Genomic DNA, 60,948 nt, shown 5'->3' with positions numbered 1-60,948 from the left:
TATTATCAAAGTAACAAATAATATTGTTTGTTGTAAACCATATATGACATCGGAGTTTATCAACATGGTTATGTACACAGTACTTTTTAAATACTTTGGTAAAAGTTCGTCTAAATACTCGAGTTACGACCATCATCTAAAATACAGTTTTACTATAGTTGACGTTAAGACCATCATGCTCAAATTTTTTAATGACTTTTTAAAGAAAATTAGAATGATTTTATGTATCAAATTTGGTTTCAATATCATTGCACTCAAGATAAGTGTGTTTAAGACAAGCGGTTTGTCTCAAATGAACCTTTTACTGCACGAAAAGAAAAACTTATACCTAGAGTTGTCTCCTCTTTTTTACTTTACGACCATCCTCTGAACACCAGTGATATAGGAGGCATACCTCTAGAACTGTTATAGTAAAGAGTTATCAAAGGTACCAGGATAATAATTTAGTACGCTAGACAAGCCACCAAAAATCTAACTCTTTGTTTTGTGGTAATAACCTTCAAGTACAAGTTTCATACCATTTGGTTGAGGAATCCAACTTTGGGACATACGGACAAGGGTAAAACTTATGCCCCTCCGCTACAGCATAATAAATGGGGAATGTGTCCATGCGACTTAGATGATGCCCCTACTTGCATATCATTCAGAGTTTTGTAGGGACATTACTGGCGAACGGTAAAAGTGATTTAACCCACATTTGTACTTGATCAGAGTTAAATGGAAATAAGTATTGTCATGATTGTTTTTTAAGTTTCATAAAATTTGATGGAGACAAAAAAGTAAGAAAACAGTAACAACTAATTTCTACAGGGGAAACAACTCTAAACCCGTTTAAATAGTAATCAAAGGTATTAGGATTATAATTTATATAATTAGTACACCAGACGTGTTTTGTCTACATAAGACTTATTAGTGACGCTCATATCAAAATATTTATAAAGCCAAACAAAGTACAAAGTTGAAGGGCATTCAGGATCCAAAATTCCAAAAAGTTGTGCCAAATACGACTAAGGTAATCTATGCCTTGGTTAAATCGAAAATTTCAAAGTTTTGCAAACAGGAAATTAATAAAAATGACCACATTATTGATATTCATGTCAACACTGGGCTGGTGATACCCTCGGGAACGAAACGTCCACCAGCAGTGGCATCGACCCAGTAGTGTAAATAGTTATCAAAGGTGCCAGGATTATAATTTAGTACGTCTGGCGTGCGTTTCGTCTACATTACACTCATCAGTGACGCTCATATCAAAATACATATAAAGCCAAACAAGTACAAAGTTGAAGGAGACACCACCAAAATTAAAACTTGATCTGTGTTTTGTCGTACTTAGCATTGAGTACAAGTTTCACAAAATGTGATTGATTTGCTAACGACGTACAAAGAGTAAAACTTAATGCCCCTCTGCTACAGCGAAGGCATATTCTTAATTTAGTTATTTGTTCGACTTGTAGCTTAAAATTCCCTAAAATACTTGAAACAGTTTTTCCAATCATATATACTTCCAATGCTTAAACAGCATTTAAGAATTTTGCATTGAAATACAAAGTCCACTACCTGTTATAAATTCATTCTATTGGAACAAAATGCGAATTTGATCTGGAACTCATGGATAAAACTATATACCAATTATTGATTAATTTCAAGCATGCTGAAAATAAGTGCAGGGAACTATTATTCGAGTTAATTGTTCAAGTTCAAGGAGGATAACTCTGCACAGTATCATCTGACCAGAACAAAATTTGAACTTAAACTGTAATCTGTCATGAGAAACTAATACACCGAACATTTATTCAATACCTTAAAGCATGAAGTAAGTAGGTGGAAAACTTATATCTTGGAGCGAGTGCCAACCTAGTCCCATAAACTTCATTGGAAGGGGACTAATAACCCAGAAAATGTAGTCGATGTTTGACCAATGAATGATATTCACATTATTGGGATCTGTGTAAACGAGGTAAAGATCAGATGACGCCTTGCAGTCATTCAATAAACCCAATATAAAGAGTCCACTAAACAGAAAACTGAAAGTTTTAAATGAACCGTGGAAATGAGTCAAGGTCAGATGAACATTGTCAAATATTCTCAATTTTAAAGATGCAAGGGTTACAGGAACCAACAAACTAGTTATATTAATCAATTCTGAGAAAATCACAAGTAAAATAAGTTTTAAAGACATGAAGCTAAACTCGTGTACCTAAGGTCAATGAAAATAGGCATTTATATATATAACACGGTTTATGCTGGGCAAACATTTGTAAATGTAGATCTCCACAGGCGATGAACAAATTGTTTGGACCTCTAATAGGTTTTTCCTCTCATAATGTGTGACTATATATTTATGTAAGGTTGCAAGCCCACATTAAATATTTGATTTGATTTTAGTTTTCTGAACCCCAAAATGAAGGACAGGTAAACATACTATTTACCAAGCTCTACTTGTATCAATTGTTACTATCATGCATATTAAAGAAGTTACATGTTAATGTGATATAAATATACCATGCCTGTTTGTACTTGAGCAACAGGATTTTAGATAGATTTTTAACATGTTCATAAGACAAAATTTATACAGACACATTGCTTTAATTCGAGTCTATCGTTTTTCGCCAGTAATTTTGTAACCCTTTATAGCTTGCTCATGTTGCTGTTCAGTGAGAGCAAAGGCTTCGTGCTGTGAAGGCTGTACTATAACCTATAACTGTTAACTTTTTACACATTCAAGTTGCGACTTGGATCCAGAGTTCTCTCATATCACATCTTATTTCTTTTGCTTCTCATCATATGGATCTCCCAATATTTATTAAAAAAATCAATTTCAATTTCATGTAGCATCAACTTCATGGTAAAACAATCTGAACCAAAAACTTTAACCTAAGAATATACTTGTAACACAATCTTATTTCTATGTTTAGAGAAGTGTAAAGTGTCTAATCAGGCTCAAAACACTTATTCAGTGTTTTAAGTTCCTATTATTGTAAATGAAATTTCCTGTGATGTAACCATAAAACTACCTAAACCAAAAGCTTAAACCTGATATGGGAGACTTACAGACCAGAAAACACAATGCTCTCTTCTACCAAAGAAACATACAAACAACCCTTGAACCAAAGCTTACAATATGTTATCATTTGTATATATATATATATATATTGTGTTGTCAATCTTATGTCCAAATCCAGGCTACTTTATGACATCAATCAGCAGAACTTTGGTTTTTGGAGCTATAATTCTATCTCTCCTACTATGTGTTATCTGTACATTTAGCTTTCTACTGATTCTGACCATTTCTATTGAAGGTGCATTTTGAAAAGCCTATGATGAATATTAACAATGATTAATGCACACATGTAGTTCTGAATTAACAGTAACATTTCAGTACAACTTCATAACATTCCGATCATCAAATGATATGCAACGAGGTAATAAAGAACAAGATTTTTTTCACATTTTTTTTTTTACTTCATCTGAGATATCTGACAGTCTCTTAACGATTAGATTTAGCAACACGTTCCAACTCGTCCTTCTTCTTAATAGCATGAGAATTAGATGATCCCTGAAAATAAATAAAAAAGTCATAACCATATAGCTTAAGACAATTTATCTGTAAAGAAACAAAAACACCCAACAATGCAAATGTTTTTGAGCATATGCACAAAGTGTCAATATCATGCACTAAGTGTCAATATCAATTCAGGTCAATGTTGCGATTTTATTTCCTTTATAATTCGGGAAGGTAACAAATAAAGAAATAACTTTCACGTGTTAAAAGTTGATTAGTAATTGTCTTTTATGTTGTGTTTTGTCTCTTAACATTTTTTGTTTACCATGTTCTTTTGATATCTTTCACTTCTCCTTTTCAAAAAAATACTGTTAACTTATATTTTTCTATACTTCAAGTTATGTTGTGTTGCAGTCAGGCCCAAATCTCCATTCATTTATATGCAATCTATACGAGAAGTGCTAAAAATTCTTAAGTATATATGATAGTTGAGAACAAGCGAGTACAAGCTTGGAACATGATCTCATCACAATCAGAGAGGGCAAGTTCATATCATCATAACTATCATATGTTTTTATTAAAATTTGTCATTTAATTCAGTTGATGATATTTGTTTTTTATAGTGTGGATAAATTGAATATTTCATGTTATTATGCATCACAGGCAGAAATAAATTTTTATATTGTTCCTATTGGGTCATTGGGTAAAAATTCACTAATTTTTTTATGCATTCATTTCAATACACCATACATGCTAAACGAGAATGTAATATTGTTATTACTGTCTATTGTTCTCTATAACCAAATTATACAACATAAAACAGAGTAATTACTCAATCTTGTGGATGAGAAATGAATCCCTGTCCAGGATTCATACTTTTGATTCTAAAAGAGCTTTTAAATAAAAGTTTGTGCTGTCTTACTTTTTTAGTAAAGAACAGTATACATTATACATGTTATAAATTTAAACATGGGTGTTAAATTCAATGAATCATTAGTGAATACCTTAGCAGCATTGATGAGTTCATCAGCCAAACACTCAGCAATTGTCTTAATATTTCTGAATGATGTGTCCCTGGCTCCAGTACATAGAAGCCAGATAGCCTGGTTTACTCTTCTTAGAGGTGACACATCAACAGCTTGACGTCTTACTGTACCGGCACGACCAATTCTGGTGGAATCTTCTCGTGGTCCACTGTTAATGATTGCATTCACCAACACTTGTAAAGGATTCTACAAAATATTGTGAATTATAATTTAGGAGTCAATACAAGAATATCTTTATATACTGAACCACTGTTTCCAGAAAGATACTTTGCAAGCCATTTAATATTTTTAGTCTTTGGCTGTTGATATTTATTCAATATTAGATTTATTGTAAAAAAAAAATTGAGATTTGCCGTGTAGTGGTGACCCATTTCTTAACTTTTCATATCATGATATGAAAAGTAACTTGTTTTTTTTTTTTTTTTTTTTTTTTTTTTACAGTTACTGTTTAATTTCTTTTTCTTTCTTTCAATCATCGACTAAATGAGTCAGTGATATTGTTGTCTTTTTTCAAAACTACCTCTACCGTTTTTTATTGGGAAAAATGCATATTTTTTATTGAAATTGGGAAATTTGTATATTTTATTCTAAACACATCCCTGAGGTATTGCTGACCTTTGCTGTCTTTTTGCACTGTTTTTTTCATGTATATTTTGGTTGTCAGATATTTTCAACCAGAAAGGTACTTTTCGGAGAGGGGAAAGAAACAGAAGCAATGATGGTACTTAATGCATTGAAAACTACATGTGTTACAAACACCATGATGATTCTGATTAGAAAACCGGATCTCAAAAGTGCTTTCTAATATCAAAATAATAACATGAATACAATATTTACAAACATTACTACCAATGTCATCACTGTTTGGGGAAAATGTAAAACTTTTTGGGAGGAATTTTAAGCCATTTTTTTTAGTAATTGGGAATTTTCTCTAGGGGAAAAGGTCGAATTTTGGCTGTAATTTGAGGCAAACAATATCACTGTGAGTAAATGAGGCCATTACTTATTCTTCTACATAATGAATAGAAAAGGCTTTATATCAAATATTATTTGTATGTTAAATCATAGTTCAGAAATGAGTACAAATTTAGAACAAGATCTCATCACAATCAGAGAGGGCAAGTTCAAATCATCAAAACTGATATTTTCATTGCTTGGCTAAGGATCATAGGTCTGTTGTTAGTTAAGGTGGCACTTGCAGTATTTTGATATGTAATCAAAGTAACGAGGTTTTGAGATGCTTTTCAATCCAAATCTTATATATTGGGACATGGGAATCATTTATAATAGAACACTATTGACAATTATCCAGTCACAGATAAATGTTTGGATTTGCTTTTTTTTAATCTTAATTTTTCAGATTCAGACAACTTAAATGCTAATTAATCAAATAGGGTCAAAGGTCTAAAAGAGGGAAGTTTGAGAGACGGGGAAACAAGCACACCTTTGTTTTCTAGGTCTAAAGGATCAATGTTTTTCTTTTAATTATAGAGTCCAGTAAACACAAGTATGACTTCTTAAATGACAATATAATGACCAAAATTAACACCCTGTCCCATGACAAGACAATATCTTGACAAAAACATTTACGTTTGACAAATATTCACATATGACCAATAAATTCAGACCCAAAAGACAAATAAACACTCTTGACAATACTATTTAATGAGTAAATTACTAGCACATAAAAGATAGCATCATGACAATGAGAAAAACTTTAAGCAGTATTTTCTTGTTATAAAAATGCTATTTTTGTTTTAATTTAATGAAGTCCTCTCAACTGTAGACAAAACATTAAAATAGTTTTGAAGAGTTTTTAGTTCCCGACTGATATAACAATATATGTCATATAGACAAGAAAATTTCTGAGTGTTTTTAATCATAGTTCAGAAGTGAGTACATAAATTTAACAAGATCTCATCACAATCAGAGAGGGCAAGTTAAAATCATCATCACTATGATATTTTCATTTCTTTACTTAAGTTCAGGCTACTGGTATCAACGAGTGAAAACAAAAATTAGTTTTATATTAGTAATTATAACTGACCAAAAACTTTTGGAAATTATCCAGTCAGAGATAAATGTTTGGATTTGCTTCAATTATTTTTCAAAGATTCAGACAACTTTAATGAAAATTCATCAAATAGGGTCAAAAGACAAATAAACACACTTGACAGACTATTTCATGACTAAAATACTAGCATCATGACATAAAGAAAAACTTTAAGCAGTCTTTTCTCGTTATAAAAATGCCTGGTTTTTTTTGAATTAATGAAAGTCCTCTTCACTGTATAGACAAAACATGAAAGCAGTTTTGAAGATATTCTAGTTCCTGACTGAAATTACAATATATGTCAACAGACAAGAATATTCCAATTCAAAAATTCAGAATGTTTTTAAATCATAGTTCAGAAGTGAGTACATAAATTTAACAAGATCTCATCACAATCAGAGAGGGCAAGTTAAAATCATCATCACTATGATATTTTTATTTCTTTATTTAAGTTCATATTTAAGTTCAGGCTACTTGTATCAACGAGTGAAAACAAAAATTAGTTTTATATTGGTAACTGACCAAAAACTTTTGAAAATTATCCAGTCAGAGATCAATGTTTAGATTTGCTTAATTTTATTTTTCAAAGATTCAGACAACTTTTATGCAAATTCATCAAATAGGGTCAAAGGTCTAAAAGAGGGACAGGAAACAAGCATACCTTTGTTTTCTAGGTCTAAAGGATCAATGTTTTTCTTTTATTATAGAGTCCAGTAAACACAAGTATGACTTAAATGACAATATCATGACCAAAAGAAAAACCCTGTCCCCCTACAAGTCAATATTGTTACTAAAATCAACACCCATGAGGCCTAAATTAAAATATTGTTTGTTTGCCCTTTTCCGACCCTATGTTTTGAAACAGGGTAGGTAGGTAGGTAAAATATTTTATTTTTTTCCCAAAAAAAATAATTTGGCTCGGTATATTTTTTTGTCATGGGTAGGCAGGTAGGTATAATATTTTATTTTATATTGCAAAAAAACATGAAACCCTGACGGGTTTAAATTCAAACATAGTAAATTGTATACACAAGTGACAAGAAACATAATATACAAAGTCTGGATAATGTCATTTTTGTCTGTTTTGCTTTTGCTAACAAGTTGATGGGACTGGGACTATTATTAGTAGTATAATAGTCCCAGGAAGTTTTGAAAAAAAAATATCATATAGAATGTGAAGTTAATTCATATGCAAGACTTCTTTGTTTTTAAATATCAAAATATAGAGCTGTGCCGCATATTTTCAACGTGTATATGCCTGGAACTTTGAAGAGTTTTAACTTGCACTAATATTCTGTACTACGTACCTTGTACGCTGACCTCTACCTAAAGGTTTTCTGTATATTATAAGCGATTACTTTGTCCTGGTAAAATATGTCCGGGCAGAGATACATTACTAGTAGAAAAAGTCCCTAGAGTGTTTAAATTTTCGTGTGTGCCTGGGTTTTCAATAAAAATGCTACAAGACTTGAACTCAATTCTGAATCTGAATAAGTACGTTGCAGGGCCAGTATATATGGCATCAGTGGCAACGGGAGAGAGGCGCTGGAAAATTAATCCAACGTTGTGAGAGCAACCAAAGTTTTAAAGCTATCAATTGTCTTAGCACACACAATATTGTCTGGTAGTCTATTCCATTCGGGTACATATTCTACATCGCAATTTATAAATGATCTGTTTGGAAAACTTGGGCGATTTTACTGCCAAATGTTCTCCACTTTACAGGCTTTTGTCACCTTTGGTTCATGTCAGATATAAATAATACAGCAATGCTGGTCGAAGGCATCTTTAACATAATCATCCTGATCTACGGATCACAAAGGGCCATCCCTACTGTACATAGAATACAACGTCCGTTTACAAAAAAGTTTGTACACACGTTGATAATTTTGTATGTTACGAACTTTTTCGTAAGTGAACCCTGCTCTTCAAATATAAAGATAGAGTAACGTACATCATATCTAGCTGCGAAAACGTAGCTCTATTGTCCTTTGATTTTTTTTTTGGCCATAGATCTATGGTCTGCAAATATCAACCAGATGCTCCGCAGGGCGTAGCTTTATACGACCGCAGAGGTTGAACCCTGAACGGTTGGGGCAAGTATGGACACAACATTCAAGCTGGATTCAGCTCTAAATTTGGATTGTGATTAAATAGTTGACACAGCATAGGTTTCTGACACAGAATGAATGTGTTCTAATGAACTTAAAATTTTTGTTTTCTCTTAGAGCAATTCACTATGCTGTTGAATATTAATCCTTTAAAAAAAATGTTTGAAGAAATTTTCTTTTTTATTTATGAAATTTCAAATGAGAAAAATTGAACCCAATTTTTTTAATCACATCCCCCTCTCCCTTATTCCAAAACTAATCTCAATTAAAATTTCTAATGGAGTTTGCAACAATAACTACTCATTTAAATACATCATAAAATATTAAGATGTAAAAAAACTGCTTGTTATCACTGAATGGTAAAGATTATTTTAATTTATCAGTTGGTAGTAAAAAGTGAATATACATTGTATATTGTATATAGCAAAGATTTAAGTTGATTCTGAACAAAGAAAGATAACTCCAATTAAAAAAAAATCTTGCTATTGCACAATATTTTGCAATTAGATATTTTTTGCTTACTATTCTGGACAAAGAAAGATAACTCTAATTAAAAAAAATTTTGCTATTTCACAATATTGTGCAATTAGATATTTCTTGCCATTGCGCAATACTGTGCAATTGAAAAGACTTGCTATTGCACAATACTTAATATAATAATTTTAGATCCTGATTTGGACCAACTTGAAAACTGGGCCCATAATAAAAAATCTAAGTACATTTTTGGATTCAGCATATCAAAGAACCCCAAGATTTCAATTTTTGTTAAAATCAGACTAAGTTTAATTTTGGACCCTTTGGACTTTAGTGTAGACCAATTTGAAAACAGGACCAAAAATGAAGAATCTACATACACAGTTAGATTTGGTATATCAAAGAACCCCATTTATTCAATTTTTGATGAAATCAAACAAAGTTTAATTTTGGACCCCGATTTGGACCAACTTGAAAACTGGGTCAATAATCAAGAATCTAAGTACATTTTTAGATTCAGCATATCAAAGAACCTAACTGATTCATTTTTTGTCAAAATCAAACTAAGTTTAATTTTGGACCCTTTGGACCTTAATGTAGACCAATTTGAAAATGGGACCAAAAGTTAAGAATCTACATACACAGTCATGACAGTTAGATTCGGCATATCAAAGAACCCCAATTCTTCAATTTTGATGAAATCAAACAAAGTTTAATTTTGGACCCTTTGGGCCCCTTATTCTGTTGGGACCAAAACTCCCAAAATCAATACCAACCTTCCTTTTATGGTCATGAACCTTGTGTTTAAATTTCATAGATTTCTATTTACTTATACTAACGTTATGGTGCGAAAACCAAGAAAAATGCTTATTTGGGTCCCTTTTTGGCCCCTAATTCCTAAACTGTTGGGACCTAAACTCCCAAAATCAATACCAACCTTCCTTTTGTAGTCATTAACATTGTGTTTAAATTTCATTGATTTCTATTTACTTAAACTAAAGTTATTGTGCGAAAACCAAGAATAATGCTTATTTGGGCCCTTTTTTGGCCCCTAATTCCTAAACTGTTGAAACCAAAACTCCCAAAATCAATCCCAACCGTTCTTTTGTGGTCATAAACCTTGTGTCAAAATTTCATAGATTTCTATTAACTTAAACTAAAGTTATAGTGCGAAAACCAAGAAAATGCTTATTTGGGCCCTTTTTGGACAATTCCTAAAATGTTGGGACCAAAACTCCCAAAATCAATACCAACCTTCCTTTTGTGGTCATAAACCTTGTGTTAAAATTTCATAGATTTCCATTCACTTTTACTAAAGTTAGAGTGCGAAAACTAAAAGTATTCGGACGACGACGACGCAGACAACGACGCCAACGTGATAGCAATATACGACGAAAAATTTTTCAAATTTTGCGGTCGTATAAAAATCATCAAAAGGACCTTAAGAGCTACGTTTTCGCAGCTAACGTCATATCATCATGTTTTCTCAAAGCGTTCAACATCAATTTCAAACAAATGCTTTGAAACTCTAAATGCAAGTGTTCATGTCAAACGCTCACGAGATACCAAACGGACTAGACCTTATACGGTAAAGATAAAACCCGAGGATTCCGGTAAAAAAGTTCTGAGCGGGAAATACAAATATAAGATTTTTGGTAGGAACGAAAAGATAAAATAAAATAAAATCTTGCTGGTAAATACAAATAAAAGATTTTCAGGCGGAACGAATTGATAGGGTCGGTCGGTAAAGGGCAAACAAACAATATTTTAATTTAAGTCTGACAAGACAATATCTTGACAAAAACTTTTACGTTGAACAAATATTCACATATGACCAACAAATTTAGACCCAAAAGACAAATAAACAAACTTGACAAGACTATTTAATGACTAAAATACTAGTATATAAAAGATAGCATCATGACAATGAGAAAAACTTTAAGCAGTATTTTCTTGTTATAAAAATGCTATTTTTGTTTTAATTTAATGAAAGTCCCCTCCACTGTAGACAAAACATTAAAATAGTTTTGAAGAGTTTTTAGTTCCTGACTGAAGTTACAATATATATCATATAGACAAGAAAATTTCTGAGTGTTTTTAAATAATAGTTCAGAAGTGAGTACATAAATTTAACAAGATCTCATCACAATCAGAGAGGGCAAGTTAAAATCATCATCACTATGATATTTTCATTTCTTTACTTAAGTTCAGGCTACTGGTATCAACAATTGAAAACAAAAAAATAGTTTTATATCGGTAACTGACCAAACAATTTTGAAAATTATCCAGTCAGAGATAAATGTTTGGATTTGCTTTATTTATTTTTCAAAGATTCAGACAACTTTAATGCAAATTCATCAAATAGGGTCAAAGGTCTAAAAGAGGGAAGTTTGAGAGACGGGGAAACAAGCACACCTTTGTTTTCTAGGTCTAAAGGATCAATGTTTTTCTTTTAATTATAGAGTCCAGTAAACACAAGTATGACTTAAATGACAATATCATGACCAAAAGAAAAACCCTGTCCCCTGACAAGTCAATATTGTTACTAAAATCAACACCCATGACAAGACAATATCTTGACAAAAACTTTTACATTTATCAAATAATCAAATATAACCAATAAATTCAGAGCCAAAAGACAAATAAACACACTTGACAGACTATTTCATGACTAAAATACTAGCACATAAAAGATACCATCACAACATGAGAAAAACTTTGAGCAGAATTTTCACATTTAATGTAAAACTGCTAATTTTTTTTTAATGAAAGTCCTCTCCACTGTATAGACAAAACATTTAAATAGTTTGACGAGTTTTTAGTTCCTGACTGAAATTACAATATATGTCAACAGACAAGAAATATTCCAATTCAAAAATTCAGAGTGTTTTTAAATCATAGTTCAGAAGTGAGTACATAAATTTAACAAGATCTCATCACAATCAGAGAGGGCAAGTTAAAATCATCATCACTATGATATTTGATTTTTTTTTACTTAAGTTCAGGCTACTGGTATCAATGATTGAAAACAAAAAAAATAGTTTTATGTTGGTAACTGACCAAAAACTTTTGGAAATTATCCAGTCAGAGATAAATGTTTAGATTTGCTATATTTATTTTTCAAAGATCCAGACAAATTCAATACAAATTCATCAAATAGGGTCAAAGGTCTAAAAGAGGGAAGTTTGAGAGACGGGGAAACAAGCACACCTTTGTTTTCTAGGTCTAAACGATCAATGTTTTTCTTTTAATTATAGAGTCCAGTAAACACAAGTATGACTTAAATGACAATATCATGACCAAAAGAAAAACCCTGTCCCCCTACAAGTATTTTCTCTTTATAAAAATGCTTATTTTTTTGAATTTAATGAAAGTCCTCTCCACTGTATAGACAAAACATTAAAATAGTTTTGGAGAATTTTTAGTTCCTGACTGAAATTACAATATATGTAAACAGCCAAGAAATATTCAAATTCTAAAATTCAGAGTATTTTTAAATCATAGTTCAGAAGTGAGTACATAAATTTAACAAGATCTCATCACAATCAGAGAGGGCAAGTTAAAATCATCATCACTATGATATTTTCTTTTTTTTACTTAAGTTAAGGCTACTGGTATCAACGATTGAAAACAGTCAAAGAGCTCCCAAAAACTCCCAAAATCAAACCAAACCTTCCCTTTATGGTCATAAACCTTGTGTCAAAATTTCATAGATTTCCATTTACTTATACTAAAGTTAAGGTGCGAAAACCAAGAATAATGCTTAATTGGGCCCCCTTTTGGCCCCTAATTCCTAAACTGTTAGGACCTCAACTCCAAAAACATTTACATTTGACAAAAATTCACATATATACAGTGTTCTAGGATTCCCATTACCCGTTACCCGGGGTAAGTGGATTAGGACAACGGGTAAGTCATTTTTTAGCCTTTGTCACCCGGTGGTAAGTCAATTTTCAAGTTCGGGGAAGCCAAAAAACTCTTGAAATTTCCCGGTCCTCTTCAATTTTCCCATACATGCCATATCTGCTTTTTATTTTTATTAAATCACGAGAAAAAACTTTGATAAAAGGTGTAATCAAGCGCAAAAGAGACCACATTCTTCTATCATTCTAAAAGTCGGTCACGGTGTCGGTAAAATCAGGATTGATAACTGGTGCTTAAATCGGGACATAAACGATTTTTTTTCTTGTCATCGGAGGAAAATAAACTTACAGGTTGCATTTATTATAGCTCTTAATAAATGACATAGTAATAACTATAACATATTTGTCAAATTTAGTAAGAAATCGTTTTTTTTAAATTTTGTACAAAATTCAATCGTATCCGAATCCAGCTTTGTTCAGACAAACTTCACAACATATAATTTAAAGCATGTCATAAAAGTTTTTAAATTTAAAATCTATGTGCAACAAATGACTTATCCTTAATCATTAATGTTCAGTGAATCGGCCTGAAAAATATTCAGTATTTTATAAAGAGCATGTCTGATTTTTAAAAAGAGTTGCATGTAAGTCCCTTATTTTTTTTACAGTGGATTATTGGTATGAAAGTCAGTGAAGTACTGTTATAGTTCAATGTACTTTTCTGGTGGTATAGGTATATAGTTACAATTAAGCCATATATTTCAAATACTTTTCAATACACTTAGTCATCATTGCTTCATACAAAACATCATTTGACATCACAAAAAAGGGTACTTTCTGAAGCATGAAAAAGGTGCCAGGAAATGGCTAGAATGCAGGATTTTGCATCATTTACCCCAGAGCTTCTGGGGGCCGTGAGCGGCCCCCAGACCCCCGGCCATAAGGGCGGCAAGCCGCAGCGGACGGCGCAAAGCGCGGTCCGCATTGGTTGGCGGATTTAACTTTTAGATGTGGGTAAGTAATTTTTTTATTGATCTTACCCGTGGTAAGTCAAGTTGCCAAAAAAATCCTAGAACACTGATATATATATGACCAATAAATTCAGACCCTAAGGACAAATAAATACACTTGACAAACTATATCATGACTAAAATACTAGCACATAAAAGATAGCATCATGACATAAGAACAACTTTCAGCAGTATTTTCTCGTTATAAAAATACTTGTTTTTTTTAATTAATGAAAGTCCTCTCCACTGTATAGACGAAACATTAAAATAGTTTTCAAGTTTTTAGTTCCTGACTGAAATTACAATATATGTAAACAGACAAGAAATATTCAAATTCTAAAATTCAGAGTGTTTTTAAATCATAGTTCAGAAGTGAGTACATAAATTTAACAAGATCTCATCACAATCAGAGAGGGCAAGTTAAAATCATCATCACTATGATATTGTCATTTCTTTACTTAAGTTCAGGTTACTGGTATCAACAATTGAAAACAAAAAAATAGTTTTATATTGGTAAATGACCAAAAACTTTTGAAAATTATCCAGTCAGAGATAAATGTTTGAGATCACTGATTTGCTGTTTCTTTAGTTTTCTAAAAGATTCAGACAACTTTAATGCAAATTCATCAAATAGGGTCAAAGGTCTAAAAGAGGGAAGTTTGAGAGACGGGGAAACAAGCACACCTTTGTTTTCTAGGTCTAAAGGATCAATGTTTTTCTTTTATTATAGAGTCCAGTAAACACAAGTATGACTTAAATGACAATATCATGACCAAAAGAAAAACCCTGTCCCCTGACAAGTCAATATTGTTACCAAAATTAGCACCCATGACAAGACAATATCTTGACAAAAACATTTGACAAATAATCACATATGACTAACAAATTCACACCCAAAAGAGTGAAAAGACAAATAAACACACTTGACAGACCATTTTTTGACTAAAATACTAGCACATAAAAGATACCATCACAACATGAGAAAAACTTCTAGCAGTCTTTTATCGTTATAAAAATGCTTATTTTTTTTATTTTTACAAAAGTCCTCTCCACTGTATAGACAAAACATTAAAATAGTTTTGAAGAAATTTTAGTTCCTGACTGAAATTACAATATATGTCAACAGACAAGAAATATTCCAATTCAAAAATTCAGAGTGTTTTTAAATCATAGTTCAGAAGTGAGTACATAAATTTAACAAGATCTCATCACAATCAGAGAGGGCAAGTTAAAATCATCATCACTATGATATCATTTCTTTACTAAGTTTATGCTACTGGTATCAACGATTGAAAAAACAAAAATAAGTTTTATATTGGTAACTGACCAAAAACCTTTGAAAATTATCCAGTCAGAGATAAATGTTTGATTTGCTTTGATTATTTTTCAAAGATTCAGACAACTTTAATGCAAATTCATCAAATAAGGTCAAAGGTCTAAAAGAGGGAAGTTTGAGAAACAGGAAACAAGCATACCTTTGTTTTCTAGGTCTAAACTAAACAATCAATGTTTTTCTTTTAATTATAGAGTCCAGTAAACACAAGTATGAATTAAAAGACAATATCATGACAAAATTAACACCCTGTCCACTGACAATATTGTTACCAAAATTAACACCCATGACGACAATATCTTGACAAAAACATTAACATTTGACAAATAATCACATGTGACCAATAAATTCTGACCCAAAAGACAAATAAACATACTTGACAGACTATTTCATGACTAAAATACTAGCAGATAAAAGACAGCATCATGACATGAGAAAAACTTTTAAGCAGTATTTTCTCGTTATAAAATGCTTGTTTTTTTTAATCAATGAAACTTCTCTCCACTGTATAGACAAAACATTAAAACAGTTTTAAGGAGTTTTTAGTTCCTGACTGAAATTACAATGTATGTCAACAGACAAGAAATATTCCAATTCTAAAATTCAGAGTGTTTTTAGATCATAGTTCAGAAGTGAGTACATAAATTTAACAAGATCTCATCACAATCAGAGAGGGCAAGTTAAAATCATCATCACTATGATATTTTCATTTATTTCCTTAAGTTCAGGCTACTGGTATCAACGATTGAAAACAAAAATTAAGTTTTATATTGGTAACTGACTTAAACTTTTGAAAATTATCCAGTCAGAGTAAAATGTTTAAATTTGCTTTATTTATTTTTCAAAGATTCCGACAATGTGCATATTGTTATGTTTTTACTTTTCTACATCGGCTAGAGGTATAAGGGGAGGCTTGAGATCTCATAAACATGTTTAACCCTGCCGCAATTTTGCACCTGTCCCAAGTCAGGAGCCTCTGGCCTTTGTAAGTCTTGTATGATTTTTAATTTTAGTTTCTTGTGTATAATTTGGAGTTTAGTATGACGTCCATTATCACTGTACTAGTATACATTTTTTAAGGGGCCAGCTGAAGGACTCTTTCGGGTGCAGGAGTTTCTCTCGCTACATTGAAGACCCGACCCATTGGTGGCTTTGGGCTGTTGTCTGCTCTATGGTCGGGTTGTTGTCGCTTTGACACATTCCCCATTTCCTTTCTCAATTTTATTTAATGCAAATTCATCAAATAGGGTCAAAGGTCTAAAAGAGGGACAGGAAACAAGCAGACCTTTGTTTTCTAGGTCTAAAGGATAAATGTTTTTCTTTTTAATTATAGAGTCCAGTAAACACAAGTATGACTTAAGGTAGCACAATACAAAGATATTTTCACTCCCAATCAGACAACTTTAAACTGATGTAATTCATTTCATCCTTCTTTATATTTTATAAATGAGGTACCAAAAGAAAGAAGAAAGATTAATCCTTCTTCTTTCTTTTGGTACCTCATTTATAAAATTTAAAGGAAGATGAGTGGAATTATATCAATTTAAAGGTGTCTAATTGGGGATGAAAAATCTTTGTATTGTGCTACCTTAAATGACAATATCATGACAAAATTAACACCCTGTCCCCTGACAAGTCCATTTTGTTACTAAAATAACACCCATGACAACAATATCTTGACAAAAACATTAACATTTGACAAATATTCACATATGACCAATAAATTCAGACCCAAATGACAAATAAACACACTTGACAGACTTTTTCAAGACTAAAATACTAGCCCATAAAAGATACCATCACAACATGAGAAAAACTTTAACCAGTATTTTCTCATTATAAAAATGCTACTTTTTTTGAATTAATGAAAGTCCTCTCCACTGTATAGACAAAACATTAAAACAGTTTTGAAGAGTTTTTAGTTTCTGACTGAAATTACAATATATGTCAACAGACAAGAAATATTCCAATTCCAAAATTCAGAGGGTTTTAAAATCATAGTTCAGAAGTGAGTACATAAATTTAACAAGATCTCATCACAATCAGAGAGGGCAAGTTAAAATCATCATCACTATGATATTTTCATTTCTTTACTGAAGTTTTAGGCTACTGGTATCAATGATTTAAAACAACAAGAATGTGTCCGAAGTACAGATGCCCCATCTGCACCATCATTTTCTATGTTCAGTGGACCATGAAAATGGGATAAAATCTCTAATTTGGCATTAAAATTAGAAAGATTATATTATAGGGAACATGTTACTAAGTTTCAAATTGCTTGGACTTCAACTTCATCAAAAACTACCTCAACCAAAAACTTAAACCTGACCTCAACCAAAAACTTTAACCTGAAGCGGGACGAACGGACAGAAGAACGCACAGACCAGAAAACATAATGCCCATAAATGGGGCATAAAAATTAGTTTTATATTGGTAACTGACTAAAAACTTTTGAAAATTATCCAGTCAGGACTTAAATGTTTGAGATTATTCAGACCCTTTTCTTGCAAATTCATCAAATAGGGTCAAAGGTCTAAAAGAGGAAAGTTTGAGAGGCAGGAAACAAGCACACCTTTGTTTTCTAGGTCTAAAGGATAATTTTTTAATTTTTAATTATAGAGTCCAGTAAGCACAAGTATGACTTAAATGACAATATCATGACAAAATTAACACCCTGTCCACTGACAAGTCCATTTTGTTACTAAAATAAAACCCACGACAAGACAATATCTTGACAAAAACATTTACATTTCAAAAATATTCACATATGACCAATACATTCTACCCAAAAGACAAATAAACACTCTTGACAGACTATTTCATGACTAAAATACTAGCACATAAAAGATATCATCACAACACGAGAAAAACTTTAACCATTTTTTTCTCGTTATAAAAATTCTAGTTTCTAACTGAAATTACAATATATGTCAACAAACAAGAAATATTCCAATTAAAAAATTCAGTGTTTTTAAATCATAGTTCAGAAGTGAGTACATAAATTTAACAAGATCTCATCACAATCAGAGAGGGCAAGTTAAAATCATCATCACTATGATATTTTAATTTCTTTACTTAAGTTCAGGCTACTGGTATCAACGATTGAAAACAAAAATTAGCTTTATATTGGTAACTGTCCAAAAACTTTTGAAAATTATCCAGTGAGAGATAAATGTTTAATTTGCTTTATTTATTTTTCAAAGATTCAGACAACTTTAATGTCAATATTGTTACCAAAATTTACACCCATGACGACAATATCTTGACAAAAACATTTACATTTGACAAATAGTCACATATGACCAATAAATTCAGACCCAAAAAACAAATAAACACACTTGACAGACTATTTCATGACTAAAATACTAGCACATATATAAAAGATGGCATCATGACATGAGAACAACTTTAAGCAGTATTTTCTCGTTAAAAAAATGCTATTTTTTTTTAATTAATGAAAGTCCTCTCCAGTGTATCAGACTACACGATTGAATTTTATTTTTACAGGACATTCGTTCTGGTAAGCATCCTAGATTTACCAGACCGAATGAAATTTTACCAGACCAATTTTTTTTTACATCTAATTGTATATTATCTAACCCGAATAATTCAGTTGTTATATTCCGCTGATCTACGAAGGCTACATTATCGCCTGAACGTCTTCCTCGATCAAGACCGTCAACCGGAAAATTCACACCGCTTTGCAATATGGGAATTTTGATTTAAATTGGCAGCTAAAGAAGGAGGAGTTCCGGATGTTAATTGATGATAAATGATGTAAACTGATGTTAATTGATGTTAATTAATTATTATCGGATTTGTGTTAATTGAACACACGTGTTTGGTAAGACAATTTCAAGAGAGTTGCGCAGACTCATATCCTGATCGCCGCTGATTGGCTCTCTCACGCGGCCAATGATCACAAGGAGTTCAAGCCCTCGTGTGGGAGAAAATTGGACAGCGAAAGGGCTTGAATTATTCGAGTTATATATTATCCAACAAAAAACAACAAACATATGACTTTGTTGTGCCCTACTCTTCCCCAAAATGCACAAATTAAAACAAAATGATGTAACAAGAGGGTATATTGTTATGAAAGTTGTGCACAATTGCTTGAATGCATTTCAGTGAAGAGTAATGTCCCATTTTATTGGATTTTGACAATGTTTGTGAACTAAACATAATTTAGAGTTTCTGTATAAAATATTATTTCCTGTTTCTTCTTTCTTTTTCATATATCTTTTGGTTTTCAATTCTAGTGTTTATATTTCATAGCTAAATTTTGTGATCTGCTTGGATTTTTATTCATTTATTGTATTTAAATAGGCAAACCCGGAATTATCCTTATCCGTTCCCAGAATCTGATCCGGTTTTATTTACATTTCCGGTTGTGCCAATGATGGCATACATTGTTGTTTCTGACAGTCAGATATGTTTTTACCCGGATTTACACATTACTGGTTGGCGATATTCTGCATAAAGCTAGCGGTTGAACAAAATAAACGAATTTGAGATCGTTTGGCAATTATGCTAGCTAGAATGTTAGAAAAGTCCATGAAAAAAAAACACCGGACATTCGGACCAGAATTCAACAATTTTTTTTTTTAAATCATAGTTCAGAAGTGAGTACATAAATTTAACAAGATCTCATCACATTCAGAGAGGGCAAGTTAAAATCATCATCACTATGATATTTTCATTTCTTAACTAAGTTCAGGCTACTGGTATCAACGATTGAAAACAAAAATAAGTTTTATATTGGTAACTGTCCAAAAACTTTTGAAAATTATCCAGTGAGAGATAAATGTTTAATTTGCTTTATTTATTTTTCAAAGATTCAGACAACTTTAATGCAAATTCATCAAATAGGGTCAAAGGTCTAAAAGAGGGAAGTTTGAGAGACGGGGAAACAAGCACACCTTTGTTTTCTAGGTATAAAGGATCAATGATTTTCTTTTAATTATATATAGAGTCCAATAAACACAAATATGATTTGAATGACAATATAATGACCAAAATAACACCCTGTCCCCTGACAAGTCAATATTGTTACTAAAATCAACACCCATTAAAAGACAATATCTTGACAAAACATTTACATTTGACAAATAATCACATATGACCAACAAATTCAGACCCAAAAGACAAATTAACACACTTGACAGACTATTTCATGACTAAAATACTAGCACAAAAAAGATACCATCACAACATGAGAAAAACTTTTAGTAGTCTTTTATCGTTATAAAAATGCTTATTTTTTTTAATTTAATGAAAGTCCTCTCCACTGTATAGACAAAACATTAAAATAGTTTTGAAGAGTTTTTAGTTCCTGACTGAAATTACAATATATGTAAACAGACAAGAAATATTCCAATTCAAAAATTCAGAGTGTTTTTAAATCATAGTTCAGAAGCGAGTACATAAATTTAACAAGATCTCATCACAATCAGAGAGGGCAAGTTAAAATCATCATCACTATGATATTATCATTTCTTTACTAAGTTTAGGCTACTGGTATCAATGATTGAAAAAAACAAAAATAAGTTTTATATTGGTAACTGACCAAAAACTTTTGGAAATTATCCAGTCAGAGATAAATGTTTAGATTTGCTTTAATTATTTTTCAAAGATTCAGACAACTTTAATGCAAATTCATCAAATAAGGTCAAAGGTCTAAAAGAGGGAAGTTTGAGAAACAGGAAACAAGCATACCTTTGTTTTCTAGGTCTAAACTAAACGATCAATGTTTTTCTTTTAATTATAGAGTCCAGTAAACACAAGTATGAATTAAATGACAATATCATGACAAAATTAACACCCTGTCCACTGACAATATTGTTACCAAATTTAACACCCATGACGACAATATCTTGACAAAAACATTTACATTTGACAAATAATCACATATGACCAACAAATTCACACCCAAAAGACAAATAAACACACTTGACAGACTATTTCATGACTAAAATACTAGCACATAAAAGATACCATCACAACATGAGAAAAACTTTTAGTAGTCTTTTATCGTTATAAAAATGCTTATTTTTTTTAATTTAATGAAAGTCCTCTCCACTGTATAGACAAAACATTAAAATAGTTTTGAAGAGGTTTTTAGTTCCTGACTCAAATTACAATATACATGTATGTCAACAGACAAGAAATATTTCAATTCCAAAATTCAGTGTTTTTAAATCATAGTTCAGAAGCGAGTACATAAATTTAACAAGATCTCATCACAATCAGAGAGGGCAAGTTAAAATCATCATCACTATGATATTTTCATTTCTTTACTAAGTTTAGGCTACTGGTATCAACGATTGAAAACAAAAATTAGTTTTATATTGGTAACTGACCAAAAAGAAAACTTTAACACAAATTCATCAAACAAGTAGGGTCAAAGGTCAGGTCTAAAAGGCAGGAAACAAGAATATCTTTGATGTCTAGGTCTAAATTTAAAGCATCACTGTATATTTTTTTGAATTTAGAGTCCAGAACCAGGGGAATTACATTATTTAAAATCATGCCAAGAAATTTAGATCAAACTTCTATATCAACTGCTCAAATTATGTGAAAGTCTGAGCACATTGGTCTATCAAAATATCAAAGAATCATCAGTCCAAAAATAGCAATTCCTACAAATGCATGTTTAGTTTGAAAATCATAGTCTTTGTAGGCATCATCAACAACTATATAGCTAGTACTGACACATCTTCCCATCAATCAATAAGAGACAAAACATGCAACATCTAGCAAGTTCCTGATATGAGTTCTAAATCATACAGGTATCACAGTTGAGAACAAGCAAGTACAAGCTTGGAACACGATCTCATCACAATCAGAGAGGGCAAGTTGCTATCATCATTACTATCATGTGGTTGTACAGGTTATTTCCCCTTACGTTTTCCTATTTTATTAGACTCTTTTAACTTCATTAAGTTTTTTTTTTAAAGTGAGCATTTGTTTTCTTCTGGTATTTTATCTAATCATAAATATACTGAAAATTTATACAAGGTTATAGAAAATGACAATTAACGCCACATCCCTCATGTCATGATTGTTAATGACAGTTTCTTACCTCTCCAGTCAGCAAATGAATTATGTCAAAAGCATGTTTAACAATTCTCATGGCAAGGAGTTTCTTGCCATTGTTTCTTCCATGCATCATCAAGGAACAGACAAGTCTTTCTACGATTGGACATTGTGCCTTTCTGAAACGTTTCATCTGGTAACGTCCAGCTGAGTGGGGCAGATATTTAGCATATTTCTCTTTGACAGCAATGTAATCCTACAAATGGACAACTATTTAATATGACTATTAATGAATTTGGCAGATATATTTCATACAGCAATAACACACCTCCCCTCGCATAAGTTACAAAAACACAGTTTTGCATATATATATGTTAACTATCGAGTGTCCTCTAACTACAACTTGATGTTGATCAGGTTTATAGAATTCTATACTTAATATAAAACAATAAAAATCTATTTTGAAAACAATTAATGGGATCGAGCCAAATCCACAAGGATTTTTAAAATGGTCCCCAGGATAAAAAAGTTATGTTTGCATATTAGCCTTCAACAGAGAATTTTGGGTCGTATGTGTGCTAAATAGGCTGCCAAGTCTACTGTTTTAGTATGATAAACTGAGGGCTGTAATTAGCATTTTTACTGTACCTCTTAATTATTTCATATAAACCTAACTTACAGTTAAACTGATATCACTGACTTGTACATCATCAGATGACCATTTACCAAACAACTTTATCTCTGGTAGTTCTGCTACAGCAGGTGCTGGCTCATCCCAACTTTCAGCCATTCTTAAATTTTACCTGCAACAACAATTATGCAATAGTTCTATTATGAACTTCTTTTTATGGTTGTATTAATATACTCAGAAGTTAAAACATACATGAATCTTTAAAACAGATGGGGAATCAGCGATCACCATGACCTATTTCAAGTACGGCTTTCATAATTGTGACTTAGATGGAGAGTTGTCTCAGTGGCACTTGCACCACATCTGCTTATATCTAATAACCCCTTTGTTGTTTTTGATCAATTAGAATTGAAACAAGCATTCATTGAGTATAGCATGGCAATATACATGTAACATCCTATCGTAGTCCAAATAATTATGACGTCTGGCAAGGCTATTTTAATTTTTTCCTGGGACGCCTTCCTACGACGTCATAACGCTGAAGCCATTTTTTACGTCTTGAGTTTGAGAGCAAATTTTGGGGGGAACTTTGACACCTAATTTTAACATGGTTACAAAGTCCTACCTTTTTTGTGCTTATTGAAGTAAATTTTTCCAAGAAATATCCAAAAGAAAGGATAAAACAAGATACGATTCCATTTGAAGTGGGGTTATATTTATTTTGTTTGGAAATGATTTCCCACAATTACCAACGACACGTGACTTCCGATGAATATAAAATTTAAAATCCGTTAAAATTTGACAGACCCAAATTTCCGGATAATGTAAATTGAACGTTCCGGAAATTCAGATCCATTAAAATTTACCAGATTTTAAATTTTATATTCACCGGAAGTCGTGTGTCGTTGGTAATTGTGGGAAATCATTTCCAAACAAAATAAATATTCCCCAACTTCAAATGGAATGGTATCTTGTTTTATCCTTTCTTATGGATATTTTTTGGAAAAATTTACATCAATAAGCACATAAAAGGTAGGACTTTGTAACTACGTAAAAATTTCTAACCGGCAATAAAAATTTCTTGTTAAAATTAGGTGTCAAAGTTCCCGCCAAAATTTGCTCTCAAACTCCAGACGTAAAAAATGGCTTTGGCGTTATGACATCGTAGGAAGGCGTCCCAGGACTAAAATAAATTAGCCTTGCCAGACGTCATAATTATTTGGACTACGATAGGATGTTACATGTATATTGCCATGCTATACTCAATGAATGCTTGTTTCAATTCTAATTGATCAAAAACAACAAAGGGGTTATTAGATATAAGCAGATGAGGCAATTTTTTCAATCCACACTTTTTGAGAATTTTCAGTGGATCTTCCAAGATACAGATCTAGAACTTCCCCAGAGTGTACAAAATATCAAACTCTCAATGCCATCATGGTTGAACTCTTATTAGTTTGAAAATTTTTAACCAATCATCTAGAGACGAAGTGGTCAGTACGTTTCAGTGTTGTAAGGATTCATTCAGATACATGTACCAATAAACATTATTTAATGAGGGATATCATATAGGAATCCAGGCATGTTCGCACCCATTTTTGTTCACACTATTTAATAAAGGTTTGGTATTGTTTATAATCATGCTTTAATAAGTGTATTGTTATAAAAAAAACATGTCCAAAAAAACCGCAACATTCTCAAAACGTAAACATGTTTTCTTTTGCTGTTCTAATATGTTTTAAATTTGACGAAATATATAAATGTTGAGGAATATTCATTTGTAATGATGATCAAGGACTTATATGACTTAAGTCATTAATCTCCAAATCATGTTCGAGAGAGAGGATTCCAAAAGGCTTTGAAACTTCTTACATGCTGTAAAATAATTATCTTTGATTTTTTTTATTCAAAATCTTACGTTTTTAGTAATTTTACTCTAACAAGAACAAAGCTTGCCACTTATATAATTACTTTACACCAACATATAACAATTATACCACATAATTTGGCAAATACCAATTAATGTACATGTAGGTGCAGACATGTGGGACCCCTGCAAACGTGTAAAGTGAAATGTGTTTTTTTGGAGCAAACGGACATGAAACCATCATCTATAGCCGAGACGAGTTTGATCTAAACTGACAAAAGGTGGAAATCACAGCTAGGTTACAATTCCATATGGCACTGTAGCTTTCAAAGTCTTGGTATTTTTATTTTGCTGAAAGGTAACAGGTTACAAATTTCTGACTGAAGTGGTCTAGTTTATTGATTTTTATGACATTTGGGAGAAAGTAATCGAGAAGAATAAACATTTCTTGTCATATCAAATATATTTGTTATGTATTTTTCTTAATTAATTGGAAGAATTAAGCATTTTGATGTAATATTTTAGAGCGAAGCAGTTCATGCTTCTTACCCCGTGGGTGAGCGGAAGTGTAAAAGACCGGAACGGGGTTTCCTCATTGATTGCACGGGCTCTGTTGAAAGTAACTTTAGATTCAACGTAGGAAAATATTCCGGATTTAACTGTGTGCTTGTTTGATTCTGGATTAGGACTATATTTTTTTTAACTGAGTAATTTCAGTAAAAATGTATTTATAGTCTACATGTGTTTCTGAGATGTGTTACAGAAATCTCAGATATGTATGCATAAAAAAACATTGTAATCAGGATTCACCAAATGTGATTTATCTAAATGTCATGAAGATAGCCGGATAATTAAAACAGGCAGGGCCGTAACTAGGGTTTGAATTCAGGGGAGGCAGGGGTTTGGAGGCCGCCGATTGAGGTCCTCAAGATTAGGTGGTTGGGGACGCAGCCCCCCGCCGATTTTTTTCTCTCAGTAAAATGGCTAAAAATGACCCTTTTTCCTTACTTTAGGAAACATCAGTATTGCTTGAAACTTGAAGCAATTTTTATGCAAAAACAAGCTGAGGTTGCTGTTCGGGGTGAGCGAAGGCTCCGTCCTGAAGGCCGTACTTTGGCCTATACTTATTAACATTAAAGACATCGTGACCGCGGATTTTTTTGGTTTTCTCTCAATAAAATCAGTGGCTAAAAATGACCCGTTTTCCTTCGATTTCCATCAGTATTGCTGGATCCTGGAAGCAATTTTTATGCAAACAATTATTATCTGTATTTAAAGATTATTTTGTTAGAAATCAAACTGGTAAGTTAAAAAAACATATAAAGCAAGATCATAGAACGCAAGATATTCTTTTTATCGAGGACCTTTAATTTCAATATTGTTGAAAGCTGAACAGACATGTATATAACTACAATCAGATAATATTTCTATACTAGTATATACTTAGTATAGAAAGTCCCTGCTACAACGAATGGGAGTGTTAAACTACTAAGGCATTGACCATAATGACATTGTTGTTCTCGTACGATCGGGAGACGTTAAAAAAATATTCCAACAGCTGATTCAGCCGGTAACGAATTTCCGATATCATAAAAGATTCACAATACAAAGGGAACTTAGGCAGCAACCCCCCCCCCCCCCCCCAGAAAATCAAATGGTTGCTGCCTTACTTCCTCTGCTTAATTGAGCTCCTAAGTAAATGTGAACAGTTAAGTTTTATTCAAAATTGTCGAAAGCAAAGTTTCATATGTGTTCGTTCTCATACGAATAACGAATAACATGACGGACGGCCACACGAAAAAAAAACAATACTGAAACGTTTCTCCATCGATCAAAAGTCCGGAAAATGACATATATCACATATCATGATAACACTGTTAAAACTATGGTAAAACTGTAAACAGCTGATTCAGCCGGTAACGAATTTTCGATATCATAAAAGATTCACAATACAAAGGGAACTTAGGCAGCAACCCCCCCCCCCCCAGAAAATCAAATGGTTGCTGCCTTACTTCCTCTGCTTAATTGAGCTCCTAAGTAAATGTGAACAGTTAAGTTTTATTCAAAATTGTCGAAAGCAAAGTTTCATATGTGTTCGTTCTCATACGAATAACGAATAACATGACGGACGGCCACACGAAAAAAAAATAATACTGAAACGTTTCACTATCGATCAAAAGTCCGGAAAATGACATATATCACATATCATGATAACACTGTTAAAACTATGGTAAAACTGTAAACTTGTGTTGTTTATAATATAAATTCAAGTTCTTCGTGTACATATTGTCAATATATCATTTTATTACTACAAAAAAAAAATTTGGTGTAGAAAATTCAGGGGAGGGAGTTGCCTCCCCTGCCTCATAGGTAGTTACGGCCCTGACAGGTGCATGGATGTAACCAATGCCCATTGCAAAAATGGGGGTACAAAACAGGATCAGTGGCGGATCCAGGAATTTTTATAAGTGGGGGCCCACTGACTGACCTAAGAATGGGCCAGCTCCAGTCACGCTTCAGTGATTCCCTATATAAGCAACCAATTTTTTTCCCAAAAAGGAGTGCCCGGGCCCCCTGCCCCCCCCTAAATCCGCCTCTGAGGATTATGATTATTTTGGTACACATAGCAGTGTGCCGCATTATATAGTATCTACTAATCTAGTCACAGGCACTTGTCTCAGAGACAAATTCCTTTATATTAAGCTTGCATTTATATGAAGGTATACAAATAATAATCTCAGACAAGTGCCTGTGTCTACAGTCGGTGAAAAGTTACTCAAAGCATATTATTATACCCGTCAAAAGATGTTGATTGGTCGGGGTTTGCAGAATATTGTATATAGAAAAAAAAAAAAAAACCAACATAATGAAAAATGAATGGAGAAAACATGAATAGCAAAAAAAATAACCACAAAGAATATTTTTATAGTCGAGAATAATGGGGTGCAAAAAAAGTATAAACTAAAGAAAACCTCATGATCACGCTGGGAATAAAATCATTCATGGACTACTTATTTAATATAGAAATGAAAGACGTACAGCTAGAAAACAAAGAAATCGTCCAATTACAGAAACATCTGATAGTAAAATCATTGACAACTAAAAATATACAGAATAAAACAAGTTTGTTTTTAGAATAATATGTTAGAGACTGGTCATTTGTAATATGAATGAGGTGCGAGAAAATAAGGGGAGCCCGGGGGGGGGGGGGCTTTAATATTTTTGGTTAAAGAAAAGCGGGGTACATAATTTTAAAATACTTCAGATTTTGGGGGAGATTAAAATAGTTTGATAAGATGTTAGCACTTCTGTTTCAAGCATGCAAAACATATAGCTAATTTGAGATCATTTGATGAATACTTTTAAATCGGACGGTGTCTGTATGTCGTATGAAGTGTCTAACAGATTCAGATGTCATATCTATATATTTCTTGTGTCATGATTTTGGAAATCGGACATAATTCCAATGTTAAATATTTTAATCGCGTGAGTCATGACCATCTTCTGCTTGAATGTTGGACATAAAGAATGACAAATATGGTTTTATGTCTATGTTTTTTTTATCACGTTCATAATATATACCCCTTTCCTAAATAACAAAAACACTGATAATATTTTCAAAGTTGTTTCCCAACATAATTAATTGCAAAACTCATGGTTGAGCATATATTTCAATGGCAATTGGAGTCAAGTGTGGCATCTTTTATGTGTTAACGTGAATAATTTCCCTTTAAGACCAGGATATATGGATTCAGGCCATCCACATCCAACGGCAACGCATTCCTTACACTATAAACATGTCTTTTTTGGCGGTAAAGACATCATTGTTTTGCCTTGCTCCGCTCAGATCAATTGGACAATTAAAAAGCACAAGTTTCAACATGTTCTTCCAGAAAAGTATTTTAATCTGAAGTTATTTAACTCAGAGGCTCCAAACTGGGAAACATTGAATCAGATATAAATTAAAAGTACTAGAAGAAAAGATAAAAACTATATATAATACAAGTAACACCAATGAACTTTGGCAAACATTCAAAGAAGATCTTATAAAGACGATCAGTACTAACATACCACAAAAACAAATAACACACACAATGAAATTGCCTTGGATCACAGACCAACTAAGAATCAAGATTAACAAAACAAAACGTCTGCATAAAAAATCTAATGCCCGCGTCACACTGTCCCGATTTTTACGCCGATGGCAACACGATAATGGAAATTTTCAAAATCGGGACTGATCGTATCGAGATCGGGCTATTCGTAGTGCCATCTTTAACCATCGTAGAACCATCGGCCACTTTTCTAGCCTTCGGTGACAACTTCGGGAAGGGTTCTAAATTTTTTAACATGTTAAAAAATCCCCGAAGGTGCGTCCGATGTTGAGGGTTCGTATTGAGTTCGTATCACCATCCTTACTATCGTAATGTCACCGGGAATGCATCTTTGCACATCGTATTGCATTCGTGTTTCCATCGTTTCCATCGGGCAGTTTTGACATTACGATGTCTACACGAATGAATCACGAAGATACCCGAAGGTCTTACGATGGCAACACGACTTCGTGAAGACCTCGTAATCCCGTCGTGTTGCCATTGAATAAAATTACGAAGGCGACAAGATGGAACTACGACGGCAATAAATTCAGCTAAATGTAAGTTAATTTTCGCGTTAAAATACATTTAAAGTGCCATGCGCGATATGCACTGGTCAGTCTAATATGACAGTTAAGAAAGACGTTCACAAAACATGGAGCTCATATCATATGATTCCACGAGAACAAGAAAGGCGACAGCATTGTTTCTATTAATTCAAATGGAACAAGAAGAGCAGGATTTACTTTTACAAATAAAATATTATTTTTTGTCTATTTTCCGTATCAAGTAACATAATGAAAATCATAAACGCGCCTCGTACACCAACACTGCAGGTACACGTATATAGGGAAACCAACTTTTTCTTCATTATTCTGATTCTTTTATGTATCGTCAGAGTTGTTGTCACACGAATGTTTACTCCATAACCATTTTGTTTTCTATATGTCATATTTTGCCGCATTTGTTGCTTTCCCAACATCCTTCATTTTGTCTATATTATTATGATATTCTCCTGGAAAGAGCTCTTTTTGAATAAAAGGGATCAACGAACCCATTACCTTACCTTTAAGATAGATCAGTAAACATGGGCATAATTATGGGTGATTATTCAGACTAGTGCACACATTTTACAGTTCAAACAAGGCAATGCCGAGCGTGGCATCCCCTCGTATGTAACATATTGGGGACAAATATGGACACTATATTTGTATATACACATGCAGAATATGGTAAATTGAATATGCATATTTGATACATAAACTATTTTTCTAGAAATCAACCAAAACATTCAGTAACTGGAAATACCTTTAATATTGTCTTTAGAACCAGCAGGTAAAAAAATGAGCAACCAATTCCTGTGTATTATGCTATTTCAAGGAGAAAAAACAAGTCCATCTGCATGACCTTGACCTTTGGCCTTGAACGTAAACAATGTCAGATCATTACAAGGAGGAACAATATACTAAATGTGGTTAAAAAAATTGAAGCATATTGGTTTTAGAGTGTCCACAAGGGTGCCTTGTATTACAACTGCCACTGTGACCTCGACCTTTGAACTTTAAAGTCAATAGCGCTTAAGATATTCTTAACGAGTAACACCATACCAAGTTTTGAGCATTTTGGGTCTCGAGTGTCAATAACAATTATATATACACGCAACTTACATGTAGTAGGCGAGGGGATAATAAACTAAGTTTTATAAGAATTAGACAAAAAGATCGATTTCCCGCCATGCATGGCAGACTTGTACAGAAACGATATGTTGTCGAAATTCTGTTCGTATCTTTTAGACATCGTATGGCCATCGCGCCATCATCGTAATCCATCGTGTAGCCTTCGTAATCCATCGTGTAGCCTTCGTAATCCATCGTGTAGCCTTCGTGATCCATCGTGTAGGCTTCGGCTGAGATATGAAGCTTAAATACCCGTCTTCGGTTAACCTTCGTATGTCCATCTTTTGCTATCGTATATAATTTCGGCACCATCGTATAGACTTCGTTATTCATCGTACTTTCTTCGGTCACTTTTTGGTATTTTAACGAGATCGGGACCAACTTCGTACGAACTTACAATTTTCGCATTCGGGTGTCCATCGTATATAAAAATCGGGACAGTGTGACACGGGCATAAGAAAAATCATCATCTGCAAATTGAATACAAACATATGAAAAAACAACATTGCAGGCAGACATGCGCCGTCAGCTTATTGGCATTATATTGAAAACATGATCCTAGACCTGCCAATTGAAGAACTTGGAAGCACCAACAAAAAAAGTATTTTTTGAAGAGTTGTCTCATTGGCAATCCTACTACCACATCTTTTTATTGTTATATAATTTTGTTAACCCCGACTACTTTTCCCAGATAACAAACAATCAGGGAAAATTTTTGCCTGGGAAACACAATCATGTTTTGTTGTTTTTTTGCCGTGGAAATTACTCATCAATTACAATTAAAAATGTAAAATGTTCAAAGGATATGTTTTTTATTTGTTTCCGACCAATTTATGCATGCATAACATTTGAAATTGTAGTATGTCCAATGAAGAAACGTTTGTTTGTTCTGTTTCTAGTTGAATTGATTCGGTTTCATAAGTAAACAAGAGATATATTTTTTGTTTTTAGATAATGCAAAGGCTGTCATTCGACATCATACCAAGGAGGTCATATAACCACCTTGATCATACATAGCTTCTATAGTTGATGAAAATTGCAAACAAGAATATACTTCTTTTAAGAAACAGACAACGTTCCATTCTCAATTTTAACATGCGATAGTTTCTTTTAATAAGTAAAATTTTAGAATATTATACATGAATAATTTCACCAGAAAACAGACAAAACAGACAAAGGAAGGATATTGGATATTAAATCAGTACATGTACAGCAAAAAACAGAAAAAGCAAAGGAACAGTGTCTTTATTTCTGTTCTTCATTTCAAAGTCACAGTGAAGCAATCACCACGGAGCATCACTTTGAGCGGAATTCTTTGCAAAAAGGCGCCGATCACGCCACAACTTTACAAGTTAAACAATAAATTTTAGAAGATTACACGAACGATTAGTGATCCAAACAGGAATATCTCTAATAAAGAAATTATAGCCAAAACGAATACATTTTTTTACGAAAATGAATAACATCCACAGAGAATAGACAACACATATATATTTCTCTTTGAAACTATACATATTCGACATGTATTCATGAAACGTTTCACAGGCTAAACACAGAAAGTAACACCATGGTACAATTTTACGCGTAAGTATTTCCGATATTTTGCACCCGTAATGATCAGTAATCTTATAGTTTCAGGGAATAACATAACGGACAACTTTAGTCTTCTTCTTCTTCTTCCAGTTAAGCGGCCGCAATCAACTGTCTGATTATTCTGCCACTGTGTGTTGCGCATGAAAGTCCAAAGAAAATTTAATATATTTACATTTTGTGAAAGTTAAAATCCTATATACACACTGGGGTAAAGCTGATGACCGTAACTGCATTCACGGTCATCCCAAGATGTCGGATGAAAAATTAGGTCAGTTTCTGTATTGTCTGTTAAAGTGTTTCTATGTCATTTTCTTTACAAATCATACATTGAAACGATGTAAATTTATAAAAGAATCACTCGGAAATCACTAATTACTTCTGAGAAATGTGCATGAAACGGGAAATTCGATTTGAAAAAATCGCCAAGATGACCGTAAATCACAATCGAGATGACCGTAACAGAATCAGCGATTCATAACAAGGCTGACCGTAACTGCTTTTAAGATGACCGTAATTTGTAAATGATGACCGTAACTTTAAAGGATGACCCTCAATTCTAAGAAATATCCGTATTTATATAACTATCTTTTTGTATCAAATGATTAATCGTGTTGGTATACACATATTAATATGAAAGTTTTATCCTATAGGTAGAAGAAAATAAGACGTGCTTCAAATGCAAAGATTACCATATGTATCTTTTTTTACAGTAGAGGGTTCAATTTTTAAAATGAATTTTCCAAAAGACATGCGGTGCACAGCCTTCAACTGCTCGACAAAAGATTTTTGTTTCTGGGATTCCTTTTAATGACATATAATAAATACACATTTTTAAAAATGCCAAAAAATTGCATGTACACCCATTGATATTATATCGTCTTTCATTTTGTCGTGCAAATAAAATAACAGAAATATTTTGAAAATATCATTCGAATAAACTAGTGAAGGTGAGCTCCAGCAAAGTAGATCCTTAAAATAGTATTGTACGAAAAGCGTATCACAAGGCGGAACGTTGTCAATTTGTATATATACAGAAATGTTATTCATACAGTCAGGATTCTACTTCTTAAAAATTATCTCCCCATTACGCCAGTTCATGCTCACAGTCGTAGAAATGAAAGCCATTGTAGGGATGACGCTCTGCCAATTTTGCTCTTGAAAACTGATAAATTTATCCACATAGCACCATTACAATCGATCGTTATATGTCAGTTATATTTTAAAATACAAATGTATCTACTAGCTAATGAGCATTAGTTAATGATCTTGTCTGCATTGATTCAACTTAAAAATATTGTCTGTTTGGATGTCAGATGGAATTTTTGAAAATTCTTAAGCATTTAAAAAAATGCTAATTAAATATTTCGTGGAAGGGCAGACTAAACATTTTCAGTGGTCGAAGATTATAAACCCTAGTTATCACACACACATTTTTATCATCAAAATTAAAAGACTGTCGTCAAGTACTTTTAGAAAAAATAGCTATTCGAACATACCTACTCTGTTTTTGTGATTCATTAGATAGGTATCTCAATTGACCCATATATTTCATCTTTTCGTACTGTCATTTTTTTACGTTATAAAGTCAACCTGTAGCTTTGATATATAATAATGATAGAATCTGAAGCGAGATGCTATATAAAATACTCTTGCTTTGTACGTTTTAAAGACAAAATATACACCCCAAACATGCCCCAACATAAAAAGGTGCACTCGATTTTTCTCTTTTCGATACAATCGTTACCTGTTTTGGGGAATTTTTTCTTGATTCACATAATGGAAGGGCAGACACGAAAATTTCTGAACTAAAAGATTGATATGTTCTCCGTCCGTGAAGAAAAAAATCGGAGGTTATGCATTTTCTACATCCAACTTATAGATACTATATATAAAAAAGAAGATGTGGTATTATTGCCAATGAGACAGCTATCCAGAAAAGACCAAAATGACACAAACATTAACAACTATAGGTAACCGTAAGGCCTTCAACAATGAGCAAAGCCCATACCGCATAGTCAGCTATAAAAGGCCCCGATAAGAACCATGTCGTCGACTTGATATCTTATTGTTTTGCATTACTATGTAATAGATACATTGAAAACTTATGCAAATGGTGTTTTTAAAATAAGAAAATTGTTGTTTTATTTGTTTCTATTAACTTTTTAAAAATTTTGTTACTATATCAAACATTACAGTTAACTTTTATCGCTTTCTCGATAAACACAGAGCTTCGATTCTTTTGTTCTATTTCAAAAGTGTTTCCGCCTGCATATATCAAGACAAATTAAGATTTTAATCTGCTTCCTCTGGACCCATACACATGGGCTCGATTACCAAATATTCGTATGTATTATTAATGTTTTTAATGCTCCATTTATTGGCATTATGTTTTTCTGGTCTGTGCGTACGTTCGTCCGTTCGTCTGTTTGTTTGTCCGTTTGTCCAGCTTCAAGTTAAATAAAATTAAAACTTAGTACACATTTTCCCTATGGAATGATCTTTTTAATTCTAATGCCAAATTACAGTTTTATCCCATTTTCATAGTCCACTAAACATAGAAAATGATAGTGTAGATGAGGCATCCGTGTACTAGGGACACATTCATGTTTCTTCAAATTTTCGTCGTATCGCTGTAAATTTGTGTTAAAATTTTAACGTCGATATCAATAAATATTTCATTGTTTACGAGAAATATGCAATTTACTATCATTGTTATAAATCCTAAATATGGCCAATTATATTATAGTTTAAAAAAAGAAATTTATGAAACATATTTATATCCGCTAACCGAGCCCCTATTGAGATCGACAAACTCAACCAAAAAGCTTTGCATACAATACGAATATTTCTTAGAATTGATGGTCATCCTATAAAAGTTACGGTCGTCCTATATAAATTACAGTCAGTCTTTACAAATTACGGTCATTCTTTACAAGTTACGGTCATCTTTTTACCAATCACGGTCATCCTTGTTTTATGTTACGGTCATCTTCAAAATATTTTGATTATGATTTACGGTCATCTTAACGATTTTTTCAAATCGAATTTCCCGTTTCATGCACATTTCTCGGAAGTAATTAATGATTTTCGAGTGATTCTTTTATAAATTTACATCGTTTCAATGTATGATTTGTAAAGAAAATGATATAGAAACACTTTAACAGACAATACAGAAACTGACCTAATTTTTCATCCGACATCTTGGGATGACCGTGAATGCAGTTACGGTCATCAGCTTTACCCCAGTGATACAGGTGCTCATTAAAAACAAGTGTTTAGGTCTATTTTGTTAGCCGAGCCTTGAAGCATTCAAGACTCGGAGCGGTGGTAGTTGAAAGTGGTAAGGCATTCCATTCCCGTATAGATTTTGGATAGAATGACATTTTCCTTATATCCGTTCTGCAAAGAGGAACCTGGAAACATCCAGTCCTAGTTGTTCTTGATGCTCGGAATGAGCCTAGATGTTGCATCTATATTAACTAGGCAGTTAGTAATTTTGTACATCATGCACATCCTTGTTGTTGTTCTACTCTCTTCTAATTGTTGCCACTCGAGTTGTTTTATCATGGCGTCTACTGATGATGTGTTACGGTATTTGTTGGTAACATACCTAGCCCCTCTGCGTTGTACCATCTCAATTTTTTTCTTGTTGTTTTGTTGATGGGGGTCCCAGACTGCGCTTGCATATTCTAGTGTTGGTCTGACTAATGACTTGTATGCATTTTCTTTTAGTTGTTTGTTACTGATGTTAAGATTTCTTTTTAAGAACCCAATAGTTTTATTTGCTTTTTGGCAGATGTTATGTACATGGGTACTCCAATTTAAATCTGAGCTGATTGTAACTCCAAGATATTTTGCGTCTGATACTCTTTCCAGTACATGTCCATGAAGGATATAATCATTTGTGATTGGCTTTCTTTTCTTGCTGATGGTCATGACATTGCATTTGTCTGCGTTGAACTTCATGAGCCATCGTTGTTCCCAGTCTGATAATTTGTTCAGATCCTTCTGCAGTGTTGTGGTATCTGCATCTGATGTTATTGTAAGATAAATGATTGTGTCGTCAGCAAACAACCGTGTTCTGGATCGAACCCCCTCTGGCATATCATTAATGTAGTAGAGAAAGAGTGCTGGTCCAAGGACTGAACCCTGTGGTACACCTGATTCTACATCAATGAAGCCAGAGCTTACACCTTCAACCACTACCGACTGTTGTCTACCACTTAGGAAGCTCTGGATCCATCTGTTGGTTTTTCCATCAATCCCGTATTGCCTTAGTTTATGGATCAGTAGTGAATGGCTAACTTTGTCAAAAGCCTTGGAGAAGTCCATGATTAAACAATCAGTTTGCTTTCCTTCGTCCAGGTTTTGTGTGATATCATCTATGAACTCGATGAGCTGAGTTTCGCATGATAATTTTTTGCGGAAGCCATGCTGCATAGGATGTAGGATATTATGTTTATCCGAGTGAGCCATGATGTTGCTGGTAATTATGTGTTCCATGATTTTGCAGGCTATACAAGTTAAAGATACTGGGCGGTAGTTTTCTGCTTTGTATTTTTGGCCTTTTTTAAAGATAGGGCAGACGTTGGCTGATTTCCAGTCTATTGGTAATTCTCCAGACTCATATGACTGTTGAAAGATGATGGTAAGTATTGGTGCTATTTCGGTGGCTAATTCGTTTAGGACTTTAGATGTAATTTGGTCTGGGCCAGCTGCCTTGTGTGGATTGAGATTTTTTAGTATTTTCAATATTCCATTTTCTGTGATTTTAATTTCTGGCATAGATGGATATATTTTGTTTAAAGAGCCGCATCTGTCTTGGAATTCCTGATTTGAGAAGCTTGTTTTTTCAGTAAAAGCAGACTGGAACTGTTGGTTTAGTATATTTGCTTTATCCAAAGGATCTGAATGTAGAAGGCCATCCTTTTTCAGTGGTGAGACTTCATTTCCATCACTTCGTTTGTGCTTTATGAATGTCCAGAATCTCTTCATACAGCCACGATTTTCTATGATGTTATCTTCTGGTGGTGTTACAATGGATTCAACATACTTCCAGTATGACCTCCTCAGACCTTGTTGTACCTGGCGTTTGATTGTTTTGTATTTCTCAGAGTCTTTCTTGTCATGAGATTTCTTTTTTTTCTTATACAGTTGCGATCTTAGGTTGGTCCCCTCCGTAAAACATTCAGTGTGCCTTCGGATTATATTTATATACAAATATTAATATATTGTCAAGAATTTCAATAACGGCCGTGAAACAGACGTTTGCGATCTATACGCTCTGCATTACGTCATTGGTTAAATTTAAGGGTTTTAAATCCGACAAGAAATCGCATGAATACCAAGAGTCGGTTTTACAAAAAAAAACTTACGATGAAGAGTGATCGTTAGTCATGAACAATTCAATATACTTACAATCAGAGACATATAATATTGTATTATAATATGTCTCTTGTTTCGATCAATCTTAGTCGTAAGTATATTTGTGAAAGTGACTCCTGAACGTAATTTACCTCACAATACCTCTGGCAATAACTCCTTTAGCCATGCTGATGATGAAATTAGAGAAGGACCGAATCGATTAAATGATATATTAAAGTGTTATGAACAAATTGGAAATTTGAAAAATAATTTACACGAAACACCGATAGTTAATTATTACTTAAACTGTTGCTCTACACTAATTCCTCTATAGATTCATAAACTTAGTTAAAAAGACCAACTAAAAAACGCCCGAAAGACCATATATATAGTTATATTTTAGATATTCAATCGGCAGACTTTTCCAGCTCTTAATTATAAAAAAAACCAACTTTGTTCCTTAATATCAAGTTCATTTAAACAAACAGTTACCTGATATATAGCACAACAATGTCTGGTATAATTCTGTTTGGAGGATCCTTGAAACTTTCTGTATACGTTTGTCATTATCTTGTGACGTCGTCGGTGAGAAGATCTTAGAACAACTGTACGATTGTTTTGGTACTTTGTTAAGGAATGACTGTAATATTTTTTCTGTCTATGAAGAAATAACATAAAAAATTTGGTGCACACTGAATAACGCGCGTAGCGGGTTATTTAATAGTGTGCACCACAGTTTTTATGTTATTTCGAATAGACAGAAAAAATATTACAGTCATTTCTTATAATTTAATTCTAAATTCCATTTTAAACCATGAAAAAACGTTGATGACGTCACGGTCACATGACTAAATTATATCTATGGGCTAATAACAAAATAACGTCAGTCAATCAGAAGACGCATTGCATCCAAAATTAAATTATTTGTTTATAGACATCACGTTGTGGATACACGTAAATAATTGATTTTCTCAATTCAAAATCGATGGTGATATCTTATCTAGGAGAATAAAGCGTTAATATTGATGAATCTGTGCGTTTTCATACAAAATGACATAATAGCATTTTTTCATATTTTTTTTTGCGGACTTTATCTCTAAGTTTGGCATACTAAAACTAAGTCGATAACACATTTTTCAATTATTTGGCATGATAATTATAGATTATCGTTGATCATCTCAACGAGATTGATTTTTTCTCTTGAGCCGGGACGTGCATGAAAGCGAGAAAGGCAATCGAGTTGAGATGATCAATGATAAAATTGAGAATGGAAATGGGGAATGTGCCAAAGAGACAACAACCCGACCATAGAAAAAAACAACAACAGAAGGTCACCAACAGGTCTTCAATGTAGCGAGAAACCCCCGCACCCGGAGGCGTCCTTCAGCTGGCCCCTAAACAAATATATACTAGTTCAGTGATAATGAACGCCATACTAATTTCCAAATTGTACACAAAAAACTAAAATTAAAATAATACAAGACTAACAAGGCCAGAGGCTCCTGACTTGGGACAGGCGCAAAAATGCGGCGGGGTTAAACATGTTTGTGAGATCTCAACCCTCCCCCTATACCTCTAGCCAATGTAGAAAAGTAAACGCATAACAATACGCACATTAAAATTCAGTTCAAGAGAAGTCCGAGTCTGATGTCAGAAGATGTAACCAAAGAAAATAAACAAAATGACAATAATACATAAATAACAACAGACTACTAGCAGTTAACTGACATGCCAGCTCCAGACTTCAATTAAACTGACTGAAAGATTATGATTTCATCATATGAACAGCAGGCACAATCCTTCCCGTTAGGGGTTTAGTATCATACCATCATAACATATATGAGTAGTACATAACCCGTGTCATGCCAACAACTGTTTTTTTAATAAATGTGTTTAGTTCCGATGCAAAGACCCTATAAGTGAATCAATATTAACGCCAAAATATGCAATCTTTAATGACCTGACAACAGTATCGTAACTATATCCCTTCTTAATAAGTCTATTCAAAGGTTTTGTTAGTTTTTGAGGTGAATACTGATACCTTTGTGCTTTATAAAGAATATTTCCATAAAAAATTGGATGTGAAATACCTGAACGTATAAGAAGTCTGCATGTTGAGCTATATTTACGAATGATGTCCTTATACCGATGATAAAATTTAGTAAATGTTTTGACTAGTTTGTGATATCGAAAACTCTGGTGGAATAATTTTTTCAGAAATACATAAATAATCTGTTTATCGCTATTTCACCTATAACGACGTTGTCAATTTCATGCCAATTTCGTTAGCAACGCCACGTGCCTGCTTAGTTTCTAGCGATAATTTTCCATCTCAAGCGAGTAGAATGATATGAAAAATTATCACAAAAAAAGATCAAAGGAAAAATGCACAAAATAGCGATAATTTATAATACCCGATAAGAATAGCAACAATATTTCATTTTATCTTTTTATAGATAAAAGAAGTTTAGATTATACATCAATGAGACAGTAACACATCGACGTCAACTGATATAGATTGGTGTTTCCACTTGCAAACGTACAGGAGCTGCATCCATCAAAAAATTACATCAGACTTGGACAAGTTATAACACAAGTGATATACATTCTTCAATTAAAATTATTTCAATAAAACAATATCCCCATTGAGTAATAGTTTTCTTTGCCCCAATATATCTTCTTACTTTTGAAATAACATTTTTGATTTTAAATGCAGCTACAATTTAACAATAAAAAAAACACACGGTGTCAGATACAATGCTTCTCATTTAATTATATCAAAGTAACAATTTGGTGGAACATTCATAGTGATTACTCCTTCAGTGACTATTCTTTCACCATCTTCATCTGACATTTCAATTGTAAATGCACCATTTAACTGCTCTTCAACTTCCTTCTTTGTTATTTTCCCCTGTAACATAATTATATGTTTTGTAAGTTGATGTGAATCTTACTTCCTGTTAAATTGAAAAGCGATGCCAAGTAAAATCAAAATCAATAATTCAGTTGTATTACTCTGACATCACAGTAGCCGATGTAAATACAAGAAGCTTATTCATGGAGTAAAATATATGAGGGTAACTGAAAAGTATTTGTATTCTTTCATGAAGTGCTTCAACATAATTGCATCTCGTCTCTATCGTGACAATACTATAACACTGCGTCTGTCTAACATGGTAAAATGATAGATTTAGTCACAACCGAAGGAAAGTATACGTTGTTTTAATGATGTCTCAATAAGACAAGCAGTTTTTAAACATACTTATAAAGAATAGAAAACTTCTCCAAAAAGTATATATTATTAAGTCAGTTTCATATTTAGTGAAGGTATTGACCATTTGTCAATTTTTGGTGGTTGAATATATAAACCATATATCGTAGCCGCAGTCATAACAAAACAAATGGTTGTATTAGTGTATAATTGCCTTTGACCAAATGCATGTTTTAAGAGTATGCAAGTTAAAAGTAGTGTCAAACTACTAGTAGTATTCTGTATAATTTCCTAGCGCCGTATTAATTTTGTTGGTGTAAATATCTACCCATCTATTGCAATACTCTGATTTTACAAAGAATCGCTTCGCCATGTAAGAGCCATTGTACTGCTATCAAATATGTTACCGTCTGTTTAACAACAGATTATTGACAGCTGTTCATTTCATATGATATTTCAGTGCATAGTCTATCATGATTCTAATGAAAGATATTTATTATTTGCAATAAAACTTATGCAATAAGTGTTCCAACAACTAAATTTAAATTAAACCCTTCGAAAGTTTGTCTTTGTTTACTGTAGAGCTTTGCCTATTGTTGAGTTTGACATGTCTTATAAAGTCTTGTCATTGGGTTGATGTCTCTTTCTTTTATATCTTTCGTTTAGTGGTTTTGCATTTTTCTTTTGACTTAAACTGTTGTTGTTACTTTTCTATTCGTTCTCCCCTGACTTTCAAGTTTTATTGACGCGTCAGCGACTTCTCACCTTCATTTCCATCAGACCAAACAATTGAAAAGGAGATGTCTGCATAAAACCATAGATCATGTCAACATTTTGTTGATAAATGAATTAATAAAAAAAAAAATATAGTCAAATTCATACAGAGTTGGTCTTATTGAACCAAACATTTTAATCTGGATGAAAATTATAAAACGACCTATTGAAGCATCATTCTTTCACAAAGAGACTGACTTTAAATGTCAGGATGACTACAGTCCTATTAAAAGGCAACAGATAAGCTAAATTGTAGATAGAGGATATTGGATAAATGTTATGCACAAATTTCGTACATTTTCTACCAAGAACACACAAGTTGTTGTAGTACGTCCCAGGTTTGATTGACAGACTGGTATGGATAGCTTATAATATAACAATCACGAACTCTTGTATACAATTTTATCTTATATCCAGTCATGTATATATTTACTTACATCAGCAAGTGTGGATTTCATATTTTTAACATGGTTTAATATTGTTGCGGCTTTGTAAATCAGAATACTACATGCGACTGCGCTCATCAACCCCATGGTAATGGTCAATACTTGTCCTATTGAAAACAAATTCATTTATTATTCAGGTTTTGATTGCTGATCTAATAAATGTTTGGTGTTTCAAAGTTGAACTTAGATAAATTTGGGTACTTTTTCAACTTATAGCCATCCAAATATTAACATATCATTAGATATCACATATTCGTGGTGTACAATGAAGGTCAATGCAGAAAAGTGCTACCGACGCATGCCATTTATAATGGGATTTTTTTCCATGTGAATAATTTGGAAAAATGCTGAATGTAGCATTTGACAGATTCTGGCAATAACTAAGTATGCAAAAACTATTATAAAGTTTGAGTATCCAAGACAGTGAAGGAAGATTTAAGTTATTATTGTTTTGTGGTTTAAATTCATACGGACAATTCAATCTTCTTACGATTATTCAATATTATTACCAATTATGATGTTATTGAGTAGACTGATGGTAGCAAGACCTATTCAAAAGATAACTTAAAACTGGGCTGTAACATCTATTTAATGTTTATCTGTCTGAAATACTAAGATCGACTATTAGGTCCCGGTGTCTCAAATCACTAGCGATATGTTCTGCGGTCTAAGATTTTTTATATACAATTACTGTCGACTTTTTTGCCATTTTATATTTTTTTTGTTAACTTGCTTCTTCGATTTCCAAGATTTTGACATCGGTAAGGTATTGTCGCTTTTTGTAGACGAAAGATTTTCTTGAGTTCAAAATTATAAGCATGGTTTGTTTTATTTACAAATCTGTTGAAATATTTAACAACCGGAATTGCTTGTACTAGATAACAGTCATTTGGGAGTTTATATAAAAGGTAAATGACAGTATATTCATACCTGCAGCATTGCCTTCATCTGGCCTATTTGGTTTAGTTGTAGTAGCTTTCTTTTCGAGTGTTGAAGCTTCAAATGTTCAAAGTATGTCATTTTAATTACACATGATAATAGATACAGGTTGTAATATTAGGATAAAGTTCAATCAAATGTGATTCTATATCTATAACACGAACCCCACATCAAACCTAGCGTGATGTCAGGTGCTCCGATCAGGCAGAGTTCTTCTGCTTATAAGGCACTAGTCGTGTTATTTAAGTATGTACAAACCCAGTGTTAGCCTAATTCGATAGGCCAAAAGGAAAAGAGGACGGCATTGTGATTATAATAAATGAAACATATTCTTTGTCATCTGTGAAACAGATATTCCAAACCAGTCAATCAATTCGAGATTGGATCCCTTTAATTTTGCAAAGAAATGATTTGAACTACGCCACTTTACTAAAATCATCAAACATAACTGTCTTCTATGAACTTGCACTCAAAGACACGGACGACATGTCAAGGCTTCAGAGAATGAAGATGAAAAGACATTGTTACCAGAAGTAATATGAAATTGTATGAAATGATAACTTAAGCTTATACTCGAAGAAACATCAATACAGAGACATAGTTATCAAAAATTTCATAAATAAAAACTGAAACCTACCTTGTTGATCAGTGACCATTGGATATGTGTTGTCATTATCCTGAATTTCATTCTCTGTTGAGACCCCATGTTCATTGATAGGTTTGTACTCTCCAATTGTTACTGAAAATTAAAAACGTTAATTTTGATTTTTCGCTGGTCTGATTCATAGGTCATGCAAACATGTTTAAAGATGCCTGATTTGTATTACTTATTCATTTCATTTGAAACCCTGTTTTTCAATAATTGTCATAACAAGTATAATAATATCTGCTCATCGCGTCAATATAAAAAAGAAGATGTGGTATGATTGCCAATGAGACAACTATCCACAAAAGACCAAAATGACACAGACATTAACAACTATAGGTCACCGTACGGCCTTCAACAATGAGCAAAGCCCATACCGCATAGTCAGCTATAAAAGGCCCCGATAAGACAATGTAAAACAATTCAAACGAGAAAACTAACGGCCTTATTTATGTAAAAAAAAATGAACGAAAAACAAATATGTAACACATAAACAAACGACAACCACTGAATAACAGGCTCCTGGTTGAATCGAATTTTTATGGCTTCTTTTTTATGTTTACTTTTATTATTTTCTATCATATAAATTCTTTAAACGGTACATGTATGTATTGTACGTTTTGGTTCATCGTTTCGCTTATTCGCTTTATAAGTTAATGATTCCCCTGGTTGTGTTGACCCAAACTGACAACATTCTGCACTGGGAATAAAAAGTAACGGATTTACCTTGCTTTGGATCATTGCTGAAGAAGGTTTAAAAAAAGACATAGGCTATGACTTCCATGTTAACAACACATGTTTCCAAAATACGTTTCTGCAAACGGTATCAAACAAAATTACCTAAATCCCCCTTTTTTTCTTATTTTTGGGAAGTTCATGTCGCTTATCATTTAGTTGTTTTGCGTATTGCTGTCCGTTATATTGTTTTTTTGCAATGTTATCGACATGCATTTTTGTCCCTTGATTTCCGTTTTCAAACAAAGCTTTCTTTTTTCTCTTTTTCAGATGAAAGCATTTAAGTGAACTTATCCTTATTTTTTGTGTTCTTATCGTATACTTTTTGTTATCAAAACATTTTACTTTTGCAACCTAAAGTGTTAAAAACTATTAAATAAATACATTGCGTTACTTTGACCTTTGGATATTAACACAAAGTCGCGTTACATTGACCATGTCATATATCAATTTGTTTTTTAACTTACTTGAGTACGGTCTCACAATGAAAGCCGACATTCCCTCGGTCTTCGAAAATATAAAATCACGACATGACAATATTATACAATCCTCTAGATTTCCAAGAAGTGAACACTCTTCAAGTTTCCAATTGTAGTTGAATCCAGCACAGTGTATACCATAAGATATCAAGGAAATACATTGTTCCTCACATTCGACTGTACTGTTTGCCGAGATTTTTTCAGACAAACTTTGTTTACAATCATAGAATTGTTATTTTCAATGAAAGGAATTTTTTCTGGAAAAAATGGTAAATATATAAAACTACAGACACAAACGCATATAAGCTAAGTTGTTCACGAATTTTTATCATTTGTTAATATTCGAAAAATAACAAATATAGGGCCTGTTTTATATTTTGTGAAGTATATTCTTGTGTTAATCTGTACAAGATTAAAGTAGGATGAAGACTGATATATTTCAATTGTCGTAACCACAATCCCATCCTCTTTTCTCTGAATGTAACCTACCATATTAGACTTAACTCCGGGTGTGTACCTAAATAAGTTCGCGTGACATTTAAAAAAAATAGAAAAAAGTTTGTCGGTAAATCAAATAATTACCTATAAAAAGAAGATGTGGTATGATTGCCAATGAGACAACTCTCCATCTCCACAAGAGACCAAAAAGGACACAGAAGTTAACAACTATAGGTCACCGTACGGCTTTCAACAATGAGCAAAGCCCATACAGCATAGTTAGCTCTAAAAGGATCCGAAATGATAATGTAAAACAATTCAAACGAGAAAACTAACGGCCTTATTTATTTACCTGTTTGTTTTTCACACATAAAGGCATGCATATGATTGGTACCGTCTGTGTACGACTCATTTAATTCAAAGTTATCAGACATTGGTATAATTGGTATTATTATAAGTTCAGAGCCAATTTCATAGTAACTGAGACGTCCAACACCAAATGTGCTGGCTTGTTTATCAGACACCACAGGACCGTTCTGATTGTTACTCAAGTCACTCCAAAATAAGACCAGGCTAGTACCTACAATATATGGTATAATAACTCAAAATTTTCAGGCATTAAAATATGGAGATGAAGATAATGTCCATGACAATTTTCATGAATTGAAATATAATTTAGTTGATCACTTTAAACCTTACTGACCTTCTTTTGAGGTAAAGAACTTGTTGACCTTCTTTTTGAGTTATAATATTCTCCAACTATCTTGTTTTATAGATATTTTATAATTAGTGTCGAATAAAAATTAAACAGAAGTAGTTAATGTTCAAAGTCCACCAATCAATAAAAGAGTTACGCATTGGATAACCTTCAAAAACCCCAGGGAATTGAAGAAAGAAGTCCAGTGAGTTTTGAAGATAATTATACAAGTACTATTGACATTCATGTAAACTTATAGAAAATTCACATATGTTACAATAGCCATGATAAAGAGAAATGGTTTGTTCATTTCTCTTGTTTTACTCTATACACTATTGTCGTCACCATACTCCCGATATATTTCCATCGAAAATTAGATTGTAACATCACTGAATTGTTGATTACATGCGAAAAACGACATATGCAATACGTTGTTACCTGTCCGGAGTAACTGAAATCTAACTTGGATTTCAGGGGTTGTGATGATAAGTTTTTAGTTTTCTATGTTGTATTTTGGAACCAGGTTCAACCCATCATTTTATCTTAAGATGACCTGTACCTAGTCAGGAGTATGGCATTTGATATAAAATATTCCTTTTCCATGTATGTTATCACAATTTTGTGTTGCATTCAGTGTTTTTGGTGTTCCATTGCTTTCCACTAAGAGTTAATGTGTTTCCTTCGGGTTAATTTTGTAACGCGGATTTGTTTTCTCTTAATCGATTGTTGATTTTTGAACAGCGACATACTACTGTTGGCTATATTTGAAATAGTTTTATGTCTGTTGATCATTTTCCTTATTTTGCCATGACGTTGTCAAATAACATTCGGCTTGTGAGTTTGAATATCCCTTTTATATTTTAAATATTTCTTTCTAAAGGAATTAAATACTTTAGTGTGTACCTTGTTAAGTTCAGTTTCAATGAATCGTCCAAAACGCTGCCCCCGTATATCAATGTGTTTATACCGATCAGTGTAGTATTTGTATATTCACAATACTTCTTCGCTTCTGTCCAAACCACTTTTTCGTCATAGAAAGTTAGCTCCGAAACAGCTTCAATAAGTTCATTTAAAAAAATAATTAAAATAGCGTTCAATATATCGCCAAAAAATAACTTGCTGTAGATTACATGTATTTTTTACGAAGAAAATAGTGCAGAAAAGTATTTATTTTTGCATTTCTGTAATTTTATTTCAGTTTATTGTTGAGTGTCAATACCGTAAATATAAATATTCAACGTTACTTTATACATTGTCCACAAAATTTCCTCATCATTTTTTGATCTGGTCATGAGTGGTCAATACCATTTACCGTCTTCCTAAATCGTTCTTTAAGGGACAATAGGAGTGTTTCTGACCTAAAATTGTCTATTAACTGCACGTTCACGTTATTCCTGTCTGCAATATTCATATATGTATTGTCTGATTCAGATTTTTATTGCTTGGTCTCGTCAATATATAGAAATGCACTTATTTACTGATTTAAGTGTGTATTTGGATCGAAAATGTCACGAAGACAAAACCTTAAACAAAATAATGTATGGGTTTCAAAAATCTGTTCAAGATTTTCCTGGGACTTTAAACATCAGGTATGTTTTAATAATCACCTAAAGTAAGTCAGGTATTGTTTTTTTCCTAAACAAATGTGCTAGACATGCCGGTTAAGAGGATCACACTACGGTTTTATAGTCTTAAAAGAAATGATTTCAAAATAGATAAATATTACCTGTATCAATGATTATATTAACGACTTTATCACAGAGTACATGCTGTACCACTGATTCGTTATTGCAGTCGTCTGCTTCCCATCCTATAAACTGTAATTCCTTATAGACAAAGTAAACACATAATACGGATTCAAGATCATCAAGGCTGTATTCAATTGTATATGGAACAGTTTCTTGAGATCTGGTACCTTTGGGTGTTTCGTTGTTTACTTTGTGTATTGACCATACATTTGCTAAACTGGTGAATATATATTATAAACAAAAAAAAAAGCAAATATATAAAGTTCTAAAAGTTATCAAATCAAACTGAACAAACTCAAAAAGAGAATAATTCAAATGGAAATAGCATGTAAATAATTTTAATTTAAACAAGAGTTTAATTTAAACCGATGTTATGCTTTTTTTTTTGTTCATTCTGATAGCTCAATAAAAGAAAAGCATGGAGTTCATGACAAATCTTGGAATCTACCTTTAGGTTCTATTAAGAGAAAATAATAGAAAATAAAACTGTCTTTCTCTACTCGAATTTTGGGTCCTACATGCTCATCAACTTTGTACTTGTTTGGCTTCATAACTATTTTGATATGAGCGTCACTGGTGAGTCTTATGTAGACGAGAGGCGCGTCTGGCGTACTAAATTGTAATCCTGGTACATTTGATAACTATCTACTTATGTATCGACATACAACAGGAAGATGTACATCTCAATCCTGAAGGATGTAGTCAGGTGAAATTAAAAATATGACTATATATCAGACGAATATCGTCCAAACGTCCTTTCAGCAAATGTTTGAATTCCTTTATTTTATTTCTAATATCTACCTTTGTGTCTTAGAAATAGAATGCAGTTTAAGTTCTCCGTCACGGACAGTCACCCACAGTCGTATTGTTGATGATGGCGTTTTTATTTGGGGTATACTTAACCGTGAACGCAGACAGATTTCATTTTATGATGTGGTGCATTAATATGAATAATTAATTCTGTTTGTATAGACATTCTAAATAAATCAGTTAGAAGACGAGAAAAACAATAATAAGAATTAATATGGTGCCAATCATGCACTTAATGATGGGATATTATTTATTTGAATTGAATGTAATGTCAATCATTAATCTATAATCTAATATAAAGAGCTGATGTAAGGCTTATTGACGCAAAAAAAAACAATGACGTCTTCTTGCAATAAAACATACAAGTACAAGTACCTATAAAGATCATATTGTGTAAGGCCCATTGTACTTAATGATAAAGAGATTTCAATCATTGTCAATATCCATATCTTATATATAAAAGTAAGATTTATCTATTAAGTAATACAATCTTACGTAACGGGATTTAAATCTGCTAACACTAACGGCAAATATTCTTTTTCGATGTCATAATTCATTGAATGTGTTGAATACACCAGTCGTTGACCTCTTGATACACAAAATTCATAAGCGTTTTTCCATGTCATTTCAGTAATTGAAAAATGAGTTCCTGTCAGAAAAACAAAACACTATAAACATGATTAATATAGCTTTTACATAACAAGTATTCAAGGCTATGATAATATATATATATATATATATCTTTATAAGCCTCCTTTAGAAGAGATAGATAGTGATACGAATATAAATATATTTTATTTCGTTTGAAATTGGTGTTTTCCCGTTTGCTATTAGTGGTAATTATTTATAGATGGGAACTAGTATAAAAAAAAGAAGATGTGGTATGATTGCCAATGAGACAACTATCCACAAAAGACCAAAATGACACAGACATTAACAACTATAACTAGTTCTGCTACAGTATGTACTATTTATAGAGTTTGATGTCGCGTGTATAATGCACGAGGAAAGTTTTGGCGGTTTCTACGGGTGGGATTTAATGTACTATATAAAGTTTGGCATTTAAATGTAATCAAGGTGCTCGCAGTTGCGTCGAATTGAAGTTGGTCACATTGGTAAATTGACAGTTGCTGCTATGTTTATTACAAACGTACAGGCGTTTGAGGTATTAACCGAGGAAAAGGAAAAGATGCGAATGAGAAACAATGTTATATGTTGTTCTGGAACTTATTCATCATTTATTCTTCATTTGATCATCATTTTATATTGTTAACGTTTAATTGCGTACATCGCTTTATGTGCGCCAGTTTTAGAAGTTTTATACAGGACAGTGTAGGAATCCGTGTTACTTTCCCCTCTCTTCTGAGTGACGTAAGGGAGCTACCATTTTATGGGGGGGCTAGGATGAAAAATTTTGTCCTGCATTTTTTTTTTAGCTGTAATCTCTGTCCTGCATTTTTATTTTTCACTCTGTTCGGTCCTGCCTTTTTTTTTTTAGTTTATTAGTTTATCCTGACTTTTTTTCCCTAAATTGTCGTCCTGACTTTTTTTTGCAAGTGTCTCATCCTGCCTTTTTCTTTTTACTCAAAACTCCTGTCCTGCCTATTTGTTTCAAATTTCATCCTAGCCCCCCCCCCCCCTCCCCCATAAAAATCAAATGGTAGCTCCCTAAAACTGCTCAGCGAGTCGTGTGCACAACTACAAGGAACATTCATCGGACACGTTGTCCAAAGGAACAATTCGTGGCTAACCACAGCGTGAGTTACATTTAAAATATTACAAATCATGTCTTTACATTAGCGATGAACTGTTTTAATATATTTCCCTATGTTATAAAGAAACTATGAACATTTTACCGTTCAAACTGTTCGTATCTGCGATTACACGATTTAATTCAAGACAAAACCCGACGTGTGCAAGAATATTTATCTATTTGTCATTATAAAGAACATTAACACCTTTATACATCTACGAACTGTTTTATATCCGTATTTTAATGGACTTTAATTATCATTGAAAACATTGTAAAATTGTATTTATATTTGTATTTTCAGTTTTTCACCATTTGGATTGGTAGTGAAATAAAAGTCAGCTCCTGATTGTTTTATCTTTACTTAAACCCAGTCGTCTTGATTACACTCACTGGTCAGGCCAGTATATTGAAAAAGCTACAACTTGCCTGTTGTTTTTCTTGGATAACGTACGCCACTCCACGACAGTCAGCATACCAATAACGTAGTTTCAACGACAACGTTTCGTGCTAGTAAATTGACAACAACTTGTCTACACATCTCCTGAACAGGAAATACAACGGAGCATCGTTCGTAGCTGTTACCTCGACACTCCGCAACACAGCTTGTGCGTCGTCCTAGACAGCAAACTAACAACGTTGAACAAACATTGCCTACAAATAGTTCATTTACATCATGGATCCCAAACACGCGGATCAGCAAAAAGAGGTTCAGCCCCCGGAGGGAGATGTCACTGAAGGACCAGAAGAAAATCCGTCTAAAACAACAAATTTAAATGAAATTGCCGAAACTAGGCGAGTGCATGAACTTACCGAAAAAGGACAGGGAGCCTTTATAGAAAAACGTGACAAGTTCTATCACGACTTAGAGGCCCTATGGTCAAACCTAGAATCTCAGTTATTAGAAACGTCCAAGCCTCCTAACGACCTCCAGCAATTGTTAACAGCACAAGATAAAATTGTACAAGCCTGTACTAAGTATCGCAGGCTCACAGACGAGTACTTGACATTTCTGAAAAATACAAAAACATTAAACAGCCTTCAAGACATTGATACGTGCAAATTCTCAACGGATACTCGAATGTCTAAAGTCGAACTGGCAATTGAAACTTTGCACGAGCATCGCCTTACCTTGACAAAGGCTAAATTAACAAAAACGAGGACATCTAAGGACAAGACCACCTCGCACAGTGGGAGCTCACACGCCTCCGACATGTCGAGCCTAGCAAGGAGAAAGCGTGCCAAGGCAGAGTCTGCTAGATCAAAGATAGCCTTTGCCGAGCAAGAAGCTGCTCTCATAAAGCAGGAGGCCGTTTTACAGGAACAGACCCTATACATACAAACAGAAATCAAGGCCAAATGGAACAAGAAGCCATCCGTGCAAAACAAGAGGCCACACGTAGAAAAGCCGAAGCGGAACAAGAGGCCACACGTAGAAAAGCCGAAACGGAACAAGAGGCCACACGTATAAAAGCCGAAGCGGAACAAGAGGCCACACGTAAAATTGCTGAGGCTGCACACATGAAAGCTCAAATGGAACTTGAGGCCGCTCACCTGAAAGCTCGAATTGAACAAGAGGAAGAGCACATCAAAGCTAAAAAAGAACAGGAGGCCGTTCGTAGGAAAACTCAAATGGAACAGGAAGCCGCACGTGCGGTCCGAGAAAAAGCCGAACTTAAGGCCGCTATGAACATTCTCGAAGCACACAGAGAGGCTGCAGCCACAGAAGCCGAGGCTCGTATCCTGGAATACGATGACAGCCAAGCGTTTAGCGATCTCCCTAACGAAAAGAAGACCCGCTCCAGCGTGTGCAAGATTTCGTAAATAAACTTCCTGTATCAACTGCTGTAAAGGAAGTAACAAGACCTCAAAAGAAAAAACAAATTCCTGTTCATATCGAGCTGAGTCACGAAGCACCAGCGTTTGTGCCATCCGTAGCACTGAACTTACTGTCACAGACATCTGCTGTCTTGCCTTCCGATACTAAGTCACCGAAAGTTACCTTAATCCCAAATCTGGGATTAGTAACCAGTATACAAAAACTAGACCTTTCAGATGAGATCACCACTGATCACCAAAAACAGGGTGTTAAAGAAGCGATCCCTGTCTTACGCACAACACAAGACGTTATAGAAGAGATCCCTGCTTCAACCCGAAAACAAGGTGTAATAGAAGAGACCCCTGTTGCATACCAGAAACAAATTAATCCTACGTCGGAAATATTAACTAGATTTCTTCTTCGCAAAGACCTATTATTCTCCAGGCTAACAAATTATAATGACCAGGCAGAATCCTTCCATACATGGAAATCTAGCTTCAAAAACGTCATAGACGAATTACAAGTCTCTGACTCAGAACAGATCGATTTACTGATCAAGTGGCTTGGTCCAGAGTCTGGTAAACATGCCATAAGTATTAGAGCATCAAATGCCAACAACCCTACTAGAGGCCTACAGAGGTTATGGCAAAGACTAGATGAGCGATATGGTGCTCCAGAAATGTTGGTAGCCTCTCTCAGGAGTAAACTCGACAAATTCCCAATAGTGACAAATAAGGACAACGCATATCTCTATGAACTGTCTGACATTCTATCAGAAATAGAATACCACAAGGAAAACCCCAAGCTGGGATGTCTTCTAGCTTATTTTGATTCACCGACCGGAATAAACCCTGTCATTGAAAAACTACCCTATGAACGTCAGGAAAAGTGGATTACAAGGGCGTCTAGTTACAAATCTAACCACGACGTTGCCTTTCCTCCTTTTACAGAGTTATCTGCATTTATTAGTGAAATCAGTAGAATTAAAAACGATCCTGGATTCATTTTTGGGTCAAGAGTCACACCAAGTACAAAAGGTGCTGCGCCAAGGTTCACACCTCAGCCTGGAACAAAAATCAACGTTCACAAGACACTGACAGCGGTCGAACAAAGATCTGGAGAGACATAATACACAATACCGAACATTCGCTAAATGAATGTCGTGGGTTCAGAGCTAAAACTATAGAGGAACGCAAGGAACTGTTGAGGCAAAACAATCTTTGTTACAAATGCTGTGATTCGACTATGCACAGGAGTCGTGATTGCAACGCGAGTATCAGTTGCAATGAATGCGGAAGTAAACAACACACCACCGCATTACACACAAATCGAGTGTACCAACCCAAAGGTGTACCGCCTTCACCGCCTAGATCAGTCGACGGCGGGGAGCAACTTGAGTTAACTGAAACCAAGCTAACCTCTGTTAGTTCAACTTGCATAGATATCTACAAAGACGGCAACAGTAGTAAATCTTGTGCCAAGATACTTCCTGTGAATGTCTTTCACAAAGATAATCAGGACAAAGTAATTCGCATGTATGCAATTATTGACGACCAAAGCAACCGGTCTCTCGTGGCTCCTAAATTCTTCAGCCTATTCAACGTACAGGCAGAAACAAAAGACTATTTGTTATCCACATGCTCCGGCAGCAAGGTTACTTCCGGTAAACGAGGAAACGGCTTTGTCGTGAAGTCTGTACAAGACAATACTAGATTCAATCTGCCTGAACTGATTGAATGCGATAACATTCCCAATAATCGGAATGAAATTCTACACATGAGGATATATTGCAATATCAACACTTGCAAGAACTACAAAAACATATTCTCCCGATTGATGGAAAATGCAAAATCCTATTGCTCATTGGAAGAGAACTTATAGAGGCACATCATGTCCTTGATCAACGTCTAGGACCACCAAAGGCTACATTTGCGCAAAAGTTAAACCTGGGTTGGATTATCGTTGGAGAACTACGCTCCGATAAGCAACATGTTCACCTTGAACTCACTACAAAGGAAACAAATCCAACTTGCAGTGTTGTGAAACCACATACAAAGAAATTACCTGAGTGTAATAAAACCAACACCCAGTCAAATGAAATTCAAATTGATTCGTTCAAACATTATCCCCGTTTACATGGGCAACCGAAAACGAAATCAGCGACTTCAATCGTCAGATTTGCAGAAGCCGAAAAGTTCACTTCGGAAGCAACGCCACCAAAAGTGAATGCCGACAAAGAAAAGTACACCCGAAAACATTCAATTCCCAAGGAAAGCTTCATTTCGCCTTTGGATACACAAGGACAAGAGGAAAGCAGAATACACAATCTCGACTTAAGTCACCGAGAAAAGGAACATAGCACCGACTGGTCTACTGTATGCCGTAAACGTAAAGGAAAGCGTCCGTCTCGCAAGACGTCCTCGTTGGATCGCATATCCGTGTCGAAAGGAGATTCTTCAATTAGAACTACAGCCATGGAGTTGGATCTTAGATCGCCGCGATCTCGTAGGAAACACCGCCTTGTCTAGGATAAAAGCTGTGAAATACACAGCCTCTCGTTGGACTACTTCTAGGTGGAACTTTGGACTGGTGTTATATATTTAACATTTTATTTGTTTTTGATTATGGAATAGTGAGGTCAGATAGACCTCAGACGGGGAGTGTTATAAAACTCATTCATCATTTATTCTTCATTTGATCATCATTTTAATTGTTAACGTTTCATTGCGTACATCGATTTATGTGCGCCAGTTTTAGGAGTTTTATACAGGACAGTGTAGGAATCCGTGTTACTTTCCCCTCTCTTCTGAGTGACGTAAAACTGCTCAGCGAGTCGTGTGCACAACTACAAGGAACATTCATCGGACACGTTGTCCAAAGGAACAATTCGTGGCTAACCACAGCGTTAGTTACATTTAAAACATTACAAATCATGTCTTTACATTAGCGATGAACTGTTTTAATATATTTCCCTATGTTATAAAGAAACTATGAACATTTTACCGTTCAAACTGTTCGTATCTGCGATTACACGATTTAATTCAAGACAAAACCCGACGTGTGCAAGAATATTTATCTATTTGTCATTATAAAGAACATTAACACCTTTATACATCTACGAACTGTTTTATATCCGTATTTTAATGGACTTTAATTATCATTGAACACATTGTAAAATTGTATTTATATTTGTATTTTCAGTTTTTCACCATTTGGATTGGTAGTGAAATAAAAGTCAGCTCCTGATTGTTTTATCTTTACTTAAACCCGGTCGTCTTGGTTACACTCACTGGTCAGGCCAGTACATATGTCATGGATTTATATGTCATTGGTTTGAATCGAAGAAATATGTAGAAGAAAGTAAAATAAAATATTGTATCGCATGAGAAAATGATATGGTACTGCGAGCAACTAATCCTATATCTGTGTTTGTTTTGTTTATAGCCTATTGAATTTAGAGATTAAACACTTTAAATTCGGACGAGCAGGGCGAGGGAGAATTTAATATCAATGCAAAACACAATATACACAAATTTGTACAGATAAACACCAAACAAAAAATTACTTTAAACTTAATTATCATTGTTAATTAGGAATGAGAAACACTTTAAACATAATTTGCATTGTCAATTAGGAATGAGAAAATGTTTTGCAAAATTTGTAAACATATGTGACGCATAAAAATTGAAAACTTTTTTTCTGTTCACAGTCTAGTTCAAATTCGGTTTCGCATGACAGTAAAATATAACCGAAATCTTCATCAGCTAATGATCCAAGAAAGGCACTTAAAGTGTTTGGGTTTATGCATAGTAACTCGCACCAGCATTCATCCCTAACGTCGGATAAATAGTCACAAGATGAAATTGCGTGAATACACGGGAGTTAATGAATAACATTGCTACCACATATATCACACCAGATGCGCATTTGACAATGCATGTCACTTCAGTGAATCGCAAAGCCAATCTTATTAAAATCGCAATAAAAATTAAAGAAGGGTCCATGCTTTTAGGATGAATACACAACATGGAGTGCTCTTCAGGAGACAGTCGATCAGTTAACCAAAAATTACACAATTCCTGGTTTCTAATACAGCCATTTTAGCAATTTCAATGAGGAATAAAGATAAAAAATAAATTTCATTTGTGAAGTAGATGAATAATTCTTGCAATTACAGTATTCTATAAATTCACAAGATTTAATTCAAAATGAAGTATGTCGTTTTCTAGATAACAGAAACAATAAAACCGAAAATATTGAAAGGTGTATTTATTTCAAGTAACATCTCTGTCCGTTTAAATCAAGCAACCGTTAATGTCGTTTTTACATCGTCTTTATTTATATATTATATTGTATCGTACGCTTTTAACAAAAAAAACTCCCTATGAAAATCAAACCTTTATGAGAATGAGAAAAGCAATAGTGTGTATAACTTTAAAACATACATGATCTAAGTATAAAGATTTGAAAGAAAAATCTATAAAAACTGAATTTAACCGGCGCTCCCAAAACTCTATATAATGATAATCACAGGAAAAAACAGAGATGATATTTGATCAGGTAAATTGTCCAAGATGTTTGGCGATTTAAATCGATGCTAGGTAAAATGTTGCTTACTCATACAGGTGACACATTGCATATAACATTAGTTGCAACAACATGGACTTGAACTTGACTTCAGAAGCATACTACACTATACTGGCACACCAAAATTTCATTTTTGTCAACAGAAAAATTTCAAAACAAGGATTTTTGTTGTTGGTGTTGTTTATATTAGAAAATTGGTAAATAATAGATTATAGGCATTTTGTTACAGGCGAGAGGCGAAAAGAAGGACACCTCTGTAATTTTACTTGTCGACCATGTACAATACAATGTAAATACATCACAGTTAACGTGTATATTCAGATGTGTCAATTTCATAACTATTTCGGATTTATCATTTCCATTTTCAAAATAAATTCCACAGCAAAATTGTAGCTTTTATCTAATAACTTACTTGTGTGAGATAAACAAATATTTGCAAAATGTGGACTGAATTTTTTCCCCAACATATTTTAAAAATTTTTAATCTCTGTAACATCCAGATTTCTTTTTCAAAATCGCTGTACAGTTAAAAAAAAGGATTCAACATTTACACAACTTTGAAGATCTTTATTCTAACATGAGTGTCAAAGTATTTGGGAAAGTTAAAAATTGGAAAAAGAAAATAATGAAGAATGTGTCATTACCCTTTGTTAATGTTTTGCACAAGATCCATGATATAGTCCAATACACCTAAAACATATGTTATAAATAACATTTTAATGTTGTATATCGAATATCAAGCAATATTAATCGTCTTAGTTCTCACAATGTTACAATGGTCTAGGATGGGGAGGGTTGGGATCCCGCTAACATGTTTAACCCCGCCACATTATTTATGTATATGCCTGTCCCAAGTCAGGAGCCTGTAATTCAGTGGTTGTCGTTTGTTCATGTGTTACATATTTGTTTTTCGTTCATTTTTTTACATAAATAAGGCCGTTAGTTTTCTCGTTTGAATTGTTTTACATTGTCTTATCGGGGCTTATTATAGCTGACTATGCGGTATGGGCTTTGCTCATTGTTGAAGGCCGTACGGTGACCTATGGTTGATAATGTCTGTATCATTTTGGTCGTTTGTGGATAGTTGTCTCATTGGCAATCATACCACATCTTTTTTTTTATAATCAATTTATAACGAAACAAATTAGTTGTGTTGTTTGAGATAAAATAAATGCCCGTCTGTTAAATACATGGAATTTGTTTTGGGAAAAGATGTTAAATACTTTATGTACATTTCTGAAATATTATGTTAGATACTGGAAAAAATATTTAATACAGGAAAATTGGTGTAAAATACTGGAAATATGAAAATAAGAAAAAATAATAAGAAAAGAAGAGCTTTTCCCAATGTTTCATAAAATTCTATAAAGGTTTGACAAAAATTGTTGATGACTGCAAAAGTCTAGAATTAAACTGTATCTGAATTTTTACTTTGAAAAATCAATAAACAATATTTTGAAATATAGCTCTTTGTTCTTCCGTTTGGTCATAGATAAGCTTCTTCATAAAATTTCATGAAGGTTTGCCAATTTGTTTGCCAGCTATAAAAAAAAATCAACACATATAGAACCGTGATATTGATATCGTTTCGACTCATGTCCATAACATAAATATCGCAAAGTAGAAAAAAATGCAATAATCAAAAATGAATACATTGCTTCTTGTAATAAACTGGCAAATAACGCACTTCGAATAGTTTAATATATGAGTATAATCCTGAATCACTCAGTACTTTCGGTATCTAAAAAACCTGAAGAAAATCTGCTTACCCTTCGGGAGCACCTGAGATCACACTAAGTTTTTGGTGAGGTTCGTGTTGCTTTATAATAAGTTTTCTGTGGTGTGTCTTGTGTGCTGTTGTCTGTCTCTTGGTTTTTCTGTTTTAGCAATGCATTGTCAGTTTGATTTCAATCTATGAGTTTAAGTGTCCCTCTGGTATCTTTTGTCCCTCTTTTATTTTAATTCGATGTATATAATTGATAACTAAGTAACGTACCCAAATAAACATAATTACAGTAGAAGTCTTTATCTGTTGTATCTTTGGTTTCTGGAAATTATGATCTGCGTTTGCTGAATGTATAAAAAAGAATTGACCATCAAGATACAAGTATAAATTCAAAATCAGCTGTCATGGTCTTTTTTTTTGGATGCATGTTTTTTTGTTCATTGGTACATTGGTTACTACGTTAGGTTTTTTTTTTATAAAAAGCAAATTGATGTTACTGAGATCCGTGATTTATACCAGGTATACACTGTATTTTAAAGAATGTATATAAAAAGAAAAATACCAAAAACACCATACTCAGAGAAAGATTCAAAACGGAAAGTCCCTTTTCGAATGGCAAAACCAAAAGCTCAAACGCATTAAAAGAATGAATAAGAACTGGCATATTACTTTCTTAGTACAGGAATTTCCTTCTGTCGAAAATGGTGCATGAATAATCCTGATTTTATAGCTATGTTATTACTTATAATATTGGACTACTGTTCATTGTGCTTTTCCACTGGAAATTCAGTTACTAATAACAGAGATACTCGGACTAACTCTACAACCCGAGTTAAATGGTAAAACAACAGATATACCAAAAGAAGTTTTTAAAAAATCAGGTTGATGTTAGGTTGATGTCCCGACCTTATGTCTAATAAGTAAAACGCTGATAGTAAGATGAAGTTTATACCACTATCATCAATTTTGAAAAAAGTGTTCTTCACTAAGTTTTTTCTTACAAAAGTTTTATAAAAAAAAAAGAATTCGCATAATTTCCCTATTAGACAAAACCACTAATAGATTCCAGGCTAATTATTTGGTATGCCAGACGCGCCTTTAATTACAGAAGACTCGTTAGTGGCGCTTGAATATAAACAAAAAGTTGGAATGTACCATCAAAAATAAACAAAGTTTAAAAACATTAAAAATAAACATTTGCAAAAGATTATCATTATAGTATCCCAAATATATATAGAGGAAAATTCATAAGGGAGCTATTAAACCCAGCGTTCAAAAAGACGAAGTTAAAGTCATTCCTTCGTAAATTTTACGGAGGCCATCATGAGTTGGTTGACCGTTTTGGTATAACCGTTTCACAAATGATATCGGATATGTTCCTTTCACCGTGACTACAATCTCCTTCTCTTTCATGAATGTGACCTACCGAATTAGACTATTTACCTGATTTTGTCATAACATGAGCAACACGACGGGTGCCACATGTGGAGCAGGATCTGCTTACCCTTCCGAAGCACCTGAGATCACCCCTAGTAATTGGTAGGGTTTGTGTTGCTTAATCTTTAGTTTTCTATGTTGTATTATATATATACTATTGTTTGTCTGTTTGTCTTTTTTTTATATTTAGCCATGCGTTGTCAGTTTATTTTCGATTTATGAGTTTGACTGTCCCTCTGGTAGCTTTCGTCCCACTTTTTTAATTATTAGAAAACTCAAATACTTACCTTAACCATCTAACGACAGAAATATTTGCAAATGTTTGAACAAGTAGACTATAAACTTGAAAGGTGATTTTACATATCAAAAACCTATAATTGACTTGGAAATATCGATATTGTCCTATCGGTAACAAATGTACCTCCTTTGATGCAATATTCAGTTGTATCTTTTCAAAAAGCATTTTATTTAATAACGGATAATTTTGAAACTCAATATTAATAAATTTTACAGTAATGTCCACAAACCAGAACAGTACAATCGTAAATATGAAAAGCTAAAATTTTTAAATAAATAATTCAAAAATTGGAAATCGACCCCTTATATTGATAAGCTTGGTATAAAATTTGAGGCACCTTTTATTAACACATCAATCGTATCTATTCTGCTATACTGTCTTGAGTTAGAGATTGTCGTATTGCTAATGCGGCTGTCTTGTCTAAGTCCCCCTGGTACAATCTCGTGACTGTCAGATGATATATCCCTAACTTGGTCAGAGAGTTCAATATTTTTTCTGTATCATGAAATACGACAAACGACAGTTGTGTAGCTAAGTCAACAATTGACGCTATTGTTGTGTCGAATATAGAGGAAGATTCACAAGGTAGCTATTAAACCCAACGTTCAAAGTGACGAAGTTAAAGTCATGCCTTCGTAAGTTTTACAGACGCCATCACGAGTTGGTTGGCCGTAAAGGAATATCACCTTCACATATAGCGGCTATGTTTCTTATGTCGTACAATCCCGTATCCTTTTCTCGAATTTGATCTGC

General features: G+C 33.4%; 2 protein-coding genes across 2 annotated transcripts; both read right to left on the bottom strand.

The window, feature by feature from the left end:
- Nucleotides 1–3,441: 3,441 nt before the first annotated feature.
- On the bottom strand, nt 3,442–25,583 carry LOC139511521 (small ribosomal subunit protein uS7). Its single transcript, XM_071298315.1, has 5 exons — nt 25,478–25,583; nt 23,110–23,233; nt 22,477–22,686; nt 4,510–4,737; nt 3,442–3,559 (listed from the first exon to the last, which is right to left on the bottom strand). Exons 2-5 carry the CDS (start codon nt 23,218–23,220, stop codon nt 3,491–3,493), a joined length of 618 nt encoding a protein of 205 aa, XP_071154416.1. The 5' UTR covers nt 23,221–23,233; nt 25,478–25,583; the 3' UTR covers nt 3,442–3,490.
- A 14,701-nt stretch (nt 25,584–40,284) lies between these two features.
- LOC139511500 (uncharacterized) lies at nt 40,285–45,136 on the bottom strand. The gene is made up of 5 exons (XM_071298288.1): nt 44,874–45,136; nt 43,663–43,764; nt 43,017–43,082; nt 42,078–42,193; nt 40,285–40,566 (listed from the first exon to the last, which is right to left on the bottom strand). Exons 1-5 carry the CDS (start codon nt 44,902–44,904, stop codon nt 40,420–40,422), a joined length of 462 nt encoding a protein of 153 aa, XP_071154389.1. The 5' UTR covers nt 44,905–45,136; the 3' UTR covers nt 40,285–40,419.
- Between the last annotated feature and the right edge of the window lie 15,812 nt (nt 45,137–60,948).

The sequence above is a fragment of the Mytilus edulis genome, chromosome 2 (assembly GCF_963676685.1).
Source record: "Mytilus edulis chromosome 2, xbMytEdul2.2, whole genome shotgun sequence".
NCBI classification, from domain to species: domain Eukaryota; kingdom Metazoa; phylum Mollusca; class Bivalvia; order Mytilida; family Mytilidae; genus Mytilus; species Mytilus edulis.
Note: the sequence above shows the minus strand (reverse complement) of the source record. Positions and strands in the feature narration are given on the sequence as shown.

Bases quoted from the DNA above. Each gene is read 5' to 3' on its own strand.
- LOC139511521 (XM_071298315.1), bottom strand. From the start codon at position 23,220: ATGGCTGAAAGTTGGGATGAGCCAGCACCTGCTGTAGCAGAACTACCA. The intron at 22,687-23,109 runs GTAAGTTAGGTT...GTCCATTTGTAG, and splicing joins TCAGTGATATCAGTTTAACT to GATTACATTGCTGTCAAAGA. The intron at 3,560-4,509 runs GTATTCACTAAT...ATTTATTTTCAG, and splicing joins AACTCATCAATGCTGCTAAG to GGATCATCTAATTCTCATGC.
- LOC139511500 (XM_071298288.1), bottom strand. From the start codon at position 44,904: ATGTCGGCTTTCATTGTGAGACCGTACTCAA. The intron at 43,083-43,662 runs GTAGGTTTCAGT...GAACATTTGAAG, and splicing joins AATGGTCACTGATCAACAAG to CTTCAACACTCGAAAAGAAA. The intron at 40,567-42,077 runs GTAAGTAAATAT...ATTATGTTACAG, and splicing joins TGAAATCCACACTTGCTGAT to GGGAAAATAACAAAGAAGGA.